This window comes from Callospermophilus lateralis, chromosome 10, assembly GCF_048772815.1.
Source record: "Callospermophilus lateralis isolate mCalLat2 chromosome 10, mCalLat2.hap1, whole genome shotgun sequence".
NCBI classification, from domain to species: domain Eukaryota; kingdom Metazoa; phylum Chordata; class Mammalia; order Rodentia; family Sciuridae; genus Callospermophilus; species Callospermophilus lateralis.
In genome coordinates this window covers 24,318,819-24,390,907 of record NC_135314.1, presented here as the reverse complement: position 1 = coordinate 24,390,907, position 72,089 = coordinate 24,318,819, and the positions used below count along the sequence as shown (strand labels likewise).

The following is a 72,089-nucleotide window of genomic DNA, read 5'->3' as shown; positions in this document are numbered from 1 at the left end:
CTTTTTTTGTTAAAGGATTAAGACAGTGGGAAATAAATTATGCCAATGAAACTGGCCTGTTTGGGTTATTTGGCTGTTACCCATCTCTCCTGATTTCAAGGAAGTTCAGATAAACAGCATAATTTTGTCGAGGTGATGTGCAATTTTAATGTAACTAACTCCATTTTAATTTTCAGCTTATTTTCTTTTGGAGCTTTCCAAAACATTGTCCTCCTGTAATTTTTATTTAATAGCCCAATGCCAGGATATACCCAGCCTGGCATGAAGCTGGTATGGCACAGTCCACTGTAGATTGGCATGAGTTTCAAAGGGATTGGAGCCAGGACAGGAAAGAAAACAAGTACAGATCTGTTTATCTTACTTTGAGTACAGGTTTATTCCAAGACCTTACCGAGAAACTGTTATGAATAAATACCTTCATGGTCATGTACAGCATAAATATCTTGGTTTTCATGTGTTCTGAGAAACTGCACATAGAGACATATTTATACTCAGGAAAGCCAGGCCTGAGACAAAACTATGAGAAAAGGCAGCCCTAGATCTGCTCCTTCTATTCTTTGGGAACTCCCCATTTTCTCATATTCTTTCAAAATCATTCTAGAAGAGACTGAAGAACATTTTCCATGAGCAGCTTGGTCTAGTTCTTGGAGCCCTATGAGTCCCTCTCCTCCTCCAACTCACGGCAGTTATTAGATGGGACTGTCACTTCAATCTGAAAAGCGATAACTGTGATGCCAGTGTCTGCTGAAGATGCCTGTTGAGCATGCAGTGGTGTGCCCCTGTCTGATGAAGCAGATGACGTGTCCTTTACCTGACATTTGAAGTTGGAGAGCTGGAGTTCAAAGTACAACTTTGTCATTCATTAGGTATATTGATAGTGACAAACATCTGTGTCACTCTCGGTGCTCCATGTAATAAATTGCTTTGCCAGTTTTCACTTAGTCTTTCATTGCAGTACCTCCCTTTAAAATCTAGACTAGCCTCGAAAAACACCAATGACAGATACTGAACTACACTTAAAAACAGTCTTCTGCACAGACATGTATGTGAACCACGTGGAACTTTACCGGTGTCCAGAAAATGTAATAATTTTTACCTGGTTCATTAGTTACATAATTCCAGTTCATTGTTCACTTTTGGTCTTCAAGTACCAATTAAAAATTAACAGAGCCAACTATAGTTGCCCACGCCTAGCAGCTTGGGAGGCCGAGGCAAGGAGGATCGTAAGTTCAAAGCCAGCCTCAGCAATGTAGTGAGGCCCTAAGCTACTCAGCAAGGTCCTGTCTCTAAATAAAATATTTTTAAAAGGTCTGGGGATGTGACTCAGTGATTAAGCATCTCTGGGTTCAATCCCTAGTACCAAAACAAACAAACAAAAACAAAAAAAGCAAACAATCTTATCCGTGAAAAGAAACATAATATTCAGAAACTTTTATGAATTGTTACAGAGGAGCCCCAATATGCCAAACCCCACTAAAATGTGATTTCCCAGTCTCAAAAGGAGATAAAGAAGTACCTTTTTCTGAGTAGTGCCTGGTGAGTCACACCAAACTTACATTAATAATTTCATGGATCCCTCCTTGAAACTTGTTCTATTAACTCATGCACACATATACACAAAGAGCTGTATGAACAAAGATGCTTATTGCAGCAGTGTTTACACGTGCATAAAAAGAAATAAGCTGGGCACAGTGGCACATGCCTGTGATCCCAGGAACTCAGGAGGCTGAGCCAAGGCCAGCCTGGGCAATTTATTGAGACCCTGTCTCAAAGCAAAATATAAAGAAGGCCTGGGGAGTAGCTCAGTGGTGGAGCACTCCTCAGTTCAATCTGAGTACCACTAAAGAAAATAAATACAGAAAAAAATTTCTGTAGAGAACTGTAACTAAATTATGATACTTTGGGGCTAGGGATTTAGCTTAGTTGGTAAAGTGCTTGCCTCACATGCACAAGGCCCTGGGTTCAATCCCCAGCACCCCCCTCCCCCCGCCAAAAAAAATGATACTTCTGGAAAAAAAATCAAATTCAATCTGAGTTTTATATGTAAACATTTCCAATATTCATAAGTAAAATTAGGTATAAAAAGTGGCTCTAGTCCTCATTTATGTAAATCTATATTTTAAAATATGATATGTATCAATTCCAGAACTATGTACTAGAAATTACCAATGAAGAAGTCAGTGGGCAATAACAGTTTCAGATGTTTTAGAAAACCTTGTTGACTTTGTTTTTCATGATTTTATGAATGGTCTCAAAATAGGCAAAAAACAAATTAATCATTTCTGTGATATTTAGGAATCAAAATGACACTCTAAGTCCCTCCCTCCTGATGGTTTTGCAATATTTAATTTTGAAAAAAATTTCAAAGAAAGAATTGGGATACTCTCTAGGAGTTTTTGTAAAAAGGATCAATGATTGTATAATTTTAGGAAGAAAAGAAACTATAGATTAATTGTACTTTCTTTTTACTAAACCTGCATCAGGGTTGACGTTCCTGGATTCCTGGGGACATTTCACAATGGATAAGGCTACATGGTTACCTGCTAGGAGGGAAGAGAAAAAAAAGCACTTCTATTTCAGAGGTCTCAGACCTAGGGGACTTGAAAGTTGCAGAGTGATTCAATATTATTGCATGTTCTCCATTTGGTTATTATGATCCAATCCTACTAGAAGATATTTAGGGCCATCTATTATAAATAAAATAATAAAAGAAAATGTCTCATGATGTTTTACACTAAAAACGGCTTAATGAAAACATGAATTGAATAAATCAAGAAGTCTCAGATAAAATAACCAAAGAATGATATTTTAAAAAAAGAGAATTATTGCAGTCCTAAAGGAATAAAAAATTACAACCAAAACAACACAAGTATATAACCAATATTGATAGTAAATGGTAAGGAATATAATAAACACAGATTAGAAACTGTCACTGAAAGAGATAATCATATTGAAAGCAGAATGAAGAAGACAAAAATTAGAGCTACTAGAGAATGGCTAATATATATGAAAGTTGATCTAAGAACAATTGGTGTTCTTGAAGAAGAGAACCCCAAAAATGCCAAGAAAATTTTATTTTCTTCAAAGATATAATGTAAGAAATATCTCTGACATGAACCCAAAACTAAATCTACATAATGAAATGTCACCTCCTAGAAAATTTGGTAAAAATATTCAACTCACAGACAAACTAATGAACCTCAAAAATATTTTCTTTCAGGCATTTAGGTGTTTTTGTTTTTTTGTTTTTTTTTTTAAATTACATAAGTTACTACCAAAAGGAGAACACTCAGGCTGCTTCAAAGTGGATTTCAATGAATGCTTTCTGGCATTCATATTCTTGTATAGTTTCACAAGGTAGTCTCTGACCAATGGAATCCTGAAGAAATGACAGTGTATCATTCTTTTTTTTTTTTTATTACGAAAAATCTTCATTTTAATCATACTCCAAAGAAAAGTGATGCAGAAAGATAAGATAATTGGCAAGGGTAGGTGGCTGACCAGTATATCATTCTTAAGACTAGGTTATAAAAGAAACTGCTGCTTCTGTCCTGTGGCACTCTCATTTTTCCTTGGACCACTCAAGTCTGGGATAAGCCTGTTGCTATGCAAAGGCTACTATGACAAGGAACTGAAGGCTTCTGCCCACAATCAACGTGGAATTAACCTCCCAGCAGCAACAACATGAATGATCTATCTTGGAAATGGATCCTCCAGCCCTACCCAGCTCTTGAGATGACTACAGACCTCACCCACAGCTGGAAGGCAATATCTTTGAAGAGATCCTGAGCAAGGCCAAGATGTGAAGCCACTCCCAGATTCCTGATCCTCAGAAACTATGTACAATAATAAAGGTTTGTTGGGTTAAGAGGCTAAAATTTCCCATAATTTGTCTCACCCTAATAATTAAAACAATTCTCAAAAAGGGAAATAGAATGTGACCCAAAAATAATATACATTGTGACCCAAGAATAATATATTCAGACAAGATGTTATTCAAGAATAAAAGTAAGTACATATTTTCATAGATGAAAATTGTTAGGCAGTGCAAGATACATTTAAAAAACTATTGTACTTGTTAAGGGAAAAGAGCCAATTAAGACATGAAAACAAAGCATTCAGACATGAGAAACCCTGGTGAAAAAAACTGGTGATGAGCCTTGACTCTGCAGTTGAAGAGATGATACTCAGTTACTCTAGAAATTTTGATACAAAATAGAAAATAATTATTAAAATTATACAGTGTAGAGGGGAGGGGAGGGAGGATAGTGGAGGACAGGAAAGGTAGCAGAGTACAACAGTTACTGATAGGGCATTATGGAAAAATGTGGATGTGTAACCGATGTGATTCTGCAATCTGTATTGGGGGTAAAAATGGGAGTTCATAATCCACTTGAATCTAATATATGTAATATGAGATGTCAAGAGCTTTGTAATATTTTGAACAACCAATAAAAAAAATTATACATTGTATTTATAATAATAATGATGTGATTAAAATCCAGAGCAACTGTGGGAGCTCTAAGGCCTTCAAGCTTTTTCTAAATGATGTTAATTGATATCAACTAAAATGCAATGATTTTATTTAAAAGTAAACACAACTTTAACCCTTTTGTATTTTTCATCAATTCATTGTTAGCATAGAAGAAACCTTTTAGGAATTAGTGTCTCTTATGGTGACAATATATGTTGATTTCAAATTTCAAAAATTCTTTTAGTTTTACTTTTTTCTTTTCTTCTATTATAAATTTGAAGTAATGCTGTATTTAGGAGTAGGATTCATATGATGAACTGATTTGTGGAAAACTTTCCCTTTCATTGTTTCTCCCCCTTCTAATAATGTCTTCAGCAAAGTTACCACTATGTTATTTCTTAATGATAGTAGGTATTAAAAAAAAATCAAAATAGTAGGTATATGAAAAATCAAGAATTTCTTGATTTTTTTCATTTTCCTTTTTTCACCTTTCTGTATTATATAACTTCTTTGTAGCAAGCATATATTGTTTTCTATAATAATTGAGTAATTCTTAATAATAATTAAGAGAAAATGCTGGAAGCATTGCCTTAGGCTTTCTCTAAAATGGAGATAATAATTATTTATCCTATTGTAAGAATTAAATAAAACAATGTAAGTGAAACTTAGTAGTGCCAATGCAGGAGCTCAATATGAGTTAGTTATCTAATACTACTATTGTTATTTATAAAACTCTGAATATACCTTGTGTATTTTCCAGAAAACCCTCCCGGAAATGTTGTTGACAGATTTGTGGAACTGCAGACTATGATGGGTTCTGAGTGCTAAGAAAAATACTTCAACAAAAATGACATGCAGCAGATTCCACTTCCTGTTGTTTACATATCATGTATACCTCCTAAAGTTGTTATTTAGATTTGCCCCACTAAAATTCCTTTCCATTTTTTTGCTGGTAATCACTTTAGAAAGGGAATTGTAGATAAGTGGGAAAGCCACAGAATACTTTTGGTAAGTCAATTTTTTTAAATTAATTTGATGTTAAAGTTATGGTTAATGAGGACAAAACTGAGATTGTTTGAAATTACAGAGAAAGAGAGAGAGAGAGAGAGAGAGAGAGAGAGAGAGAGATAACTGAATATCCTTTTCTGGTTGGTGTTTGAATCACTAATAAAGTAGATTTATAATGAATTTATAAGTGATTTTGTATCGATCCTTTTCACTTCCTCAATGAAGTAAATTGCATTGCATAAGTGTCATTGCTTTAATCAATATTTTCTCACAGTTTGTGATCTATTTACAGTAATGATCTCAAGAATTAAAAAATCAAACATAATTGTTTTCTAAGTACAAAAAATTTTGATGATTACTTTCATCAAAATATGAAAATTAAAATATGAGCTAGGTTTTTCAAAAAATGTCATTTTTCTTTTAAAAGACTTTTAAGTTAAAGGTAAAAATACAAATGAGAATAAAAGAATACCAATTTTAAATCAACTTTATTATGTGCTGAATTTTAACTTTTTGGAAGTTTAATTCTAACTCAATAGTTTTTAAAATTAAAATAAGCATAATTCTAGCACTCAGTGTTCCTCTAGTTGCCAACATAAAGAATAAAGATCCTATTTCAGTATGTCCAGGCATATATATGCACATTTATGACTAATAGAACTGTCCATCCTCATGTGGCACTGTTCCAAATACTATGTGATTCTTTTTGTTTTGTTTTTGAGACGGAGTTTCATGCTATAGCTCAGGTAGGGGTGGAACTGGTGGGCTCAATTGATTCTCCCACCTCGATGTCCCAAAGAGCTGGGACTACAGGTGTGCCCACCAGGCTGGGCCACGAGATTCTGGAATACCTTCAGAGGTGCTCACGCTTGGAAACATGAAGACAGCAGAGAAATGGAAACTCCTCACTAACTAGAAAATAGCACTTTTGTTAAACTAGGAAGGATTTGACCACTTGTCCCATCTCTTAGACGCCGGCATTCCTGCCCTGCTCTCTCCCCACGTTCTGAGGCAGTGCATATTTCTGAGATTGGCAATGGCCTGCCTTCACCTCACATTTGGTTACAGTGGCCTTTTGTTTCAAGGACATTTGTGTGGAGAATCAGTCATTTCCCTGGGGTGTGGATAATGTTAGCCTTAGGAGGGACCATTTAAGGTAGCCATTCTGGGCCAGCATGCACATTAGAATGACAAAGGTGCCCATGTCCTTGAATATATTTGGAAACATATATATATATATGTTTCTGTGATGTGTGTGGCTGACTCCAGTGTGAGAACCCAGGTCAGAGAGCAGAATGACTACAGGAAAGTCAGTATTTCAACTGTCTTCAAAGCCTTTGTCCAGAGCTCCCAAGCAGACGTTGCTATTGTTAGGGTTGCTGGCACCAAGCCCTTTAAAATGTGAAGTAGAGGAAGTACAGGTATTCTCTGAGACACCAGATTTTCAAGAAAGACCTCTAAGAGGCAGGCTCTACCTTTACAATAACAGCAGCTCAGGGAGCAGGTGGCGCAGGACAGCTAATTCAGGAGTTGGCCTCAAGCCCTCCTTGCCCCCACATCTTCTTCCAGGGTGTCTGCTGCATGACTTGCAGCTGTGCCTTGGCCAGAATGACCCTGGTCAAACCTCAGGTGAAAAACTTGGGAAGCAGTTACCCAGAAACTTTCCCAGAAGCTTCTGGGTTCCTGGTAGTGGTTTCTTTCCACTTCTCCATTTAGAAACTGGCTTTTAACAAAATGGCTCTCTTTACTTTTGTGCCATTTTACCTCTATGAAAATGAATATTAAAATTTCTTATCCCTTCAGACAAAGAAGATAAAATTAGTATTTTGCTAGAAGAAAACATAAGGTCAACATTCCATTACATGTGTGCAGATACCAACCTCCTCAACAAGACCTCCAAAGTTCAAGAAATAAAACCAAGAATCAGTAAGTGCAATGCCATTGTATTAGAAAGGTTCTGCATACCAAAAGAAACTATTAGTAGAGTATAGAGGGAGCCTACAGATGGGAGAAAATCTTTGCCAGCTACTCCTCTGACAGGGGATTAATATCCAGAATATATAAAGAACACAGTGCCAAAAATAAATAAATAAATAAATAACCCAATCAATAAATGGTCAAAAGAACTAAACAGAAATTTCTCAAAAGAAAAAATACAAATGACCAACAAATATACTAAAAATGTTCAATACCTCTAATAATCAGGGAAATACAAATCAAAACTACACAAAGATTTCATCTTACTCCAGTCATAATAGCAATTATCAAGAACATGAATAATAATAAATTCTGGTGAGGATGAGGGGAAAGGTACACTCTTACATTGTTGGTGGGACTGGAAATTAGTACAACCACTCTGGATAGCAGTGTGGAGATGCCTCAAAAAATTAGGAATGAAACTACCATACAACTCAGCTATCCTACTCCTCAGTATTTAACCAAAAGATCTAAAATGAGCATATTATCAATACAGCCAGTTTAGGGTTTATAATAGCACAATTCAAAATAGCCAGATTTTGGAATCAACCCAGGTGTCTGATAATAGATCAAGAGTATGTGGTATAAATACACAGTGGAGTTCTACTCAGCCATAAAAGAAGAATGAAATGATAGTATTTGCTGGTAAATGGATGGAAATGGAGAAAATTATGCTAAGTGAAATAAGCCAGACTCAGAAAATCAAGGGTCTCATATGTGGAAGTTAGAGCAAAATAAGGGAAAGAAGACAGTTGGGGCAGGGGAACAGATACCATAAAGCATAAAGATGTAGGGAAGATCAATGAAATAAAAGGAAGAGAATGAGAGGGAGGAAGGGAGGGAGGGAGGAAGAGAGAGGGAAAGAAATATGGAATGAATCTAACAGAAGCGTGTGTGTGTGTGTGTGTGTGTGTGTGTGTGTACACACCAAAGAGAGTTTCACCTTTAAGTATATGTAGAAAGTACCAATCAAAAATAAATAAAGGAGTGAAAGGAAGATCAGTAGAATAAGGAGAAACAAAAGAGGGAGAGAGGAGGAAAGAAAAGGAGGGGGAACTGAGGATTGAAATTAAATTCCTTGCATGTATAATTATGTCAAAAGGAACCTAAATACTACGTATATAATATTATGTATAATTATAATGTTCTAATTTTAAAAATCAGTATTTTAACTTCTTTTATATGCAAACAGAATATGTAAAAAGGAAATTTTATTGCTTGGGTTTGGCCTTCATGCAATAACAATAGGAAACTTTAAGATTATATTTAGTATCTGTAATATTTATTTATTTTCTGACTATTAGATTAATTAATACTCACTACAGAAAACTTGGAAAATACAAAAATAAGGACAAACAGAAAAGTAAAATCATCCATATTTCTTCATTTGTAATTAAACCTGTTTACATTATGATTTAAGACCTACACTATTTTTTATCAGCACCTATAAATATATATTATTTATTTCAAAAACTGGGTTCTAAAAACATTCAGTTTTATATTTTGATGTCTTCACTTAACCTTTGCAGTTCTTCACATTATTCAATATTCTTTTTGAATATTCTAGTGGTTGAGGAAGAATATATCATATAAAATTATTTTGTTTAACCAAACTCCATTTTATATTATGTCTGTGTAAGGTGTGGTGACACATGCCTATCCCAGCAATTCAGGAGGCTGACACAGGAGGATTGCAAGTTGGAGGCCATGCTCAACAACTAAGGAAAGCCATAAGCAACTTAGAGAGATCATATCTCAAAATAAAAAGTACTGGTGATGTGACTAAGTGTCTCTGGGATACAATCCCCAGTACCCCCACAAAAAATAATTAATTAATTAAAAATAAATATATCAATAATTTCTGACAAAACAAAAAGTTGAGTCTTTGAAAAAATAAATAAAATAGATAAACCCTTGGCCATGATAATGAAGAGAAAATTCCAATTATTAAAACACAAGACGGAGAAGGAACTATCACAATGGACATGTGTGAAATACAGAAAATAATTAAAAACTATTTTGAAAATTTATACTCCAATAAAATAGAAAATATCAAAGACATTGACAAATTTTTAGAGACATATGACCTACCCAAACTGAATGAGGAGGTCATACACGATTTAAACAGACCAATTTCAAGTAATGAAATAGAAAACACCAGCAAAAGCCTACTGACCAAGAAAAGCCCAGGACCAGATGGATTCTACAAGACTTCCAAAGAAGAATTAGCACAAATACTCCTGAAAGTATTCCATGAAATAGAAAAGGAGGGAACCCTTCCGAACTCATCCTATGAGACTAATATCACCCTGATACCAAAACCAGACAAAGACACATCAAGGAAAGAAAACTTCAGACCAATATCCCTGATGAACATAGATGCAAAAATTCTCAATAAAATTCTGGCAAGTTTCATACAAAACATGTTTAAAAGATAGTGCACCACGATCAAGTGGGGTTCATTCCAGGGATGCAGGGTTGGTTCAACATATGGAAATGAATAAATGTAATTCATCATATTAATAGACTTAAAAACAAGAATCATATGATCATTCAATAGATGCAAAAGAGAATTTGACAAAATACAGCACACCTTCATGTTCAAAGCACTAGAAAATCTAGGGATCTTAGGAATATACCTCAACATTATAAAAGCTATATATGCCAAACCCAAGGCCAGCATTAGTCTAAATGGAGAAAAATTGAAAACATTCCCTTTAAAAACTAGAACAAGACAAGAATGTCCTCTTTCACCACTTCTATTCAACATCATCTTGAAACTCTAGCCAGAGAAATTAGAACAAAGAAATTAAAGGAATACAAAGGGTAAAGAAGAACTCAAACTATCACTATTTGCTGATGATATGATTCTATATCTGGAAAATCAAAAAATTCCACCAGAAAACTTCCAGAACTAATAAATGAATTCAGCAAAGTATCAGGATATAAAATCAACACCCATAAATCAAATGCATCCCTATACATCAGCAACAAATCCACCGAAAGAGAAATTAGGAAAACTACCCCCTTCACAATAGCCTAAAAAAAAAAAAAAAAATTGGGAATCAATCTAACAAAAGAGGTGAAAGACCTCTACAATGAAAACTACAAAACACTAAAGAAAGAAATTGAAGAAAACCTTAGAAGATAGAAAGATCTCCCATGCTCCTGGAGAGGCAGAATTAATATTGTCAAAATGGCCATACTACCAAAAACATTATACAGATTTAATGCAATTACTATTAAAATTCCAATGATATTCTTCATAAATAGAAAAAGAAATCATAAAAAAATGGAAAAATAAGAGATAGCCAAAGCAATCCTTAGCAAGAAAAGTGAATCAGGAAACATCACAATACCAGACCTTAAACTGTACTAAAGAGCTACAGTAACAAAACTTTGTAAACCAATGGTACAGAATAGAGAACACAGAGACAAACCCACATAAATATGGTAATGTCATACTAGACAAAGGTGCCAAAAACACTGGAGAAAAGATAGCCTATTCAACAAATAGTGCTGCAAAATTGGAAATCCGTATGTAGCAAAATGAAATTAAATCTCTTTCACCCTGCACAAAAATCAACTCAAAGTGAATCAAAGACTTGGGCACTAGAACTGAGACCCTGTGCCTGCCTAATAGAAGGAAAAGTAGGCCCAAATCTTCACCATGTCGACCTAGAATCTGATTTCCTTAAATAGACTCCTAAAGCGCAAGAAGTAAAATCAAGAATCAATAAATGGAATGGATTCAAATTAAAAAGCTTCCTCTTAGCAAAGGAAACAATCAATAATGTGCAGAGAGAGTCTAGAGATTGGGAGAAAATCTTTACCACATGCACCTCCAATAAAGCATTAATCTCTAGAACATATAAAGAACTCAAAAAACTCAACACCAAAAAAAAAAAAAAAAAAAAAAATCAATCAATAAATGAGCTAAGGAACTGACCAAACACTTCACAGAAGAAGAAATACAGTTGATCAACAAATATATGAAAAAGGGTTCAACATCTCTAGCAATTAGAGAAATGCAAATCAAAACTACACAAAGATTTCATCTCACTCCTGTCAGAATGGCAATCATCAAGAATACAGGCAACAGGGCTGGGATGTGGCTCAGCGGTAGCATGCTCACCTGGCATGTGTGCGGGATCCTCAGCACCACATACAAACAAAGATGTTGTGTCCACCGAAAACTAAAAAAAAAATATATATATTAAAAAAAATTCTCTCTCTCTCTCTCTCTCTCTCTCTCTCTCTCTTTAAAAAAAAAGAATACAGGCAACAATAAATGTTGGTGAGGATGTGGGGGAAAAAGGTACCCTCATACATTGCTGGTGGGACTGAAAATTGGTGCAACCACTATGGAAATAAGTATGGAGATTCATCAGAAAACTTGTAATGGAACCACCATTTGACCCAGCTATTCACGCCTTGGTTTATACTCAAAGGACTTAAAATCAGCATATTACAGTAATGCAGCCACGCCAATATTTATAGCAGCACAATTCACAATAGCTAAACTATGGAACCAACATAGATGTCCTTCAATAGATGAATGGATAAAGCAAATGTGGTATATACATTCAATGGAATATTTCTCAGCTTTAAAGAAAACTGAAATTATGGCATTTGCCAGTAAATGGATGTAGTTGAAATAAGCCAATCCCAAAAAAAAACAAAGGCTGAATGTTTTCTCTAATATGTGGATGCTGATTCACAATAAGGCAGGGGACACTAGGGAAGAATAGAGTTACCTTAGATTAGGTAGAGGTAAGTGAAGAGAGGAGAGGAGAGGGAATGTGGGGATAGGAAGGATAGTAGAATGAAACAGACATTATTACTGTATGTATATATGTGACTACATGACCAATGGGATTCTACAACAGGTACACTCAGAAAAATGAGAAATTATATACATCTATGTATGATATCTCAAAATGCATAAGTACATTCTACTGTCATGTATAACTAATTAAAACAAATTAAAAAACATTTAAAAAAAAAAAAAAAAAAAGCACTGGCGATATGGCTAAGCACCCTGGTATAATCCTCAGTACCAAAAAAATAAAAAATAAAAATATAAATAATTTCTGGTTTACTATTGTTTATTTAAGCAAATTTCTAAAAGTAGAAATTTGGGCTAAAATATGTCTATACATGTTGCAGTTTCATGATACCTACTGCAAATTACATGTACTCAACCCATGCTCCTTCTCACTTTCCACCCCACATTGATATCAAATAACTAGTTAATACCCCCATGAAAAAAGGCATACAAAAGCCTGATCCCAGCTTCTTCTGTCATGGATTATTATATATTTTCAGTATTGTTAATGTTTGTAATTACTAGAGAAGGTTTTCTTTTTTATATCTGATTTCTTAGGTTGCTTTACCTATTTTTAACTTGGGTGTTCAACTTTCTGAAAAAAGTAAATCTTAAAGAATTATACTTTGTCATGTATGACAAATATTTTCCTAGTATGTCATTTCCCCCTGTATTTTGTTTGACATTTTTTGATACACAGATGTTTTAAATTGTTTATGTAGCAAAATTTATCAATCATTTTCTTTATTTTTTTTTCCTTCGGTTTTATGAAGTTACTTAGGAAAGTTCACTTGGTGAAAATTATCTACCACACTTATGATTTGTACTCTTTTCCATATGTTTGCCTCTTCTGATTACTTATTATTATTTTTTAATTGTTTAAAACATTTGTTCATGTTGTTATAAATTGAGCCAACCAAATATATTTTTTCAAATTCGCCAAATAATTTTAGCAAAATCATTTGTCTCTGAATAATGGATCTAGTAGCTGACTCCTCCCCAACCTCAGCACTGACATTTCTAAATGAATAAGACAGATTGATATCTTGGCTCTTCTCTGTGTCCAAGGTTCTATGACTTAGTAACACAGATGTTAGAGAATAACCCATGTTGATTTAAAGCCATAAATAAGACACTGAACTAAATGTACCCATCAGGCACTTCATCTAACAATTCTGAAAAGTCTTGAATAACAACTGTTGAGATCCTAAAAATGAAAAACTAAAAAGGAAAAGTAAGTGTTTCTTCCAGATGGCTTAGATAAATTGTCCAGAAAAGAAATGATCAGAATCAGCCAGTATAGCCACATTAAGAACACAGCAGCTCTTTATTTTATGGGTGAGCTAAGCAACATGATGCCACCTTCTCCTGCCATTGGTAATGGTATAGTCATTTGGTCCAACAATTCCTGCACATCTCTATATCCTTCCATCAGTTCTTGATACTGATCTTGGAAACACTGTAGATTCTGGAAATTGTGCTGACATCACCATGTCACATGATTTGTCCCTGACCTAATTTATACTTAACATCTATAAGAGTATCCATCACATATTTGTTGGAAAAATGTTTTTGGTTCTTTATATTTTGAATAGATAATGCATGCTGTTATGGTTTGGATCTAGAATATCCCCCACAGCCCCATGTGGTATAGGATTGGTCCCCAGCTTGACATTATTGGGAGATGGTAGAAACTCTAAAGAGTTAGGCATGGTTGGAGGTTTTTAGGCCATGGGAGAGTATCCTCTAAGAGAACAGGAATCTCAGCCCATTCCTCTTCCCTTCTCTTTTATTATGCAGCCATGAGGAGAACAGTTTTGCCCTGCCTAGGCTTCCACCATGATGTCCTCCTAGACACAGGAAAGCAGTGGGGCCAGTCAATCATGGACTGCAGCCTCTAAAACTGTAAGCCAAAAGAAACCCTTTCCCTTTATAAATTTATTATCTCAGGCATTTGTTATGGTGATGGAAAACTGACCTAACACACAGAAGAATACAAAACATAGTACAAAATTCAAAAGATATAAAAGATGTATAGTGAAAATTGAGTTTTCTTCTCCCGCCACCAAACTCCCTTTCTTTGAAGCAACGACTATCATCAGCCTTTATCTGTATCTTTCCAGAAATGATCATATGCATTTAAGCATATACACATAGACATATTTAACACAAATCATGATATGTGATGGACATGTTTTTATACCTTGCTTTGTTTTCAACTCACGAAATACCTTGATATTGTTATTTCACAAAGAGAAAAATATTTATATTTCATTAAGTGCTTCCTCAATAAAAGAAAATTTTACCTTTTCACCCAGGTAGTATGTGAACTTACTTAAGACTATTTCTGTCTTCCCTTGAGAATGCTGAAATTTATAAATATGATTTTTAACTGAACTTCTAAAAATAAGGGAAAGAAAATGAATCCAGGAATTCTCTATCCTCCTGGATTGAAATATACTCTATAATTCAAAAATTCTTCCAGAATGCCCTAGGTTTCAGATAGATTCCAGCAAAGTCCTTTCAAGATCAGCAAGTTGCTAAAAGAGAAAAGGCCTCTCTCTGAGATTGTGAGTGTTAAATCCCCATATAGAAAATACCTACCCGAAGTAAAGCTGAGCTGAGAAAAGCCTACAGAGCTGAGACATGAGGTGATTGTTTTAATTTCTGGATCCAGCTATGCCTAAAACTGGATCAGGATGAAGGTGAGGTAAGTGAATCACTTACCTCAGGAGCAAAATTCAAGGGGATAAAACAAAATTCAGTAATCAAGAAAATAATATTTTTTAAATAAAAAATACATGCAAAAAAAACATGATAAAAATATCAAATTTTAAAATAAATCAAGGTCCCACTCTGCACTCATAGATCTCACTTCAGTTGCCTTTGTCTAACCCAGCTGGAAGACATCCCAGTTATTACAGGAGTAGATAAATTCTACACATTCTTTTTTTTTTTTTTCACTCAAGTTAACTTTCCTTAAGTCTCTCTCATTTGCATTTGAAAGAGTCCTACCTAATGTATCTCTTCACAGTTACTCTAGGCATTCCATTATTTAATGCATGTGTAGTAAGTGCTTGGTGCACATGTGCGTTGTTTTTGGTTGCTGTTCTTCACTGAGACTTTGCTTTATCTCGGCTACCTTCTGGAAACACTTGAAACTCCTACAAAAACTGAATGTAAATGTCTTCAAAATTGTAAAAACTGCCCTGTTTTCACAGGTGCCGTGGGATGGTTCCAGAACTGAATTCACCACAGCCTGGACACCCAGGTTAAGCTTCCCGCCCTGGACGGCTCTGAGCCAAGGATCAATTGTGGTGGGAAGACAAAGGCAGACCCATTCCTAGCCTGACGACCTTGGTTGACCCTTCCTGGGCCATGCCAAGACATTCTCAGCACTGCACTGTAGGCTAAGATGCCGCTTTCTTCCTCCCCTCACTCCTTCCCAGGCTCAAACCAGATGTGTGACCTCAAGTGCTTTCGGCCTCCCCTGATCCCTCTCCATTTTTCCTCATTGGCATTTTCTGCAAGAAATTTCTCATACTTTGAATACTATCTTGACATCAATTACTTTTTTTTTTTTAGTTTTTACTACTTTTCGATTTAAATGTTATTTATTTTTGACTTTTAATTCATTTTTAACTAGTACCTAAAAACATAAAAATTCTACATATCAATGGGTAGCATGATGTTTTGATATGTGTGCATTATATAATGTTTAAACATTATATTCTTGGGGCTGGGGATGTGGCTCAAGTGGTAGCGCGCTCGCCTGGCATGCGTGCGGCCCGGGTTTGATCCTCAGCACCACATACAAACAAAGATGTTGTGTCTGCCAAGTACTAAAAAAAAAAAAAATAAATGTTAAAAAATTCTCTCTCTCTCTTAAAAAAAAAAAAAAAAAATTATATTCTTAAGTCTTAGTCATTTCTTCATGGTGAAAACTTTCAAAATCCTTCTTTCTAGCTTTTTGAAACATGCAGTACATTATTTTTATCTATAGTCACTCTACTGTGCAATAATAGCATGCTATAAGTTTTTGCTATTATCTAACTGTGAGTTTGCATCTGTTGATCAACTTTTCCCTACCCTCTCCACCACAGCCTCAGTAACCACCATTCTATTCAATTCTAAGATCAACTTTTTTAGATGCCACCTGTGAGTGAGACCATGGGGTACTTGTCTTTCCAAGCCTGCCTTATTGCATTTAACATAATGATCTTCATTTCCATCCTTCTTGTCACAAATGACGGAACTTCAGTCTTTTTATGGCTGAATAGCATTCCATTGTAAATATATACCACATTTTCTTTATCGGTTCGTCAGTTGATGGACACTTAGGTTGTTTTCTTGACACCAACTTCTTGAAGGACCTGAAGTAACACGTGTCTATAATCTGTCTTGTCGTTACTGTGTGCACATTTCTCCCTAAGTGACTAAGGCCAAGCAGAGATATCAAACTTGTTAAACATACACATACAAACACACACACCCATAGTCCAAACCAAAGGCCGAAACTGGCTGGTCACCAGGAAGACTTTAGGGACTGAGTGGCAGTATTTAAAGGAATTTTATTTAAAGGCAGTATTTAACTGGCAGTATTTTAACCATTCTGACTAGGATGGTTAAAATAGATGACAAAGAACAAAGCACTGGCAGTTTATCAAAATGCTGAATCATGGACAATTATTCCTCCTTCTTCTTTGTGGAGGTTTGTGGCCACAACTTATTTAAATTAATCAAGAAGTAATATTTTACACAACTAAGTATTTATTTAATTTTCTGAAACACACATATTTCTGGTACCCAAGAACCGGAACTTCGGGTGCACAAGTCATAGATCCTTTCTCCCATTCCTCACTCTGGTGACTCAGTGGTGGCCTCATGCAGGCCAAACACTTTGCCATCACTATTTTTCTCTGGAGCAACAGGTCCACTCGAAAAACAAAGGCACAAAATTCCCATGTCCTTATGATGTCTACCCTGACCAGCTCCCAGTTAAGAGAAAGGCTCTCTCTAGGCAGTGAACCTGACTGCTGCCAGTCTAGCCTGCAGTGTACACCAGAAGCCAGGAACTTCACACACAGACCTTCACACACAGAGGTCACCAGGCATTCTTTAAGGTGTAACCCAGCCGCAGGAATGTACAGTGAAGCCTCACCCACCACAATGGAAAAAATTTGTTCATATCACAACATGCAAGAAAGAAACCAAAACCAACCAACCGAAAAACCTCCTTTGTCACCTGGAGTAAGCATCATGGATGTTCTTACTGGTTTGATCATGTTGCCTTTCTCCCATGGTCATGAAGGCACAGTAGCAACTGTGAATACTGTTTTAGTAATGGTTCATTTTCTTAGGTACAGGGACTATCACTCCCGCAGCCATTCCTATCACCATGCTAGAAACTGATAGCAGTTACTGCTTCTGAAGGAATTCTAGATGACTAGCAGTCAGACATAAGGAAAAAAATTACTTGTATATCTTTTGTACCTACTGAAGTTGGAGTCATAACTGCAATACCTACTTAAACAAAATGCAATATAAAATTGACCATTTTGCTGTTCCTCCAGGACTGTCGGATGGCCACATCACTATCAAATTAGGGTCTACCATTCTCCTAATTTGGAAAGCTATTATTTTTTAGTCTCTAGGCATCTCTCTGGCACAATACCTTTACAATGACATTTTGATGATTTTGCATGCCCTATTAACACCTGACTTTTCCTCCTTCATATAACTGAGTTCTGCCAAGACTGCTATCCATCCCTCTATCAAGATCATGATGTTTCCATATAACTACAGACTCTGTCATTCAGATCTCACAATATTTTCTTTCATAAGACCATCCAAGATTGATAATTCTCTAGCTAGTCCCAGCCATTTTGTATTTGTCTTCCAGCATGCTGAAAAGAGGTAAAAATATTCTATAAACCAGCATGAATTCCTAAAGATAGAGACTTTGGAACTTCAGGTGAAAATCTCAATAAATTGAATGCAAAATCAAACACATATCTGCTTTTGCTATTTTTTCCAATGAGATCAATAACTTTGATTTGCTAAATCATTGATAATAACACACACACACACACACACACAAATAAAAACCAACAAAAAAAATGAAAAATTATGTAGAGAATACTATAGGTGCCTTTCCCATATTCATTCAGCATTTGCTGGCCCCACAGTTCCTACAGGTAAGCCCCAAAGGCTGACTGCCTGAGGGCTTTCTCCAGTGGCTGGAGTGCTAAATTCCTAAGGGACAGATGAGGAATGCTTGGGAGGTAATGCCTCTTGGAACAGCCTTCAACTATTGGCAGATGGTGAACAAATATCTCAGCTACTTACCCCTCAAATAAGGAACTCCAAGACCAACTCTAACACAGGCTCTCCCAATGGGACTGACCCAATAGTTAGCCTGCTCATAAACATACCCTCTATGACTTTATTCCATGGTTGTTTCACTTCCCAATTCCCCTGCCCGTGTTTCCTGAGGTCATTGTTAGACCAGGACGCAAGAAAAGACCACTGACTCCAATTAAAATCAAATTAAAGCAAGCTTATTATTTCAACCCGCTGGGCTGCCTTTCCCTCCCAAAACAGCGGGAACAAGACAGCCCAGCAGCTTTCCTGCAGCCCAACTTTATAGCCCAGAAAGTTACATAAAGGGGGGTTACAGGTAACAGAACTCTGACAAGCATCACACTAAAGGTAGTTTACATTTTTTGCTGGCCCCAACATCAGAATTTATGAGGACCATTAGAGCCTCAGAGAGGGTCGTTGTCTGGCCAGGGAAGGCCAATATTTATGAGGTGTCACTAAAGTTTCAGAGAGGGCTGCTATCTGGTCAGAGAGCCAGGCATGGGTGAGTTCAAGGCATGGGCAGGCATTACAAGCAAGTTCAGAATTTGCAGTAATTTATAGTAAAGCCGAAATTATCTTTTCATGGTTTTGTGGCGAGATGCCCAATTTTAAGAAAAGGTCAGGTTGGGTCTATCAGTCACCTTCCAACCTGGACTTCAGGGTCCACCTCTGGAGGAATTCAGCCCAAGTCAAACGACTATCCATTAGTTCTCTTATAGACAATCTATTCTGGCTATCAACTGGGTCATCCATAGTCAAACCTACCAAAGCTAACGTCAGCTTGCCTGCGAAAAGGGCCCAATTCTGTAGCCATCTTTGGATATATCCACGTTCATATTTCACTGTGATCTTTCCTCTAATGGGAAATAAGACCCTACTTTGGGTTCATACTTTCCCCCAGCCACAGCACACTAGAGGTGGCTTAAGGAGAAGAAAACATTGCTTTTCCTAATATTTTAATTTTTTATGTTCAATGTAGGTGCTTAAAAATGCCTCAAAGTTCCTTGGAGCCTTGTTGGTGTGTGTGTGTGTGTCGAATGAATAAAAATGAACTAGCTTGGGATATCATGGAGGCTAACTATTTAACTGATCTTATTTTGTTGAAGATCACAACATATTCTGTTTTTTTTTTTTAATTTTATTTTATCCTTCCTTCTTTCTGTCTTTGCTTGGCTCTCATCTTTCTTTGAGAGTAATTGAAGTGTTAGTAACTGTTACAAGAAGCTGGACTTGAAACTATAGGCATGTTGTCCGGCAGATGGGTTTTTGCAGTTCTGCAGTCTAAGCCTAATTATCCATTTTGAGTTTTTATTTGAGTTGCCAATGTTTGTCCATTTGACTTTTCTCCTGTCCATTAAGCAATTTTACTGCATGATAGAACATCTACACAAAAAGAATGTCAGGAAACCAGCAGCCGTGTGTTGACAGCAATAGGAGATAGGATCGCACTCTTTACCGGAAGTCCACTTCTCTCCTGAATCCAGCGTGTAGGAAATGCACGATATTAGAATAAAGAATGCAAAAAAGATGGTCTAACACATCTATGGAACAGAGTCTGGAAAATTCCTATTGGGTTAGTAAAATCCAACATGTCACTGAGTGCCTTTCTACTTGTTTAAGCCAAAGAGCATTTAATCTCCATCTGAATAACACAAAAACTAAGATGCTATAAATTGCAGCCACCAAAGTTTTTTTTTTAATCAACGCATATTAAATATGTTTAAATGTTATTTCCTCATTTTTCTCAAGTTTCTACAAAGCACCAAAGGCCACGCCTACCCAGGATCTCCTGCCAAATGGGAAGTTTATCTGACTCACTGACACAGCAGAAGTTCACCTCCCTTTAGTGACACCTCCTAGGAGATTCCTTCCTCCATTTTATCATTGCTCAACAATAGCATTGGGGAAAAAGGAAAACACACACACAAAAAGAATAACTTCAACCACCTTATTTTTATATACAATAAATTTCAAATTCTATATTAAAATGAAATCATGATGCTTAACACCAACACAAATGCTTTTTAATGATAAGGGAACTTAAATTTTCAAGTACTTTTTCTTTTTTTTTGAGATGGGGTCTTGCTGTGTTGCTCAAACTAGTCTCATATTCCTAGGCTCAAATCATCCTATTGCCTCAGCCCCCTGAATAGCTGGGATTACAGGTATACATCAGCACACTGGCTTCAAGTGTTTCTGAATAAGAAATTCTTAACTGACTTTTTTATTTATCTATTTTTATGTGTTCTAATGACAGTTGAATGCATTTTGACACATCATATATAAATGGAGTATAACTTCTCATTCTTCTGTTTGTACATGATGTAGTTACACAGGTCATGTAATCATATATGCACATAGGGTAATAATGTTTGATTCATTCTACTATCATTTCTACCCCTACACCCCCTTCTCTCCCTTCACTCTCCTTGTCTAGTCCAAAGTACCTCTATTCTTCCCCTCCCCCTTATTGTGAATTATCATTCACATATAAGAGAAAACATTCCATCTTTGGTTCTTTGGGAATGGCTTATTTCACTTAGCATAATATTCTCCAGTTCCATCCATTTACCAGCAAATATCATAATTTCATTCTTCTTTAAGGCTGAGTAATATTCCACTGTATATATACCACAATTTCGTTATCCATTCATCTCTTGAAGGTTGGTTCCATAGTTCAGCTATTATGAATTGAGCTGCTATAAACATTGATGTAGCTTCGACACTGTAGTATGTTGATTTTTAAGTCTCTTGGATATAAACATGGGAGTGGGATGACTGAGTCAAATAATGGTCTTAACTGACTTTTAAACCTGTAAGAATAGGGCCAGTTAAGATCACCTAGACAGAATTTTTACTTTCAGAATAACAGAATTCCTCCTTTATCAGAAGTTTACAAGCTTTCTAGTCCTTTAGAGCCTGATTCATCAGTTGGAAGTATATGTTCTCTCTACCAGCAACCCTGCATTAAATCAACATATCGTAGAACTGGCTGTCCTAACCAGGGAGTCACCTGGTGTCAACAGAACAGCATTTTCCTGCCTAGTCCCCCTGCTCCTGGGTACCCCTCCTATTCATCTTCCTTCTTTTCACTACTGATTAGCAGGATGCATGACTGGTATCCACCCAAATCCATTAATAAGGTCACCAAAGTGGCCCAGGATCTGTGGCTCCCAGGCGTCCCATTCTTTGTTATCCATGACTCACTCTTCTATCAATAATCAGGGTCCTTCACTCCAACTTTTCACTCCATCACACCAGCCCCAAACATGCTAAATCACTTTTCCATACCTGAAACATCTGCCAATTCTCCCTCTCACTTCTTTAAATGAAAATGTAGCCCCTTCTCGCTAAACCTGCAAAAAGAACTAACTCCCCACTATAGAACCTGCTACTTACCCTCAAACAATCTATGTTCCATTGTTAATGGGAAGAGAAGAAGTTTGGGCAAAGAAGTCTCAACTAACAATTGTGTATCAGAGCAAGAAAAGATGTTCTTTTGTAGTACTGAACTGGCCTGGTGAATGCAAGTCCCCACAGAAACATTCTTTTTTTTTTTTTTTTTAAAGAGAAAGTGAGAGAGAGAGAGAGAGAGAGAGAGAGAGAGAATTTTTTTTTAATATTTATTTTTTAGTTATCGGCGGACACAACAACATCTTTGTTTGTACGTGGTGCTGAGGATCGAACCCGGGCCGCACGCGTGCCAGGCCGAGCGTGCCACCGCTTGAGCCACATCCCCAGCCCCAAATGACATTTCATCAAGTTCTTTCAGGAAAACTATAGGCTGAACGGGCATCTGTGGGCTTCCATGGGAAATTAACCACATTTGTTATGAGATATATTAAGGTTTACCACCGATATAAAATACAAACTAATTCCTCAAAGGAGTGTAATCTGGGTTCCTAAATCAGGTCTTCTCTCTTTCTGGCAGATCCATTTGCATGTCCCCCGGGCGCCAAAAACCTAACTTTTGACCCACTAAACCTGCTCTTCTGCTCTTCCCTATTTAGTTAATAGCACACTTACCCAGGGATTGCCCAAACCTAGAAACCTGAGACAGCCTGGATGTCTCCTTGTTCTTACTGCCCACATCCACCTGGGCTCAAATCTTTCCAATCCTTCTCCCAAATCCTCTCAAACCTCATTTGTTGCCACGACTTGAGTTCAGACCCACCTGCGTTCACTGTGACCATGGCAATAATTTCTTCACTGATTTCCTTCCTTTTGTTTCTTTCCATCCCCTTCCGATCTAGCTTTCACGCTGCCTCTCACGTTTTCTTCTCAAGTCACAGATAGGATTATGATAGGCCCCTGTGCCAAGGGGAGTGGGGAGGTGGATTGTTATTTGTACTAAACCCAAGAGCCTGACTTCAGAAGAAAAGGGATTCTTGCCCATTCTGTCACACTTGAGCACCCAGACAGTATGACTAAGGTATCTGCTGAAGTAGATCTCCAGGACTCTCAGATGTGAACCATTCAATAAGGCCTGAGAGTAGACGGCTCTGATGTATTCAGTCTTCTCACCTCAAGTGCCCTAAAAAAAAAAAAAAAAAAAATCTACAGAGGAGCTAAAGGAATGTGAGAGAGGAGTCCACCTCATGGATTCAAGTAGGGCCTCCTGTTACACAAACAGTCTAGTAGCTTTCTTGTCTAATCTCTTATTTCTAAGGACCAGAGATAATTTTCCCATTAGTTATGGTATCTCTCCTCAATCTCAGTTTTTCTGAACTCTCCTGCTTTCACCACATTTCTAATTTGTTTCAACTTACTCCAATTTGAATGGTTTTATTTGAAAGTAAGTTGCTACATATATTCTACACGTTCTTTTATTGAAATATGTTAGTGATAATTTAGAGTGTCAATTTCAAGTTGAAGTTCCAGGATTTGGATTCAAATTCTGAAAAAAAAAAAAACATTTTCACTAAGAATACAAATTGATTCAGTGATAAATCTGTGCAAATTCCATATTTAGCACAAAGTGTTAAACTAATGGTGGGGTTACAATGGTAAGGAAAAACAGATATGTTCCTTGTCTTCATGGAGTCTACAGCTGGGGGAGTGAGGTAGGCTTTCATTAAACAATCCAACAATGAATACATTCAAATATGAATTGCAATTGTGGCAAGTGTTCCACGCATAGAATCTGCAAATGACCTTTGTACAATCCATGTTCCATCATCCATCTATGCTTTAGAAACAATAATGCTAGAATTTGAATTAATTGGAAGTACAATTGCCCAAGTGCCCCTTTGGGAAGGGACAATGAACTGAAAGGCGAAGGGATCCACTAGGAGATATCCACTTGATAAGTGGTAGGCATCCAGGCAGAGGGAACAGCATCTGCAAAGGGGCTGTAGTTACTGTAGCAGATGAACTTGGAGGGGCAGGTAAGCACTGCACTCTTCAGAGTTAAGAATTATTATCTTTCTTGTAAATATAATTGAAACCCTTGAAGATCTTTATAGGGAGGGAATGTGTGCTATTGGTTACAGTATAATCAAAGAAAGGGGGATTTATTCTGAATTCCATCTCTGACTCCTGAAGTGTCTGGTCAATACTTATACCACCTCCAGTTTTGTAGAGATAATTTAAAGAACAATGAGTCATAATTACTGAGTTCTTTGAACTCCTTGGATGAAAGATGCTTTACTGCCTATAAATGTAAAACATTGTTATTATCAGACAGAAAGCTGTCTCCAGCCAAAAAGAAACCAGTGAAATGTAAAGTACACAAGACTCTATACACTTCTGTAATATATAAGTTTATAATCTGGGTATAAATTAAATAGGTTTAGTGCTGAGTAAACCAAGTATCTTTGATCTCTAATGCCCAGAGTGCTATGCAAACATTAAATCATCTAGTCTCCAAATGTCCTATGGGTGTGCATGTCACCAACATCAGGCGTTATGACTTGTTCTTTAAGCTTTCTTTATGAAGTTCACTACCAACTTTAGTAGAAAATCTCTGAAAGTGGGTTTGGGGACTGTAGTGGTAGAGCACTTGCCTAGCATGCATGAAGTCCTGGGTCAATCCTCAGTACCATAAAAAATTTTTTAAAAAATGAGGGTGAGGAACCTCATTTGAGAATTTATTTATAAGTAGAAGCCCTTCCCCAGGCTCATTTCTGATACAAACTTAGAAATGTACTTTGGTCAGCAGTGCCCTAGGATCCTGGCAAAAGCCAAATCAAATCCTCTCTCAAGGAGAATTTAAAACCTTCAAATAATGCACACAAATAAAGTTCCATAAACATGAACTCAATAAAAAGAGTCATAAAACACACGAAAAGAGGAACAAGAATCTCTGTAACAACAAAAAACAAAGTGAGACACTGAAAGCTTTCACACGATCTAATTATTGTACATAATGTATGTACAATATATGTTTATATTAAAGTATATTATATAGAAAGTACAGTTGCTGTGTTTTAAGAAGTAGAAGAGAAATTGGTAGTATGAGCAGAAAATAAGAAATCAATGGATGTGAAAATAAGAATAAATATCTATGAAAATATAATTTCAATTAAAACCCATGCTGTGGTTTGACTATGGGCTACTTGTTCCTCCCAAGCATTCATGTGATTATAAAGTATTGACTCCTAGGGTGGCACTCTTGGAAGGCGATGGACTCCTTCAAGAAGTGGGGCCAATGGGAGGTCTTAGGTCCTGAGGGTGCTGCTCTTAGAAGGGAATACCAGTCTTCTGTAGTGAGCTATGGAGAGTGATTTGTTCCAATGTTGCAGGACACAGGTCAAGAAACAGCAAGCAGCACTCGGAGAAGAAGAGAACTCCAAACTTTATTTTATACCGACAGGCCCAGAGGAAAACAAAAACTCCAATTCTGAGCCCTGATCCATAATTTCTCAAAATATGTATAGGTTATTTGACATCATCTGAGACCCATCCTATCATTGGGGCTTTTTCTTCTTAAAAAAAAAAATTCCTAATCTATGTGGCTGAAGGCCTTGTGCAGGGTTTCTAATATAAAGCATGCTTACAGATAGATAAGAAGAAAGCGCCCTTTTCACAGGCATCTGTTACATTTCAAGAGGGAATAGTCAGACTCCCAGGGCAGTTATTTACAATCCAAAATGTAGGGAACCATGGTTCATTAGGCTTCCTGGAGAAAGACTGAGCAAGGGAAACAGAACTGATCCTTTCCCCAGGCATTAGTTTCTTACCATAATGTTTTTGTAATTTCATTTCATAGCTAGATCTGCTTTTGCCATCACATTAAAAGTCTAAGCCTGTTCTAAAGTCCACCCAGAGTTCTTTGCTTTCTGGTTTGAGATGTAACTTCCTGTCCCAGATATGTGCTCTTCCCATTGCCACCCACCATACACCATGTTCCACAGGGCTCTCCCCAGAATCAAGCAGATACTAACGTACTAATGACCTTGAATCTCCAAAACTGTGAACTAAATCAATCTATCTCTCTCTCTCTCTCTCTCTCTCTCTCTCTCTCTCTCTCTCTTCCCCCAAAGTAGGCTGTGTCAGGTATTTTCTTAAGTAATGAAAGCTAATACAACCCATAAAAAGTAGTATATAGATTCAATATTCAGTACACTTGAAGGGCAAGGTTGTTAACTAGTAGATAAAACTGCAATCATTACCCAGAATTCAGCTCAGAATATAAAATACATGCAAAATAAAAGAAAATAAGATAGAATGAGAAGGTGTAACATATACCTAAGTGGCATCACAGAGGATGAAATTAGAGAATATGGGAAAAGCAACATTCAACAAGAACTTGAATATTGAGATTTCTCCAGAAATCAGGGATAACACGGATACTTTTAGACCAACATAAGCAACACAGATCTTTTACTTTAAAGAGATTGTCTGTAAAGAAGTTTGGAAAGTACATACTTCCAAAAGTACATACATGAAAGTACATACTTCTGAAAGATGGAAAAAGATCAAGAAGTGTTTTGAGATGACAATAAAACAGTGAAAAAAGACACACAGTAAAATCTAACTGAATGTTGACTATATGAAAAACATGACAATTATTCACAAGGCAGACAGAAAACACGTTAAATTACAATATAAATCAGGAGAGGAATATGAGATTCAGAAGAATGAAGATGTTCATTCTTTTTTAGACTTTTAAATTTTAAATATGCATGGGGACATTTCACTGCATTTGAGGGCAGATTTCTGTGGAGACGTAAAGATTCTAACACATACATTCACCTCCACTTCTCATGAAAACTTCATTATAATTACAGTAAATACAGCTGGGGATATGGCTCAGTGGTTGAGTGCTTGCCTTGTAGGCATGAGGCTCCAGGTTTGATCCTCAACGCTAAAAACAAAACTATAGTAAATGGAGTTTTCAAAAGACCTGTAGGCAAAGGACAAAGAAAACAGAACAAAATATCAAAATTTGGGACTAGAATGCAGAAAGATGATTATTTTCTGACAACGTACTCAAGAAAACGGATTCTAAGCCAGCAGTAGTCAAAGTGAACATTCTAAGAGATTCAGAATTTGGTAGTATCAGGATATTTGAGAGTGGATGGAGATAAGGCTGAACAGAAGGAGACTGACTCACAGTTAATTTAAAAATAGTTTTAAACACCGAGATCTCATCTCTATCCCTTGTGCACTATGACTTAAGACTGGATGTTTATTCTGTGAAGTGAGAAAAAAGAGAGATTAGGGGATAGGGATATAGCTCAATGGTAGAGTATTTACCTAGCACGTTCAATCTCCAGTGCCACAAAGAAAGTCTTCAGAGAAGGAGTCATCAAACCAGTCAGCTGGGGGAATATCCTATGGAATACATAGGCATTAAATAAAAGTTCCTAAATGGGTACTTAAATTGATGCTCCCATCCTTTTCCAGTCTTCTTTCCAGAACATTGGACACCCTGTGTTTATAACTGTGTTTATACTTGAGGCTTGGAAATTAGCGGAGTTTTTTTTTTTTTTAAAGCAATTACTATGGGGTCCTCCTTCAAAAGACCTAAATCTGAGGCCACATTGAAAATGTAATACCTACAAGCCCAGAATTTCCATATTTCTTTTTTTTTATACACTATTTTAACTGTTTGACAGAAATCCATGAATTACCAGAAATTGGACAAAGAAAACTAGTATGAAATGATAAGAGACAGAGAGGGAAGCAATATGAAGAAATAGATTTATCTTTTTTCATTTTTTAAATTTTAATTTGTTATATAGGACAGCAGAATGCGTCACAATTTGTATTACACACATAGAGCACAATTTTTATATCTCTGGTTGTATACAAAGTAGAAGAAACAGATTTTTCTTGGATAAGATATATAAAATAAAAGCTCAATTTTGGTCTGTATAAATTTATCACTTTTGTGTATTCATTTTGCAGTCTGTATTACAGGAATCTAAAAGACTTTGGGTCACTGGTAAAGGTTAATTTGTAAACATTATATACATGGCATAAAACTAAAATTGTATATATTACAAAATCATTGCTTAGGGGTAAATACTACCTTCTTGATGGATCAAGAATCACCTTTCTGTTGGTTTAGAGGCTATACAACGTGGGGTACTTGGTACTTACATAGCTTTTGGATGGTATTACCAATGTCCTTAGTAATGTAAATGCTAGTAAAGTGAGAAACTTTGGTTCCTTATTAAAACAGCACTATGGTTTCTCCCCAAAAACATAAAAATCAACAGTGTCATGTGTGATAGAAAATTTCTGACTTGTCTGGGGATATAGCTGAATCAGTAAAGTGTTTGCCTTGCATGCATAAGGCCCTGGGTTCAATTCCCAGCACTACACACGCGTGCGCGCGCACACACACACACAAAATAAATATATAAAAATTCTGACTTTAGAGTCAGAAGTGGGGACACAACCATGTAATTTCAGCGATTCAGCATTTGGCGTGGATGGAGGGGAACTGAGACTAGAGGATCACAAGTTCAAGGCCGGCCTCAGCAAGTTGGCTAGACCTTCATCAAGTTAGCAAGAATTTGTCTCAAAGTAAGAAATAAAAAGGACTGAGGGGTGTAGTTCAGTGGTAAAGCACCCTTGGATCTGGATTCACTCCTAGTACCCTCCCCCCCAAAAAAGTTTCTGACTCAGTATGCCTTCATAGTCTAGGTTGGGGACAGGTAATAATTCTTTAATTCTTAAGTATAAATTAACCTTTGAATGTACTTATAGAATTTTAATTACCTGTGGTGTGGGTGTGTTCAGAGATCCATTACTGCTGACAAATTTGTATAAGGATGGATGTTTTATTAACCACAGAGTTATTTATGTCTCTCTAATTACTACTGTCTTGATGGACCAGGAATCACCTTTCTGTTGGTTTAGAGGCTATACAACGTGGAGTGCTTGGTACTTTACTAAGAAAGAATAATTCATTTAATGATTGTGCACTATTTTCTAGCTTGGTTTAAGCACACAAAACAGTGAATAATTTGACTGTTCCAGGGTTAATCAGATAATCTTATTACAGCTTCCAGAAGACATATTTTCCAAGCTGACAACAGTCACAAAACCTTTTTAAGGTGTCATTAATAGGTCTCACCTAACTGCATAATTTTAGCAACTATTTACATGAAATGTTAGTCACAATCCAAGAACTAAAGACAATTTCTTATAACTTTTCAAAGAACAATACTTCTCTAAAAGACAAAGTGGTCGTTTTATGATTACTTATATCTGAATGATACAACTGTAAAATTTTGCATTCAGCAAGAGGCAGAAAACAGTAAGTATAAAATTTACATTGTTAAGAAGTACATTCTCAAAAGATACATCAAATATAATGATTTGCAATTGCATAAATACTTAAACATGATATTATATTAACATATAAAAATGTTTTAATATATGAAAATATTTAATTCAACAAACACTTGAGAACCTAAGATGCTCTGTGCTTCCATTTCAATTTCCAATTGAAATGAATAATATGCCTAATATGCCTTTTCTTGCTTTCTAGAAATATTTAGAGTAAGAGAAATGAGTAATAGATATGCAAATTCCTACCACAGAAGGAGGCAAAATGTGAGGATTACAAGAAAAAGTGCCAGGAAGAGAAGTAAAATGAAAATTCTTTTGGATAATTTCTAAGATTTATTCTAGTAAGTGGTTGAAATGACTCCTGAAGAGTGGGTTTGATTTCTTCTAAGGTTAGCAACATTATGACAAATGTGTGCTTCTATGGAGCAGTGCATATTAAGGAAAGTTTTCAGAAAAATGTGGAGAGAAACAACTTTAATGCTTGATCTTTTCTATTTATAAAGTATAATGTGGTGTGTCAGCCTTCCACTACTATGACAAAATATCTGATTTAAACAGTTTTGCAGAGTTGTCAAGGCAGAGGTCAGGAGGGAGAGATGGCAATTTTAGTTTCAGAGTGTCAATTTAAAGTGTCAGTTTGGAGTGGCAACTTGTAGTGGACCTGTGTGTCACGGGAGGAAAGATTTATTTTGACTCATAGTTTTAGAGGTTTCAATCCATGGTTCTTGGCCCCCAACATTTTAGCTTTTGGTGGTATAGAATAAAATGATCGGGAGCATAGGGCAAGGTGGCTGGTAGGCAAAGAGAGAGGGTAAAGGGAGAAGAAGAAGGAGGAGAGGACAAAGATGAAGAGAAGGAGAAGGAATAGAAGAAGATGAAGAGAAAGAGGAGGAAGTGAAGGAGGAGAGAGTGGGAGAAAGGAAGAGAGAAAGGACCAGGGAACAAAACATAACTGTCATGAGCAAGCTATGCCATTAACGTAGACCAAACATGTTTTTGTCTTTCCACAATGTCAGGATTTAATAACAATAGATTCACAAGTTATACCATTTTCAGTGGTTGTGATTCACTGAATACTTATGTATCACCTGATAGTCATAAATCAGGCAATGACAAATTCTTTTATTCAATTTCATTCTTATTTTCTGGTATCTGTAGCACTTAATTTACACATCATACTTTTCACAATCCTATAAGAGCAAAGAAAGGGTTAACCCTTTCTGGTGTATGGTTAGGGACTGCTGTGTCAAGAGCACAGGTAGATATGAATGCAAAGAGTCAAGAGTCAATGTAGGTGGTCAGATAAGGATTTTAAGAAACCAGTTTTGCAGAGTTGTCAAGGCAGAGTCAGGAGGGAGGGATGGCAATTTTAGTTTCAGAGTGTCAATATGAAGTGTCAGTTTGGAGTGGCAGCTTGTAGTGGACCTATGTGTCACCAGCAGGAGAGACTGGGCTGTGCGGAAGCCTGGAGGGACAGAACCAGGTCTCATTGCTGTGGCAATTGTCCTGAGCAAGTCGCGTGATAAGTGACTAGAGGATGGAGTCAGGGTGCTGCCATGTCCAGTCTTGGGGGACTCCTGATTTTATGGGTCATAAGTGAGGGGGTTACAACAAGTGAGGCTGACAAACTCCTGTGTTTCTGATGATTTAGAATCACTGTCCAGATGCTTTTCATTTAATTTGATAGTTGACATGAATAAGTTATTTATTAATTTGTGCTTCATGGTTGTGGTAGGCAAATAGGCGTTGTTCACTTGTACAAGAAAGGTGTAGAGTCATTCTATCTTACTCAGAATGGAGTAACTCGTGGCAAACTAATGCTTTCACAAAACAGAATTGCTCAGGGTTAGGCACAGCTTGAAAACTACGGTTCTACATCATGGGTAACTCAGAGCAGGGCCCAGTCTGCTTTCCCTAACACTCTTCAAAGTCCCCATTGATCTACTAGACCCCCACTTCCAGAGCCCCTCTCCTCCCCCATAGCACCACCTGCTGAGGAGGCAAGGCTTCCACGTGAGCATTTGAAGGACATTACAGATCCAAACTATAACATGTGAATAGTAAAAATTTGAATTTCAAATATTATATATCTGCACTTATATCCAGTAGAAATCCTGTTTCCTCAGTTAATAATAAGTCCCTGTATTGATCTTCTCTCACATCTACACTTGGATTTATTTTAAGGTAAGCCAGATTCCACTCAAATCATAGTAAACACTAGTGTGAGGCTTAGGCATTGTAGAATACTTTTGAAAATTTCTAAACATAATTTTAATGTGCACCCATGATTGCAACCCACGGGGATAAACTGAAGTTGAGCAATTTTGGTCTTCTAGATCACTAATTTATTTACTTTGCCCTTTCTCCTTTCTGATTCAATAAATAAAAAGAATGTTCCACTATTATTTTTATTAGCTTCCATTTACAGAGAATACTTAACTAGGTGCAGTGCCAGATAGGGCACGCCCATTTTTATGCATTAGCTCGTTTAATGTTCCCTTCAATCCCCAGGTGGGTGCCACTTCTGGATAACTTGCCCACAAGGAGTGCAAGCTTCTTCTAACCATGGCGCAACATTGCAGCTTTTTTCTACTTCACTTCTGATATGGGACCATTGTGCAATCCAGTCTCTCAGCAGTTATAAATAAACGTTATCTGGGAAAAGCAACCAAGAACAAGCCACAAAATAGCACAAGAACGAGTCCGTGGAGCACACCAGGAGGCGGGAGCGACACTGCAGGGTTGAGGAGACTTTGAAGATCCCTAATTCTCCAGACCCCCCTACACCCCACCCTACCTAAACCTTGACCTGCCCCCACTTAGTCCCACTTTTAAAGGTCCCTGTTGGCCAATTTCAGGGCTAGGATAACTATCCTACACATGCAATGAGGAAAAAACTGCGCGTTTCCCAAATCGTAGCCGCAGTTAATAGGTTCAGTCATTACTGGAGAAGGAAAAAAAGCCTTTTCTCGCGCCTTTTACATCAGCCCACCGAGTCAGTAAGAAGACAGTTAATGCTTAGGGCTGCCCAGCTCGCTTTCTCGCAGCACCTCGCGGAAGGTGGGACCCGCGGCTGGAGTCCTGCGCCCCTTACCACCCCGAGGGTGCCGGCGGAGCGACAGGCCTGGGGAGAGGCAGCAACCATCGTCCACCGCCGCGCCCCAAGGGAGGGCGTGACTGCAGTTTCAGCAGCCCGGCCCGATCCTAGGGCACAAACACCGATTTAACTGAGATGAAGGCTGGGTCCCCGGATTACGCTTGGGGGCGTGGGAGGAGGCTACCAAGCGACTCCCGATGGCCCGCAATGCAGTCGGAGGAGTACTGGACCTGAAGTGTCCCCCGTGCGGCGGCGCGCAGCACCCGGTTGCCATGGCAACCCCACGCGGTTGGTGCTGCAGGCACTTACTGCCCAGCTCCGACTGCTGCCGGAAGTGACGCTAGTTCACCTGCCGAGAGGGGGCGGGGGAAGGCGGGGGTGCAGAGGTGCCGCCGCCGCCTGCCAGTCGGGAGCGCGCGAGGCGCTGAGAGACCCAGAACCAGAGCTAGAGCCGCCTACCTGCAGCCGCCGCCCACGGCCGGGCAGCCACCATGGCGCTTCTGCTGCGCTTCGTGCTCCTGTGCGGAGTCGCGGGTGAGTGGGCGCTGTTTGGTTTCCAGCACGCTCCCAGCCCGGGGGCGCTCGCTGCCCGCGGCCACCCGGGAACAATGGGTGTGGGGGAGGGGGCGAGATTTGGGGGTCGCTGCGGCATTGGCGGGTGGGCACAATTGCACCGGAGTGATTTTGCAATGCCGAACGCGCGAGCCGGGTGGGTGGGAGGGCCCTGAAGGGAGCAGCTCCGGAGGAGTGGGGTGCCTGAGGTGCCACCGCAGGGCTGAGGACCAAGCGAGGTGGTGAGGGGTGGGCGCGGCGCACCGCGCGCGCCTGGTCTGTCTCCCGGAGCGTTCTCTGCCTCGGGTACTGCTTTGCGTTCTTTGCTCCTGCCTATTCCGGTGTTAACCCTGGTCCAGCGTTACCCGATTTCCAAGCCTTGGGCGGCGAGTTTCAGTAGCCCAAGCCGGGAGGCTGAATTACGAACGCCATTATTCAATGGACACTGAGCTGTTCCAAGCCTCGAGTCTTCCAAGCTACCTCTAGGAAAGAGGCTCTGGACGAACACTAGCCTGGACATTCGTAGTCTCATAGAAGAGGCTGCTACCTAGAGGGGAAATTGGGAGTAGACCGTGGGAAATCAAAAGTAGGTGCCTGCAAAAATGTGGTATCGATTTGTGCGGTCCTGGGCAAAGTGCAAGGGAAAATCTAATAACCTTGGTTTGAGTTTGTGATGAGTTGGTTCATGTTAAAGATAAGATATGGCAACTTGTACGGGGTAATTCCTAGAGGACTCGCCTAGTACATTTTTTGACTGCACCTTTTTTTTTTTTTTTCTGGGAGGAGAAAAGGCATTTAAAATATGCGTGGACCATTAGACAGCGTAAATATTTTGACACTTGAAAAAACTGATCTGTTTCCACATGTCTGTTTTAACCACCTGATCTTAGCCCAAGCACTTGCAGCCTTTTGTAACTGAATGATTCTTTAAAAAATAAAATAAAATCCATAGGTGGAACTCTAAGAGGCATACTTTATGTAGCCTACGGAAGAATTTTTTTTCTTTCTAAGTGCTCAGCAGCAATATCGGGTGGCCTTGTCTTTTGGGATGGCTCTCAGCTTCCTGTTGAAATGTTAATTTCATTGTTGGATGCCACAGCTGTGAGCATTACTCATGGGATCAACATTCTATTAACAAGTCTAATCTTCGATCTGAGTCTATAGCACTACCTCCACTTTTTTTTTTTTTTTTTTTTTGATACATATCAGTTAGGCTGGGCTGAAATTTCGAAAGAAATCTCCTGGGGGCAAAAATCAAAAGGTCAAATAACCAGTTTCCTTTCCCACCTTTGTTTTGTCAAGGCCTAAACTGAAGTTAAAGTTGAGAACATAAGGTTTGTGTTGTCAGGAAAAAAAAAAAAAAGTCCTAGACTGTATCTCCAGCAGAATATAAACCACCAGTAGAGATACCCCACCCCCGCCCCCGGGGTGGGGTGGAGGGGTCTTCAGGTAATTAGTCTTAATTTTTTTTCCCCCAGAATACTTCACTTTGGTAGGCACAATCCCAGTTGAGGATTTATTAATACTATGTAATCATTCTGTTCATGACGTATGTGTACATTAGGGTACAGTGAATAACTATATTATTAAAAGATAATGTCTTCTGCCAAACAGGACAACTCTTTTCCCCCCAGTGTTGCGACTTAAGAAACAACTCAGAAACTGTGTGATTGATAAATGCTCCAGCATTTCTTTAGAATTTAAGACCACTGTAGAAATACATTGCTGTGAACTCAAGATTGTTAACATTATTGAATCCTATATTGGCAAAACAAGGCTTGCATATTAAAAAGTACAGTGCTATATAACAGCTATTCATCTAGATTTGTCTTGTGGTATACTGTAGCTGGTGAGGGGACTCTCTGGTGCCTTTTTATTTTTTAGTATCTTTATTTTTATTTATTTATTTCTTTAATGTGGTGCTGAGGATCAAACCCAGGGCCTCATGCATGGGAGTCAAGCGCACTCTACCTCTGAACTACAACCCCAGCCCCTCTCTGGTGCATTTTTAATGCCTGTGTTGCAGCAAGTCTGACTGTCATGAATAGTAGCAGTAGTAGAGCAGTGGCAGTAGCAATAGTAGTATTAAACCCTTGATTCAGCAGTTATGCTAAACTCTTTTCCAAGGACTTTACATGCACTCAATCTATTAAATAACCCTTGAGGGTATTTCTTATAATTATTCCTGTTATGTAAGCGGAGAAACTGAGGCATGGAATAGTTATGTAACTAAACTTGTCAGGGTATAAATTTGCATTCCAGTCTGTGCTCTTATCACTATGCTATTATGTGTCTGAAACAGCCACTTTTCTCTTTGATTACCTCTAATTGAAATCCTAATTTCTGCCATTGGCCACCTGTCATTTATTAAGAACCTGTTGTTGGGTTGATTGGATACCAATTATTAAAGACTTTTCTTATTCACTTTTAAACTTCATGATCTTAGGTGAATACTTTCAGGCACTGTGAGTGCTCTAGGATATTCTCCAGAGCTTAGACTGGTGTTGGAAACTGGGGCCCATGCCTAAGGCATCATTATTAGACTTGGCTAAAGTAATAGGGTGATGCTGGTTTTCACAGCACCAATGAGTGGGAGCTAAAAAATGTTCAACCAGTCACCCAACTACTTGTTAGCTATTTGATGGTGACCAGGCCACTGTCCTCTCTATGTACTCCATTTGCTTTGTGTCAAGAATGGAGATACTGCAGAAGGTGTTTGGGAGGTTTGGTCAAAGGATAAAATATTTCCTGGAGATGGGAGGAATAAGTTCAAGAGATTTGTTGTTCAACATGGCTGGTATAATTAGTTGCAACATATTATGTTTTTGAAAATTGCTGAGAGTAGATTGGAAGCACCACAAAAAATAAGTATAAGATAATGCATAAGTTAGCTACATCATAGTTATTCCCCAGTGCTTTATCTCTGACCTTACTGTTGTATCTTATGCGCCCCACTCCCCAGTTGTCATAGATAATAATAACCCATGTACCAAATGCACTTATCTCTTTGGAGCTTCATGACACCTATTTTGGTTCTTTTCAACCTTGTTAACCTGCCCTTAATTGCCTTCTGTAACAGGTCCTTTAAATGTCATCTTTCCTATGGTTTGGCCCATAACCCTCTTCTCAATTTCAATCTTAACCCTGGATGACCTTCTCTGTCCATCACTGTAACCACCAAGTAGTTGCAACTATGTAAAAATATTTCCAGCCAAGTCTACTTCTTTGAGTTCTGGGCTACTATTTTCAATTAATAGTCAGTTTTTGAGGTACTTGAGTACCTTAGACTTTCCAAGTTTTCCAAAATGAATTCATCTGTTAATTGATTTATTAAATGATTCAGTCACCCAGCACTTTATGATCTACTATGTACTAGGCCCTGTGCTAGGTGCCTCTAAAATAGTATATGGCATTGCAAATTGCACATGGTGTGGTTTTCCAGGTAGATGGTAGTTTTTTGCAGAGACATGAAGATGCGAAGGGTTTGATGTATCTTGAGAGTTGAGAAGTTCAGTGTATATAAAGCATCTAAAGAACACTGTTCAGACATTTAATATGCATCTGAGTCATTCTTATGAGGAGGACTGGGGTGGGGCCTGGGATTTTTTTTTTTTTTTAACAGGTTTTACATGATGTCACTGCTGACCTCATTTCATGTGGGCAGAGAGCTAAAGGTTGTGCTTGAGAGCTCCATAGGAAATGATAGGTCAGTCACACTATGTCCCATACCCCTGTGGCACCAAGAAGCCTATGGAGGTAATGAAGAAATAAGATTATTCTCTTGAGTGGTAATAATGCAGCAGTTCTGGAAGCAAGTAGAACCAATGGATCTAACACAGGAATTCCTCTGGGATGATCTGGATAGACATAAGCAGTCCCTGTAGAAACACAGCCGAGCAAAGTTAGGCTTTCTTTTGATTTGGAAAGCTTGTCTGAGGAAGTAGAACTTGGTAGTTGCTTGAATGAGTGGCAAGAAAAGGTTGAAGAAATGCAATCGAATTTCTGACTTGAGTGTATGATAATGTCACTGACCTACAGGAGGAATACATAAAAGAGGAGCAGGTTTTAGGGAGGGAACAATGAACTTAGCATTTGAGGTGCCTGAGAATGTTGGAAGTTAAAAAAATAAATAAAACCAGTAGAAAGATTTAAACAAAGGACTAGATCTTAAAAGAGAGGCAATGATTGATGTTGCAGAATTGAGAAATCCTTGCTGTTACGATTCACCTGTGTGAGGCTAACCTGGAAATGCAGGTAGGACTAGAAGATAAGGTGAAAATGAGGCAGGAGAAACACCAACCTCTAAGAAATAGACACAAAATGAGGAATGTAGGAGCAAGAAGATAGGAGAACCAGAAGGTGACAGTGTCTTAGAGACTGATGGAGAAATGAGGCTGGTCTTACCATCTGGCAACTATTGAGAAATTCAGGAAGTTATTGATTCCATAGGAGGGACAGTTTTTGTACTGGTGAGAGCAAAAGCTGGATTTCAGTAGGTTGACTGCATATCAGGTTAGTGGAAGATGTGCTGTACTTTGCACTCGCATGTAGTGTGATGGTGAGGCACCAACCATTGACCTTAATCCCAGAGGACAGTGCATACCCCAAGAAAGAAGGTGGAAGCTAGCTAATAAGGACTGTCTTAACTTTCTTCCTTTTAGACCTATAATCTTATTCACCTCATAATTTTCCCCTAGAACACTGTATTTCTCGTTCAGATTAGTTCCTGAACCCTTCAGCTTCTCAGTGATGTCATTCTCTCTCCTCTCTTAAATTTCCATCTCATCAACTTTCAGCAAGCTTATTTATTCCTCTTTGTAGCCCTTCTCCTTTCAACACTGCTCATCCTTCCCCTGTCTTAACCAGGCTTCTTGAAGGAGTTGCCTGCATTTACTGACTCCATTATCTCCTTTCTTGTTGCTAATTCTTTCATTCTTTGAAATAGAATTTTCACCCCCTTTGCTGTAGACTGCAGTTTTCCAATGGGCACCTCAATGCCTTCAGCCTCTTAAAACCCTCTCAGCACATAGCTCTACTGAACATTTTCCCCTTTGACCTATTCTTCATCTTCTTTTATCTTTGTCCCTGTATAAATGCAGAGGCTCCTCAATTTATGGTTTCATTCACCATTTTTGTGCAGATAGTCTGCAGTCTATTTCTAGTTTCTGTCTCCCAGGCTTTACCCATAATATCAAACCACCTTCCTGGCACCTCTGCTTAGACTTATCATAGGCATCTCCGACTAAACCTGTTTACACATTATTCCCACTCACATTAAGTGGCTTTTTCAGCTACAAAAAATGCCCAAGCAGAAAAACAGGTCTTAGATTTGACTCTTCTTATACTCCCACTTGCTCCCATCCAATTTTGAAGACCCTTGTATCCCTTCAGCCACTACCTGTAATCCAGGTTAAACCACCATCTCTTGTTGAAGTATTTTCATAATTGGCCTCGGATCAAGTGAGCTCTTCCCTGCTCCAGGCATATCCTGTTACAGCAGCATGTCCTAGCACTTATCAAACATGCCTTTATTGTAATTGTTTTCTCTCTCCATATGCTACATTTCATTAGGTCAGGGACTGTTTACATTTTGTTTCCAGCATATGGCACAGCGATGTTCATTGAATGTATGGGAAAAGGTGTGCTAGAGAGGAATCTATGCTTGTGGCTTGGAAAGGATCTACAGGGAAAAGAACATTTGTAGATCAAGAATAGGTACATCTTGGAAGAGATGTGCAAGGCTGGGCTCTGTATCATGCACAGTCAGCTTTGTGTACATCGGCTTTGTGAGGGGTTCAGGAATGGAGTGAATGTGCATTTCAACGCCAGTCTCAAATTTTAATCTCCTGTTTGCAGTCTGTTCTCTTCCCTCCCCTTCTCAGCATTTCTTCTTTCATACATAAGTCATTATTGGGTGAAAATTGATCCTTTCTTTAATTAAAGAAAATAATAGGGGCTGGATGTTTTGGATTGGATTGATTTGGTGGCCAGCAAGTAGTAGATGTGAACTTTAAAGTAATTACTAAAGTTATACAGCAAGTAATTAAATATTATCTAACCAAAATGACCTTAGGACTTTATCTGATTTTCATCTAACTTGTATTTTTTAAGTAAACAAATTTCATACTCTAAGATAATAACTGTTGGATTGGTTTGGATTTAGATTGTTTTCTATGGATTGTGGTGCTACATAAGAGAAGAAAGTAAAGAGGAATAACCTTTTTGAGTTCTGGTTTCTTAACCTTTTCTACTTGATTTCTCCAATGGGGTTGGAAGTACAGATGGCAGTATGTGAGGGGTATGGAAGAAGGTCACCTTGGCATGGTCCAAGAAGCTGGCACCCAGGTCATGGTTTGCGTTGGTAGTCTGTATGGGGCTCTGTTATTTGTATTGCTTTGTAAATGTTCAGAATTTAAACATGGAGTTTTGTTTTTGCTGGGTATGGTACACAACCTGTAACCCCAGCAGCTTAGGAGGCTGAGGTAGGGACATCACAAGTTCAGAGCCAGCATCAGCAATTTAACGAGGCCTTAGGTAAGTTAATGAGACCCTGTCTGGATCTGAAGACTGGAGATATATTTTCTTTCTCTCTTTCTCTCTCTCTCCTCCCCACCCCTTCCTGATCATCTTGTGAGCCATTTCCCTCCATTACACTCTTCTACCATGATGTTCTGCTTTACTTAGAGCCCTGAGGAATGGAGCCAGCCTTCTGTGGACTAAGACCTCTGAAATCATGAATCCTCAAAAAAACTTTTCTTCCTCTACAATTGTTCTTGTTGGGTTCTTTAGTCACAGCAGCATAAAAGCTGACTGAAACAGAAATTGGTACCAAGTTGGGGTCATTGATGTTACTAACCTGACCGTGGGGTTGAGAAGCTTTTTGAGCTTTTTGGAATTGGTGGTAGGAGTTTTGAGATGCTTAGCAGTGAAAGCAGAAAATATTTTAGATTGTTGTAAGCAGAGCTTAATGGATGATTCCGATGGGCACTCAGAAGATAAGAATGCCAATTGGACTGTGGACATTGAAGAAAGGGCTCAAGAGGGTTCACAGGAGGACTCTATTGGAATTTGGACTAGAGGCCATTCGCGTTATGTTCTGGCTGAGGGGTTGCCTGCATTGTATCTGTGTCCTGGGACCTTCTGTGAGGCCGATTTTAAAAGCAATGGACTTCTTAATCTGGCGAAAGAAATATCTAGGCAGCATAGAATTCAGGCAGTGGCATGAATATTGCCTGGAAGCTTTTAGCCAAATTTATTGTGATAATCAGGAGCAGAAAGCAGAGCAGAAAGATTTGAAAAACTTAAGACTTTAAAGGTGGGAGTAAAACTGGGGCTAAAGTAGTTGCATTTGTTAAAGACTGGTCTGTTACTAAAGAAATGCTAAAGACTTTGCCTGGAGACAATGGGAAAGATTGGCTTGAGGGGGATCTCTAAAGCTAGCAAGATCACACCCATCTCAAGATGGAGGGAGTAAGAGTGAAAATCCTCTTGAGAAGTGACCAGTGGGGAATCCATCTTGCACTGAGGGCCTGGGAAGTTTTTTCAAAGTGCTCAGACACCTAGACACTGAGAGGCTGGTGCAGTAAGGGTCCCTGGAGGCTTGACTTCTGTTCAAGATGGTGGCAGACCTTGGCATCAACCACATAGTGCTGGTTCTGCTGGAATACAGGATGCTGGAGTTAGGAGGTCTTGGAGGCGTCTACCAAGATTTCAAAGGAAGGCCTGGGAGGCCAGACAAAGTGCGGCAGGGTTGAAGTCCCGCAGGGACTGTCCCTGCGGGCAGCCCACGAGAGGGTGAAGCAGGGAGATGTGAGGAAGAAGCCAAAGCTGCAGTGGAGACCCCCAGGATTAATGCCAGTAGTAATGTGGGACGTCATCCTAGGAAAGGTGCGGGAATTGATCAGAGAAAAGCCAATAGAAAGGCCACTTGGGCTGCAGCCAGCCAGGCAACAGGGGTGGAGCTACAGAAGCCCCTTTAACAGAACAGGACCATGCCAGGTGCCGGATGTGGAGCTACAGGACTTGTTTGCCCAGCTGGATTTCAGTCTTGCTTTGGTCCTGTCACTTCTTTCTATACCCCTATTTTTTGGAATGGAAATATGTACTCTGTACTATTATATATTGTATACTTGTTAGATTGCTTTCAATTTCATAGGCACTCACAACGTGAGATTGCCTTGAATTTCAGAGAAGACTTTGGACTTGAATTTTGAGCAATTTCTTGGAACTTTTGAGACTGTGGAGACTCTTGGGAATGGACTAAATGTATTTTGCATTGTCAGATGAGAGTGAGCTTTTGGGGACCAGGGGTGGAATGTTATGGTTTGGATGTGAGGTATCCCCAAAAACCTCATGTGTGAGACAATGCGACAGGGTTCAGAAAGATGATGGTTGGATTATTAGAGCCTTAAACAAATCAGTGAATTAATCACCTGACGGGATTAATTTAGTGTGACTGAAGGCAGGTGGGGTGTGGCTGGAGGAGGCGGGGCATTGGGCGCATGGCTTTGGGAATGTATTTGTATCTGGCAAGTGGAGATCTTGCTCTCTGCTGCCTAATTGCCATTGTGAATCATCTCCCTCTGCCACACTCTTATGCCATGATGTCCTGCCTCACCTCGAGCCCCGAGGAATGGAGCCTGCTGCCTGTGGATTGAGACCTCTGAAACTGTGAGCCCCTCAATAAACCTTTCCTCCTCTACAGTTGTTCTGGTTGGGTCATTTAGTCACAGCAGCAAAAAGGCTGATTTTAAAAAGGGCTGGGGATGTGGCTCAGTGGTTAAGTTACCCTGGGTTTAATCCCTCGTACTGCAAAAGAAAAAGTTAAGCATGTTTCTGTAATCAATGGCAAAATGGTAATGGAATAACATTTTAGCTCTTCTGTGAATTTCCATTTGTCTTTTTAAATACCCTTCTCCACCTCACAGCCTCACCCATTCTGATGTAAAATAAGGAATTAGGCAATTAAAGTCTTACAGGTAACTTAAGTCAGCAGTTTTTACAGTTTAGTTGGCAGAGTGCTTAAAGGAGAAAAAGACTGTTTCCTGCTCTGTGGCAAAGTGAAGATAGGAAAAGAGAGGGAGATAATAACAGCAGTCTGTTTTTAGGGTAGGTATGAAATCAGTGGCATGGTTTGGTTTGTTGTTTGGTATTTGGTGAGAAGAAGGATTAACAGTTAAGTGAACAACATGTTTACATACTGAGCAAAGGCAAATTTCTTCGAAAACCTTTAAATCATTTGGATGCCTTCAAAGGTAGTTTACAAATTGGATTGGGAATAATTTTTACTTCATTTACTTCTAAGAAATAAAAATTTTTAAATTTCTCAAAGAAACAAGAAGTTGTGGTTACTTTTGTATCATCCTGTGGTATAGACGTGTTTTCTACGTGAGCTTTACAGGCTTATTCAAAGAAAGATGGTCAGTCTGCATAGACAAAGTTCTCTCAAGGAATCCCATGGGACATCCAGATACAGGGAACCACCTTTGTTGAGCCATGTCTTTGTTAAATCCAAAGTGTGACTATCGCTGACCCACCTCGGTCTTTACAAGTAAGTGTCTTGAACTGTTGAATACCAGAACATTCTCAAATAGGATTTCTCTAATGGACTAGACAAAAACTTTTGACTTTGTGCCAGAGTAGTTCTTCAGTAAGAATAGAGAAGACTCTAACTTAAGTCAGTTGTACAATATGAAATCTGATATTTCTAGAATGAACTGTTGAGTCTGGGCTCAGCAGTTAACATACCTTATTTATTTATTTTTTTAACATGATTTCATACACATCATGTTTGAATCCACTCAACAACCTCAATGCAAGAACGACATATTATAATGTTCTTATTGAACATTCTGAAGCCAGGTTCTGAAGCCAAGACCTAAGTCCAACATGATGTGGCAATAGTGTAAAGCAATGTTGTCCTACATAAGTATCATGCAAGCCACAGGTGTAATTTAACATTTTTTAGTAGCCACATTAAGAGACCATAGGAAAGAGGTGAATTAATTTGAATGTAATTTGTTTAACCCAATTTATACAAAAGATATATATATTTCCATAAGTAGTCAAATTAAAAACACTGAGCTGTTCCTGATTTTCATGCTATCTTTGAAATCTGGTCAGTGTTTTACTTGCTAAAACCACTCATTTTATTGTTTGCTAGCCCTCTTTACAGTGTTGGGCAGCTGCTTTAATGGTCAGCATTGGGCTAGAACTTGGAGCTTTACTTTTGTTTAGTCCTAGAATGTCTAACCTGAAAAGGCATGGGTGCACAGTGCCATCAGAACAGCTTTGTCCAATGGAACATGCCTTTGGAATTGTTCTAGTGAGTGTTCTCTAAAATGATTATTCATGTCATATAGTATTTCCTTGTTGGCAGTGAGCTTAAAGTCTATCATTTCTTAGTTTCTTGTAATCATGAGAGAATTTGTTACATGCACACAAAATTATATCAGCTGTCCTTATCAATAGTTAGGAACATTCACATTTTAAGTATAAGGCAGAAAAAAAAAATAAGTCTGTGCACAGAAATCGTATTTTTAACTTGACCATAGCGGGGAAAATGCATTTCTGTAGGGGTGCAAAATAAACAGGATAGAATGGCCCTCCTAATGGTTGCTGAGGAGATTTGAATTCACTATGGTATGTTAAAAAGGAATTTATACCAAGATTGAAGCAGTGAATTTAGATATGCTCCCAGTGGGCATGATTTTCTTATTGTAAGTAACCATTTCTGTGTTGATTTCAGGCTTTTTTAGAAGGAGACACATCATTTAATCATTTTACTATTTCTGAGGTTTCTTATTTTCTGTGATTTATAAGATACTTATTTCATCTGAATGCATTTTTCCTTGGGGGGGGGGAGCGCAAAAAGTCACTTTTTGTATCTTATGTTAATTAAAAAAGAAGAGAAGTAAGCTGAGGTTTTTATGAGCAAGGAAGCAAAGGAAGATTTCCTAAAATGGAGTGATACATATTCTATGAAGGTGATGAAAATATTCACCATGGCAACTGGTCTGCTTTACCCATAATGCAAAGCACCATATTTGCATTTCTCTTTTTTCTTTTTGTGAGAGAATTCTGAAATTAGCATCTGTGTATGAGAGGCCAAGGGAGAGGTAATATACTGTTTAGATTGAAATGAAGGACTAGGATAATTTGGATTGGAATTGAGAGTTGAATGCTTCCCTCAGATTTATGTCTGCTCCGGGGGAATAGGGAAGGGGTGATCTCCATTTCAGGAGATGCTTGTGGAAAATCTGTCTGCTTGTGTACTTTAACTCCCTCTCTGGCTTTCCATTAGGGTTTACATTTTCACCAGTCCTGCTTTCTAAGAAATTCTAAATATTTCTCAGAAGCCACCTCAGTCCCTGTGGAAGTTCCAGGGTAAATATGTCCTATAACACAAACATATAGCCAAGATGTTGTGATTGTGCCTCGGAAGACAGAATTAAGACACCATTCCAGTACTCTTGGCAAGCTTAAGTCCAGAGACTGGAGTTTTCGCTCTCTTTATTCTAAGTTAATATAGTTTGCCTCCTCTATCACAGAGAAAATAGAGCTTTGCAGGTATAAATTCCCTTAATTTCTTGAACCCCAATATGTGAACTTAATCATAACTGTATCAATCCTTAGGTCCTTCTCTCCCTCTAGTATTTTTCATTTATTTGGTTTTAGAGTGCTGTGGGTGGAGCCAAGGGCATCTGAGCATGTTAGGCAAGCACCCTACCACTGAGCCATGCCCCCAGCCTCTTCCCTCCAGTCTTAATTAAAGGTGTCTTGTCTTTTAAGTTGCCCAGGCTGGCCTTGAACTTGTGATCCTTCTGTTGGTATTCATTTTACAGAAGAAAACACCTGGTCATAATGAGGCTAGAAATTGCCAGTGGCCAAACGTTTAATTTGAATTTGAACTCAGATCTGACTTAGAAATCCATACTGTTTCTTTTCTTTCTTTCTTTCTTTTTTTTTAAAGTTTCATTTATTTATTTGTTTTTAGAACCAGGGATTTAACCCAGGGGAACTTAACCACTGAGCAACCATCCCCAGCCCTTTTGTATATTTTATTAGAGACAGGGTCTCACTGAGTTGCTTAGGGCCTCGCAGTTGCTGAGGATGGCTTTGAACTCTCAATCCTCCTGCCTCAGCCTCCTGAGTTGTTGGGATTACAGGCATGCACAGCCGGTCAAACCCACACTCCTAACGGGCTGAACTGCTCCCATAATTCAGGATGCCAGTATTTAAGAAAATTTCTCATTTTGAGGGAAGGGGTCTCAGAGGGCTGTTAAAGCCATTGAGATGTGTGGAGGGCAGGGGAAGAGACAGTGTCAGAAAGACTTCTTATTAGTTGACTGATTGGTGGCCTAGAATTAGAACATATTTAGATCTGAAATATGTAGTTTAGTTTAACACCCTTAATTTATGTTTGAGCCCTAGAGAAGCAGCTTGTCCAAAAGGATTCAGAGCTTTTTTGTTTGTTTGTGATCGATTTGACAATAGATTTCTAGTCTGATATTTAGTTCTGTTAAGAAAAAAGAAGAAAAGAATTATTACCCCAACTCTACCTAAGTTGCTACCTAGAAATCTAGTGTGGAAGAGAAATACTGTAAACTCTAGACCTTCCTCCACTATGGTGATTGGAATGGGGTTTCTAATGGTGTACTCATTGAGTGTTATAGTGATTTCAGAAATGAAATCTCTGTGGGGTGTGCACCAATTGACTCTTACACCCAGGATGAATGTGGCTGAGGAGTCGTCTGCCTGGGTTTGCAATATTGTTCGATTAGTTCACTGTCTCTTTTCCACCCCTTAAAGTGGGAATAATACCAGTAGTACAGCTTTCAGGGAGTCATTATGAGAATGGAAAGAAGTGTGAACAAGGTATTTTGAAAAATGCTTTACTATTTGTTGTTGAGGTGATAGTTTCCCCACTTCCATCTCAGCTTATTTCTAGTGCACTTGCTTTTTTATTTTCAATATTTTTATTTTGGGGTTTTAGGTGGACACAGTATCTCTATTTTACATTTATGTGGTGCTGAGGATCGAACCCAGTGCCCCACACATGCTAGACAAGCACTCCACCACTGAACCACAATCCTGGCCCCGTTGCACTTGATTTTTGATTCTCATTGTGGATAGGGAGCCAGGAGTTGACATTTTTAAAAAGTACATAGGAAAGCAAAAACTATCCTTGTGGCATTTCACTCATTGTTAGTAATTTATTTGTTGATTTTCCTAATTCTTAGCACATATTAGTATTGTATATATGGGAATTAAACCACTAAAACTCCTAGACAGCAGGGGGCCTAATTTCTACCTACCCTTGTTTTCTTATCTCCCTTAAAAATATTTAGAGGCCAAGTTGGAGTAGTTAATTATATTAACATGTTTAGAGTGTCTTTCTTTTTTATTAATAGAAATAGGGCCATTTAGGTAACTTTCACAAATATGTAATCCCAAAGCAAATTTGGTAAAGAGCAAGTTGGCACAGACGGTTGAGGGGGAAAGGACATAGGACTGCTGTGTTTTTTTTAAGGTTTGGAATGTCTGCAACTTGCCAACCTAGACATCTATAGTATTTGTAGCAAACTCACACAGAATTGTCCTTGTCCTTATCAGTCCCTTAAAAATACTAGCTTCTGGTTTTTCTAATTTATTTCTTAAAATTTCTCTGGTGAATCATTTTCCACTATTATGGTTTTGATATTAAGGTTGATGAGTTCTGGGATCTGAATTCAGCAATATTACTGAATGCGTCCTCTCTAAAGTAGTGACACTGGTGACATGCTCTGACATGTCTCAAAAAGCTTAATATTAAGTAAGTGTTACATAACACTTGACATTGAAGTCATTCTAACATCCTTTTGAAAAAAAATAAATATGCAAGACTTTTGGAATGTGAATATAAAGTTCTCTTACTATTATTTCCAAAATTTTTCCCTTTTGCTAATATTCTTTATCTGTAGTTGTGCTTTTAGAGTAACTGCATGCAAAAGTTTTTCTTAACACATTTCTCTTGTTAAAAATAGCTATCGGTAAAAATAGTAAGTATTCTACTTCCATGTATAGCAGGCAGCAGTGACCAGGATTGTTCTACTCCTTCTGAGCCATACTTCATGACTGATTTCTTTTCTTTCCCTGCAAGGTCTGATGGTCATCTCTGCCATCCCCATTTCTCTTTCAGATAGCTCCTTCACTTCACCTTCCCTCCATTTGCAGTTTAATTAGAAGTTTTGTCCACTTGCGTGGTCCACAGGCCCATTGAATGAGGCTTAGGACATGCCCCCTCGAGAGGTGAACTCAGCAATATTAACAATATTACCAAGACCTTGTTAAATATGTGCTTCATGAGAGGTACATGAAACAATTACCTGTAGTGGAGAAATATGATAATGCAGAGGAGGAAGCAGTTAACACTGCTTTTGGGAACCAGGGAAACTTCAGAGAGGAGAAGACAGGTTAAATGTACTTTGGTGAATGGCTGGAGGTGCTCTTGATTGGAGAAGACGAAGCAAGGAAAAAATAGATGTTTCAGACTTAAAAGAGAGACCACGGGTGTTCCACAAATATAGACTTAGTTATTTTTGTTCCCTTAATGCTTTCTCTGATTTATTCCCTCTAGGATTGGACCTAGACCAGGACATTTTTACTATTGTGGTTACATCTTTAGTAGAGAAGGGACTTAACTTATTCTTGTCTACTTTTAGTTGCATTTCATCTTGTTAATTTCCTCCCCACCATTTTGGAATATTTCATCTTTCATCTCTAGTGTATCTTCTGTTTTTTTTAATGAAGGTACTTGTGCCTATAAGCTTTGCTTTCTCTTCCCTCAACATATTTCAAACATGTTATCTGCTTACCTTTAGACATCCAAAATGGTTTGGTTGCTGTTTTATTCTGTTGTAATAAGCACTTTCTTGATTGCTTAGCTCTCAAAATTCATAGCCTCTTTCTGCACCCAGGTGAAAAGATGTCACCTGTCACTTCTTGATACTCTTTAAAATCCTTGTACATAAGCCATCACTGTCTAGATTTCCCATTTAGTATCTTGATTGGATAGGTAAAAACATAGAAAATGTTTCCAAACATTCCTTTGTTTGTTTGTTTCCATATGATAGAACAAAGAAAACTTTCATTCAGCAAATATTTGGTGACTTCTAGCTGAGTACTTGAAATTTTTCTGTACGAAAGGAAAACAGTGATGATCAAGACCATCATGGTCTCTGATTTCAAAGTCAGATGTGAAATGGTCACTAGAGGTGGATAGAGTAAAGCAGTGAGCTCTATACTTGTGATGGCATTATCATTGGCCTGAGGAATACATGGAACACCTCGTTCAGTCACATATGGCACAAGGGATGCTTTCTGAAAAAAGACTGAACTAAGGCTGTGGTGGTAGGAGTTATCCTCAAAGATAGGATGGAACAGAGGAGGTATCTTAAAGTGTGCACATGCACAGTTGGGAGAGAAATGTAGCATACTGTGAGATTGGGAGTAGGAAGAAACCAAGGGTGGAGAGTTTCAGATCACACAGGGCATTGGAGGAGAAATCAAGTACCTGAAGCAGTGTAGAGCCATTGGAAGTTTTCAGACATGACAATGACATCTCTTAGAAAACAAACAAACAACACTCTATAAAGAACACTTTGTAGTATGGAGAATAGGTTTAAATGACAAGCAATGGATACAGGGAAGCCAATAGCAGGCTCTGTTGAGGCTGTGGGAGAGGTGATAGTGGGCTGCATGTGGATAAAAGTGGTTGGATTTGGAATATATTAAGAAGGCAGAATTAGCAGGATGTAATATTTGGTAGAGTGACAAAGGAAGTGAATGTTGCTGCCCCTTTCCTTTAATTTTATTCCCAGGTTGATGCAAGTCAATTGGTAATGCAGCTGTTTCTTGTATCCATGATCTTACCCAGGGCTTGATTGCCACAGGTGATGGCGGTAGGTCTCATCACCAAGATTGGGTATGAAGGAGATTCAGTGTTTTGCTGGGGGAACAAACTTGATGTCACTGGGCCCCTTTCTCCCAAGTCAGGTATGTGGGTTGAGTTCTGAAATTAACCTCATTTTCTTACACCATAAAGGGTCTGCCAGCCCGTTTTTAAAACTGTTGGTGGTGTTGCGCTTTGCTCATTCTAGATTCTTAGTGGATCTACAAAGATCATTATTGCCTAATGAGTTTTTTTTTTTCCTGCTTATGAATTTTCTTGCCTTGTTTTCTCATTTTTCTTATACCAGTGACTTTTTATTGTCTGTTACACCCCTTTTCTCCTTCTTATGGGTCTGGACTAAGTAACTGGTGTTATTCAACATTTACCCAGATTTCACATGAACAGTTCCTTGGTGTCATTGTCTGTAATACCTATTTAATATATTTTGTAAAGACTAAATGAAGGTGTGGGGGGCAGAGGGCAGAAGTTAATTGAATTAGACAAAGGGTAATGAAGGGAATGGGAATAGGAAAGAGAGTAAAATGAATCAGACATAACTTTTCTATGTTCATGTATTAATGCATGGACAGTGAAACTCCACATCATGTACAACCATAAGAAATGGGATCCTAACCAGTGTAAGTTATATTCCATGTATGTATAATATGTCAAAATATATGCTACTGTCATGTATATCTTTAAAAAGCACAAATAAAAAAAAAAGATTAAATGAAGTAATAAATGTAAGGCTCCTTGATAGTGCCTACTTACAGATAAGCAATAAATTTAAATTTTCATATGCTCTGTACCTTAATGTATATCAATTATTTTTCTTCCTTGCCTGGAAGAGTTATTTAAGGAATTCCCTCCCAGTCATCTTTACTGGCTGTGGATTGATTTGACTATGGATTGATAAGTACATTTCCCCATTGTTTTGTGAATTTCCAATATGTTTAAATCCTCTTGAGAGTTTTTGTCCTGTTGAACAGTATACCTCTTTCAAGGAACTAATACACAAGGTAGTGTATATTAGGCTATTCAAGTGGCCACAACAAAATACCATACACTGGATGGTATTGGTTTTTATAATAAAAAAATTACATAATTAAAAAAATCAAAAACTTGATTTTTATAATACTGGAGGCTGGGAAGACTAAGATCAAGATATGAGCAACTTTGGTTTCTTTCTTGTTTTTAAACAGCTGCCTTCTCATTTTGGTCCTCTCCAGGTGGAGAAAGAGTTCTGATGCCTCCTTTTCCACCAGTTCGGTCAGTTCAGAGCTCCACCATTATAATTTCATTTAACCTTAATCACTTGAAAACCATATATATATATTTTTTAATTTTAACTTTTGTGGTACTGGGGATTGAACCCAGGAATGCTTTAACACTGAGCTATACCCCCACCCTTTTTAATTTTTTACTTTGAGATAGGGTCTCACTAAATTCTTCAAACAGGCCTCTAACATGCAATTCTCCTGTGAAAGGCCATATCTTTAATGCAGTCATATAAGGGATTGGGGCTTCCATATATGAATCTGGCATTCGGCCCATAACACAGTTCTCTCCCATAAGTATTTTTATTATATTAGTGTGTTTATTATCACACATTATTATATATTTAAGGTCGTCTGTTTTTTTGTTTGTTTGTTTGAAAGATATAATTTAATTAGATGATTCATCTTGTTGTCAGGTGAATGGAAGTAAATCATAAGTGGCAGTGTTTTGTCTTACTTCCATTAATATGAAGGAAGTAGATTGTATGGCTTAAGCCAAAAGCCAAATTTTTGCTGGAAGAGAGGAGTTCTACCCTGATATAGTTATTCTAGATTTTTATCACAGGGAGATGAGCTTGGATTATTTTTACCCTAACTTTCCTGCCTGTTATTTGAAATTTAGATTTTTTTTTTTTTTCCAGAATATATCAGGAAATAAGACTGTGTTGGTAAATGATGTCCTCACTAATGTGAACTCTTCATCATGGGAGATCAGTCCACAGTTGTCAAGTTGTGCTAACACTGTCAGCATTCCCCAGGCCTTCTGTTGATAGTGGGTTGTACTGATTGACTTTCCATGTTGCCACAGTTTCCAACAGAGTTGCCAAGGTTGCCTTTCTTCTTCTTCATCATCATTATCATCATCATCATTGAGCCAAACACTCTGCCACTGGGCTTTTTATTTTATTATTTTGAGATAGGATCTCACTAGAAAACTTTTCTGCTTTAGCCTTTCAAGTAGCTGAGATTACAGGCCAATGCCATCATGCCTGACTTATTAAAATTTTTAAACACTGTGAGTTTTATATGAGAAATAAAGTATTACATTGTTTGAATTTATATTTCTTCAATTATGAATGTGATTGCATATTCTCTCATTGTCTTTTTTAATATAAAATTTGTATAGCAGTTTTAGGTTTAGAAAATTGTGTAGACGGTATAGTCCCTCTACACATAGCCTTCCTCATTGACATTTCCTCTCAAGGGGTACATTTGTTAGAACTGATGGACCTGTATCCACACATTATTATCACCCATGGCCCATAGTTTGCGCTAAGGTTCACTCTTATTGCAGGTTCTTGTAGATTTGGATGAACCGTAATGACATGTAGCCACTGTTGCAGTGTCATATAGAAGAATTTTGTTGCCCTAAAAATCATTGACTCCATCTTTCATCCACTCTCCTCTTTAGCCCCTGTCAACCAGTGATCTTTTTACTATGTAAGTTTTGCCTTTTCTAGAATGTTGTACAGTTGTAATTGAACAGAACGTAGGATTTTCCCATTGATTTTTTTTCACTTAGTAACATACACCTTAGGATTCTTCCATGTCGTCATGGCTAGATTATGCATTTTTTGTTTGGTGTGCATTACCACGAAAGTATATGTTTGAATTAGGAGGCACATGATGTTCATTTGTTCTGAAGGTAACTTTGATCATTTGGTTAAGGTGGTGATTACGTGAATTTCATGTTGTGAAGTTTTTACTTTTCTCTCTGTAATTGATAAATATTTTGTGAGATTTTTTGACATTGTATAAAACATCCTTTTTCTGATACTCTTACACACTAATTTTCAGCATCTTGCTTGAAGCAGTTATAACTATGATTTTGCCAAATGGTGATTTTCTAATTGAAAGTGTTTTCCATAGTCAGATTGTTGGTTTTCCTTCATAGGTTCCTTTTGTCTTTTTCTTTTCTACTTTTCTCAAAACACTTAAAAATTCTCACATGAGATATATCACAAAGAGGTCTCTTTTTTTAAGAAACAACCACAAAATTTCCTGAAATTATAATTATTCCTAAAATTATAACCCATAATTTTAAGATTGTCAAACTTATTTTTATTTTAAGGCTGGAAGGAAAAGACCACTTAAATCATCTAGGTTAACAAGTAACTTAAACTTGGAAAATCAGGTTAAAGAAATCAAGGCTTGTCGTCTGTTCAGAATATTGCCTGCCTTCCAGAGGACTGGCTCCTTTCATTGTCTCGGGTTATACTCTATTCTTGGTTTAGAAATGGAGCTTCTAAGGTCTTAGTAGGAGGTGACTTTAAGGGCTTAAAAATACTGTTTGATGGACTCATGCCACTTTGATGCTCAGATAGAAGTCAGACTAGACAGCAGAGTAGTTCTAGAGAGCCAACCTGATTTGGTATTTTGAGATTTTTAAAATGCAAGTAGAAAACCAGTAGATGTTATTTTAACCACTGCCAATGTGGGATGTGGTTCACTTTGTTTATATACTCCAATATGAACCACTTATTAACTGGACTCTAAAATACACATAGCTTATGTATGTGCTACATATTTCATCACATTCTGAATGTGAGGTTGAATAATAATATAAGATTTGATAATTGATTTAGTTTTCAAGTCATGTTTGAACCTGCAAGTGGTTTGCAAATTAAATTATCACTGAATTTGCTGCACAAATAAAATTGGGCAGTATTTGGAAAGAAGCCTCAGGACACTACATGAGACCAAGTGTCTGCCCTTTGTCTCATACAACTAGTGACTGTTGAAAAAAAAAAAAAAATATGTGTCTGTGAGAAGAGACCTTTCATTGTTGCTAGGAAACCCAACTGTTTTGTACGATCTTGAGATTTCAATTCATTTTTAGTTCAAACACAAGAGCAGTAGAATGTTTTAAACATTGAAAAAGAAACCCTGAAAATCATCTAAAAATCTGTTTACAATTTCTTAAGCAGTATAGTTATCTCTCAATATCTGTGAGGGTTTGGTCCAATGGACCCCTCACAGATTTTCAAACCCACACATGCTCATATTTCTTATATAAATGGCATAGTATTTGCATGTAACTGAAACATGTCCTCTGGTAGACTGTAATCATCTCTGGATTACTTATAATAACTAATACACTGCAAATACTATGTAAATAGTTTTTAAACTGTTTCAGTGATAAGGATAAGAAAAAAGTGCACATATTCAGTACAGAGGTAATTTAAAAATATATATATATATATATATATATATATATATATATATATATATATATATATTTTCAATCCAAGAATAGTTGAATCTGTGGATGCAAAACCCACAGGTGGAGGGTCATCTGTATATAAATAAAATTTCACAAAAAAGTAGAAATGGACATTTCCCTTTCTCAAAATCTCGGCTCTCAAAACTAATTGCTATAAACAATTAAGCCTACATTTTTACAGATTTGTATCCAGATACTGTTAGAGTTTGGATCTGGAGTGTTCCCCATAATTTCACAAATTGAAAGCTTTTTGGCTAGACTTTGCTGTTTGGAAGTGGTAGAAACATTAGGAGGCAGAGCCTAGTGGAAGGAAGTTATGTCACTGGGGGTGTGCCCTTGAAGGGCATGTTGTGACCTTAGCTCCTTCCTCTCTTTTTGGCCACCATGAAGTCAGCAGCTTTGCTCTACCATGTTTCTCACCTTGATAATTTGCCACACCACAGGCCCAAATCTACCATGGAAAACCATAAGAATAAATCTTTCTTCCTTTTAAGTGTTTATCTCAGGTATTTTATTACAGCAATGGGAAATTCACACGCACACATATATTTTTTTAAGGTGGTTGTACAAAATAAAAGTATTTTCTCTACGTTAAACAAGAAAGAATGAAAGATAATCTCAAACTAGGTTGCATTTTATTCTGATGACTTTGTATAGTGTTAAGTACTGAGAGCATGAATTAGACTTTGAACGGTTATACATTTAGATGTCTAATCGATGTCATTTAAATTTTTTATTTGATTTCTATAAAATGAAAACTCCAAAAACATATTGTGACCGTGAAGTTTTAATTGTTATTTATAGTAATTTGGCATTCTCACTTATGTGGTTTTTTCCCTTCATATTTTTGGACTATGTCTTGATTCATTTTGAAAAGGAATTTTTATTCTGGAGTGTACTTATGGTATTCTTATCTTACTTGGTACATATTAATACTAGACAAATGCAGACAGTAAATTCTAGTAGCTATTAAAAGGACTTGAAGTAGCGGAAATTTCTTATGGTATATTAATGCTTTTAGAAAACATTTTTAAAATTTATCAAACTTATATAATCTAGTTACCAGTTATTTTCCACTGAATGCAGGGAACCACCTTAATAGGTAGATGTATCCATGATTTCTCCCAGCCTTATTGGAGCTAATGATTTAATGGCAAACCAATTCCTAAGAATACAAGATAGGAAGATAATGGGAAGAAGATAAGCTCATCAACATCTAGGAGATGTGACAAAACCCTGGATGCAATCAAAGTCAACTTCACCATAAAATTGATAAATGTGGAGGAGGGGAGAAGAATCCAAGTAACCATATGCTAAGTGCCAAATAGGTGACCCAGATGTTATAAAGTACTGTGAGCATTCATAGAAGGAAGGACAGAAAATCATTGTCAGGTGGAGAGTGACGAATGCCTAGAGAATATGGTAGGAATGGAGCTAAGTTTATTAGAAGTGATAAAAAGAATTAATTCAGAGGTTTAAATATTGGTTCAGAAACATTTGCAATTGCATACATAAATATAAAGTAACATAATTTTAAAGAAGATATGTGGGTATGAAGAGGAGATGGAGTAATTTGGACTTTTGGTAGTGATTTGGTCTGAACCAGTGGGTTTGAATGGTGTATCATCAATCTTTGCTGTATAACAAGCCAACCCCATCTTAAGAGGCTTTACATAAAAGTCAGGTATTCATGATCTTGCATAATGCTCGGCTAGATTAGGCTGGAATTGGAAGTACTGGGCTCATGCGTGGGACCTGCAGATAGTCAACTGAACTGGGGCTGCGTGTTCTAGGGTGGCTACATTTGGGTGGGGGAAGCTGTTGATCAGACTGCAGTTCTTTCCCGTGTGGTTTGATACATAGTGGCTGGGGTCCGAGGAGGGGAGGATGAGCACAGAAAGTGCTCTTGAGAACTGAAGTCTTTGTTCACACAGCACTCTGGCCACAATCTATTTATTGATTAAAGCAAGGTCAGACTCTTTATTTTATTTTATTTTATTTTGGTATTAGAAATTGAGCCCAGAGGCACTTTACACTGAGCTATATCCCCAGCACTTTTTGCTTTTTATTTTGAGACAGGGTCTCAGTAAGTTATTTAGGACGTCACTAAGTTGCCCACACTGACCTCCAACTAGCAAAGCCTCTCCCTTAGCCTCCCAAGTCACTGGGATTATAGGAGTGTACCTCCGTGCCCAGCAGATGTGTTTATTTTTATGGGTGGAAGCAGGGGGACAGGAAGGAAAGAGAGGCAGGGAACCATACATACCATCAGCTTATCCCTTAGGGCCTCTCCCAGCTCATCATCCAGCCATGAATGTCGGTGTCAGGCAACAAGGTGGTCCAAGTGGTAGTGCTGCTGCTTAACAGACAATGGTGGAACTTTGGGTTCTGTACACAGTAGATACTTGAGTTTATTCTTAAGAAGATCTTAGGTTATGACAAGGAACCACAGATGTGACAGTTCGTGCTGTGCATACTTTCATATTGTAAAGAGTAAAAAATACATGTTTTATATGATTTCATGGATAGACTAAATTTGTATTTCAAATCAAATATCGCTTGGTCAAATGTTTGATCTTGTTTGAAGATAGGTATTGAGCACACCTATTTTTAAGTGCAAATTGATATGAATTGAATTACTTTTCCTTTGTAAAACAGAACTGAATTTATTGAACTATTTTTCTCTTATAGATGAAAAACTAGAATAATTTTATTTATAGTTTATTTCTACACTTTATGCATCTAAGATATACTAGTATTATAATAAACTATTACATATAATAGTTATATATAGTATAGTACACATGTAACAAACTATCATATAGTTTATATATATATATAAATAAAATAAACTATTAGCAAGGAGGAGACTGTGAGATCTTGCCTAATTGCAGGTTAAGACCTCTTTAACGAACCTAACTGGAAAAACGTTCATGGTAATTTTTTTTATAGCTTAGGATATCTTATTTTACATATTTTTCAAATGTTGCCATCTAGCATTGATTTTTCTCTTAATTAGGATGTAAATGGAATTTTTGTAGAATACAAATTTCAGAACATGTTATGGGATTCGAAGATGTCTTTTTAAATATGATTTGTAGCTTTTCTAGAAGGAAATAGTAAGGGGTGAACAGTACAAAATGTCTTAAAGATAATATTGAAGCTAATTATTTGGCAAATTAAAAAAAATTCAGTGATGGGTCATTTAATGATGGAGGTATGTTATGAGAAAATGCATTCTTAGTTGATTTTGTCATTGTATGAAGAGTGCATTTACATAAATCTGAAAGGTACAGTCCACTATAGACCCATGCTATATGTTATACCCACTGTTCCTAGGCTATAAACCTGTATAGCATGGTGCTATGCTGAATACTGTAGGTAATTATGACAAAATGGTGTTTGTGTAACTAAACATAGAAAGGGTACAGTAAAAATACTTTAGGTAAAGGGAATTTTTCAGCTGCCTTATAATCTTATGGCTCCACTGTCAGATATGCAGCCCACCTGATTAAAATAGTTATGCAGTGCATAACTGTGTATAAATCAAGTGTTTCCTTTCATTTTGAACTGTCCTCATTGGAATTTCTTGCTTGTAAATATTTAAGCATTTAATAGAAACTGGATAATCGAGTTTAATTTTAGAATTAAAGAAGGCAGAAAATGTGTCAAAATTTATCAGCTTGTGCCTCATGAACAATGAGTTCTCAGTGCTTCATGGCAGTTTGGCAAACATGAATTAATGTAGCCTTGAATCTGCATGACATAACTGACCTTTCAGATACTCTGCCTAAATACATTTTTAAACATCTGCTGGTGTGTAGAGACCCTCTGTTAGTAAAAACTTTTTTTACACAATGCTGCAAAGTTCACAGTGCTGTTACAAGGAATTGTATGGTGTCAGATAATATAATAGTGTCATTCCATTTTTATGATGGCACTGCTGAATTTGAGCTTCATCCTTCTGGACCCAAACCCTGTCCTGTGTCCCTCACATCACTGTGCTCCCTTCAGTGGCTGCAAGGCCGTATGTCAGAATCATCACAGGTGCTCAGTTCTGTGTGTGTTTCTTTATACAGATTTCACCAGAAGTCTGAGTATCACCACTCCTGAACAGACGATTGAAAAAGCCAAAGGGGAAACTGCATATTTGCCATGCAAATTCACCCTTAGTCCAGAAGACCAGGGACCATTGGATATTGAATGGCTGCTCTCCCCATCTGATAATCAGAAGGTGGATCAAGTGGTGAGTCTGTTATGTGCTTATTTGCTAGTGGATGTCTGCCTCTGTCTCCTGTGTCCATCACTGCTTATCACATGGATGGGGTGTAAGCAGCTGGGAAGAGAGCCCCTAACTGCTCAAAAAACTGAGGGCCGATGAGGAAGGCGGTCACACTGGTGGACACTGAGGACTTCTGAAATGGAGTGGAATGGATAAGTGTCCTAAGATTACAGAAGGGGACAGTCACTAGATTTCTTTAAGAAGGCTTCAGAGAGGAAGAGGAACTTGTGAAAATTCTAGAGATTTGGGTTTGAGGCAGGACATAGAGGTGCCTGGGGTAGGCAGACCACTGCTCTGGTGGTGTGGGCAAGACAGGAGAGTGTGGGCTTCGGGGCTTCTGTCTGAGGTACACCACACGTGGGAAGCCTGTGACAAGTGTGTGCAGAGACTAAAGCACAGCGTCACCTGAGCCTGGAGTGTCCTCATGGAAGGAACACCCAGCCCTTCGTGGCTGAGTGACAGACACAGCCTTGTTCTCCGCAGGAGTTGTGAGATGGATGTGAAATTGGGTGCTCGGCCTTTAGTGTGTCCATTTCTGGGTTAAAAACCTAGCCTCAAACCTAAAACACAGTAAAATCTGACTAAAAGAAAAGTGAAAGAATTAGGGAGCGATTGCAGGAGAGGAGGCTTAATAGAATTTCAGGTATATATTATGTTAGCTGAACGTGTATTTCAGTTTATTGAAGCTAGTAGACAGTGGTTACAGATAAGAATTTGGAGGTCTGGGCTGGAGAAATTTTCATCCTTACTCCTGTGCAGTCACTTCAGTTAGCAGTTACCATGTGCTGCGTGCAAGGCAGTGTTTGTTTGATATGCTCTGTGCAGTCCTTCATTGCTGCCCATATAGGATATGTTCCGAGAAACTTAAGAAGGCTGTAAAAGAATCTGAGGATACCACCTTTGTGTATATGCACTTCTGGTGGACCGAAATATTGTTATGTAGTTTGTGACTTTATGTTTTTTAAGCCTTAAAACAATGCCCTGTAGTGTTGGTCCCACCCCGCTTTTTCACCGTGCTGGGTTTGAACCCAGGGCCTCATGCATGAGCTCTGCCATGCATCTACATCCCCAACCCTAAAGTGAGAATTATCGTACATATGAAAAGGAGGAAAAAGGCCCAGAAATTTGAAGAAACCTGCGCAGAATCACAAAAGTGACCATAGATACAGTAGAGATTTTAATCTAGTTCTCTGTTATTCTCATACCAACACTTACTTAGTGTAGGTGTGAGAATAACAGTAAATCTGTTGCACTGGCCTTTCCTGCCTCCCGTATTTCATAAACCTCTGTTTCTTCATACATGCAACAGGGACAGATATACCTACCATTTCAAGGTTGTTTTGAGATAATGTATGCACAGGCATGTTGTAGGCTCATAAGTGATACAGAAATGTCAGTTGTGTACTGTGCCACATCAAATAGATCTGGCTTTCATCTTAGCTGTGTTACCGGGTAGAAGTTGGTGTGTGCAAGCCACTGCTCTCCTTAGGCTAATGGGACACCTGGACAATGCTGTCTGAAGAGGAATACATGAGGACATGTAAAATTGCCCGGTAAATAAATATTAATTCCTCACTTTGTGACCCCTTCATGGGAAGATACTAAGGTAGTTTACAAAATAACTACCAGCGAGGATACATCTTGTTTGCCAGGCCCTTCTACTAAAGAGTGCGTGTAGCAAAATGAGCTACTGAAAGTAGAATAGATTGAACTTTTTGGCCTTTCACAGCAAATAAGCCAGTAGTTTAATACAAAGGATGCTAGAGCAGTCCATTTGTGGGATTCACAGTGTTGCTGCTGACAACTGGGTGTGGCAGGAGGATGGAGCGAATAAAGTAATGATGTGTGTTTACAGCATGAGCCAGCTGGGGGCTGTCCACCTGATTTTTATATTTACTTAGCAAACTGGTTTGAGTTCATCCTAATGGCAGATACTTGGTGTATAAATAAAATATCTTTAAGGGATTAGGGATGGGATCATTGTGGTAGGGGAGGTGAAAATACAGAAAAGAATCCAAATTCCTCCTTTCAAGAGGTTCCTAAAGAATAAACAAAGTATTTTTAAATGGCATTTATTCTGATTATACTGCCTATAATCAGCATCTCAGATAAAAAAAAATTACTTGCAGGGTAGTTGTACTTGTTTTCTTGATTATTATTTGAGTTTGGCACTCACTGTTCTCTGGCCCTTGAGTCTTACGTGACCAAAAGAAGGAATTCATTAGTTCCTCCAAGTGATAATGTGAAAAATTATGAAATGTTTTAAACTAATTGTAGAGATTATTTGAGTTGGTTACCACAGTTTGCTTCTAAACCAAATTTAACACAGATTTTCTTTCTAAATCTAGTTTTCAGTGATTCCCATTAAAACCTATAAGAGTGCATTGCTCTGAAAATGCAATGTAATAGGAAATGGTCTTTGCTTTTAGTCACACAAGATTCATTGTCAGGTCCTGTTAACCTGGGTCCACTTATCTCAGCCTTCTCTTATGATTTTTGTATATTAGAGTCTAGAACCCTCAAGTGCTTTTAACTATTAAGATTAAAAGCAGTTTTATTTTTTGTTAGATTCTACAGGTAAATTATGATAAATCTTTTGGGGAAGGGGTGATATGTGTTTGATTTGTACCCTAAACTGATGCACTATAACCTTCGAAGCAGTGGAAAAATAGAGTATATAGGAAGGAACAAATTTGCACCCTTGTGCAATTTCACTAAATCTCTTTCTTGCATAGGAGTATTTTATATAGTAATGTTGAGTCTGCTTTCCTGCATGGGACTATAGTCAAGGATACCATTGATCTCTTTCCATTTCCTCATTCTGTGATTTGGATGGTGGTTAAGTTTTGTCTTAATACAGTGTTTTTCTTCTTTTTCTGTCCTTGGATTCTACAATGTCATAGTGTATGCAGAGATCCTTTAATGATTCAGGTGTTTGTCCCACTGTTTTTATTTTGGTTTTCTTTTAGATTATTTTATATTCTGGAGACAAAATATATGATAACTACTATCAAGATCTGAAAGGACGAGTACATTTTACAAGTAGTGATCTCAAATCTGGTGATGCATCCATAAATGTAACAAATTTACAGTTGTCGGATATCGGCACATACCAGTGCAAAGTGAAGAAAGCTCCTGGTGTTGCAAATAAGAAATTTCTGCTGACAGTTCTTGGTAAGTTGCTTTATTTGTGTTAACGGGTTACTTAGTTTTAGAGTCAGTGGTTATAGTATTGTAGTCGCAGCATTTATGTGAGACAAAGCTTAGTTTCATAGAGTAACAATTTTAAACATTTGAACTACTTCTGATGTTAGTTCTCAAAGAGCCTAAGACAGAAAACCCAGTATTGGTTTTTTTGGTTTGTTTGTTCATTTTTTTTTCTTTGTTTAGGATAAGGAAAATAAGAAGTGCCCCACTTACTTGTGAAATTCTTAAGAGTTTAAAAATAAAGGGCTGGGGATGTAGCTCAGTAGGAGATCACTTGCCTAGCACATGTGAAGCCCTGCGTTTGATTCTCAGTACTGCAAGTCAATCAGTCAGTCGATCTATCAATCAATGGAAGTATCTGTGGCCAGGAGATAGAACTCTTCTATGGTTTGAATATGGTTAGTCCCATCAAAATTCATAGACTTAATTTCCTAATGTAACAGTATGTGAGAGGTGAGTAGACCTTTAAGAGTTAATTAGGTCATGGAGGCTCCCCAGGTAGTCCCTATGGTAGTGGATTAGTTCTCATGACAGTGGGTTGTTAAATGGGTCATCTTCATTTCCCTATTCCTTTTTTCCTCTGATGCCCATTTCTCTTCTGCCATGAGGCCTTCTGTAGAAGCCAAGCAGATACTGATGCCATACTCTTGAACTTTCAGAAATGTGTGTGCTAAATAAACCTCCTTTCTTTATAAATTATCCAGCCTCAAGTATTTTGTTGCAGCAACAAAAAACAGACTAAGACAAACCTTAAGCCAGGAGTTAAGAGATCTAAGTTTTTTGCCTTGTCCTCATAGTTAAATAGAACCTGCACATTTCCTTAAAGTTTTCATTATTAAATCTATCAGATCTCATTCAGTTCAAAGTCATTTCTGTGTGCTTTAAAGTTTTTACCTTTGTTATTCAAAGAATAAATGAGGTTTCTATGATGAATAATTGGAGAATAATGTAGTATGGTAGCAGGAGTACTGAATTAGAGCAGGGCCATTAAACATCAGGTAGTTTTCTGAACCCCCTGTATCAGTGTCTTTCACCCTTCAGATGGAGAAGTTAGACAGTTGCTAGGATGTCTTGAGGTTCATGTTTGGTAAGGAGATGAATGTAAGTTACTTTGTAAACTGTCCAAGACTCCAGATTCTGTGGTAAAGTATATAACCATTTTTAATCTCTTCAGATTGAGAAACTCTGAAATTTCAGATTATAGCACATAAATAAACTTGTAAAATTTTGTTTACACAAAATGTATGATGGCTACCACGTAGAAAAATACAGCTGTCCATTTCTCTATTCTGAGCCTGTCAGTCCTCCTGTTCTGTGACCTCTAATTTTGTTCTGGATGTCATTTGGAGATCTACTTTTTGTAAGAAATGGTGACTGTTAGAATTGTTTAACATACCCAGGAAATAAAAAATCAGGAAGTGTCTTCCCATGTCAAATGTTACCATATTCCTTTGTTTTAAAGATCTGGTTAGTGGGGCTGGGATTGTGGCAAAGTGGTGGAGCGCTTACCTAGCAGGCATGAGGCACTGGGTTTGATTGTCGGCACCACATACTAATAAATAAAATAAAGGTCCATCAAAACTAAAAAAATATTAAAAAAAAAAAAGATCTGGTTAGGGGTAGGATAGAGAAGTAAAGAGTTGTGTTTGGGGCCAAACCCCTTTTGAACACCAGCTCTTTTCTTAAGAATGAGTATCAGAACAGGGATTGTCTTGGCCGGTAAGGTGGGCTTCTGCTGGCAGCCTCATTGAGTGGGCATCTAAGAGGTTCCCGGTAAAAAGGATTCTATACTAAATGGCACTAGTTAAAATGTTTCCTGTGGTATGAAAGCAGATGAACTGAATAAGAAACCCAAGGAAGGTCCGGGATAACATTGGAAATCCTAGCTTTCTCGGTCTGTATTTTGTACAATGTAGTAATCTTTTTTTGTTTTGTTTTGTTTTGTTTTTAAAATAAATGTGTAAGCAGGTGAATGTTTCTTTAGCCTTGGTCTGAACTCTTATCCTAGGCCTAGAGATATCTGAGATAATAACTCTGACCACACCTTCTTTCACTACTGTTCTCTTGGAAGCATTAAGATGAATATGGTCTTTTAATTGGTTCACGATATACAAGCAGATCATACCTGGTTATGGAATCAGCATCTGATTCCTCAGAATGGATAAGTGGGAGGCACTAACTGTCCTGTTAGCTTTGTGGAGGATTATTATAGTCAAGTAACCTTTGAATTCAAATCACGAGAGGGAGTAAGTTGGGGATATGAGGAGAGAGAAGGAAGTGGTAGCTGAAAGTAAGCAGGAATGACTAATGCTGTGATCTCATGAGGCTGTCACAGATCCAGAGAGGAACTTCTCATAACTCTTTCTTGCATGTTTTTAGATGAGTCATGACCTCTGCTGGGAGAAACCACCAGAATTGTTTTCTCTAGAAAGTAAGAACTAGAAGGAAGCTTAGCTGTTAGCTTTGCCTGAAAATTCTGCAGTGGACAAATGAAGTGCTCTGTAGTGACCCAGCTAAGTGGTAGTACATAGGAGCTCTCACTTGGTTTGCTGGTGGTGGCTCTGCCTATTAATCCTTTGATTCTGAAGGAATTGCCACCATGACATTCGCAGGGTGTAATGGTAGTTCATTCATTGAACCTGTATTCTGTGTGGCCATGAACCATGTGAATCATGACTTAGTTGACTGGATGTGAAGGGTGGCATGTTGCTATAACTTAACCGCATTACCAGAGCCTGCCCTGCTTTTTCAGATAGCCCCAAAATTCATACGGTAAAGAAGCTGAAATGGGTAAGATCACAAAGGTAAAGGTTGATATTGTGGTCTTATATCACTAATGTCTTCCCCTGGAGCTTTGGAAAGGTCTTTTATGGAGACCTTTTTACATGAAGAGTTGTTTAAGAGTATAGTAAACATAACTGATGGTCTCTTAGATGTAAATGATAAACAACACCATGCTATCAACTCAGGCAGGGCAGCTTGTATAGTGGTTCAGTCAACTCTGACCATAAATGCCCTGGAGGATTTGCAAGCCATTGATACAGGCCAGGGCCTCCCTAACTCTTTTTAATTGAAATAATTTTTATTTAATAGAGATGTTGGGAAAATACTAGAGAGTTTCTGAGAATATAACCATCATCTAATTTCCCCCGATGTTAATATCTTACAAAATCCTTGCAATTGTCAAACTCAGAAATTAACATTGATATAATACTATTAACTAAAATACAGACTAATTTGAATTTCACAGTTTTTCACTAATGTCCTTTTTATACTAAGATGAAGTCTAGAATCCATGTTGCATTTATGACTCCTAATCTCCTCCAGTCATGTCAAGGGGTACATGATGCCATATGTTATTGTTAATCATAATTTCTTGGTTTAGGTTTTATCTGATGTTTCTCCACCATAAAGTTGCTTTTTTTCTTTCTGATTAAAATATAAAAGATATGTAGATAGATAGAGGATTCTATTTTAAGGATACTAAGATATATGTATCTTAAGAATACTATGACTGTGAATAAATATCCTGTTTCTCTTAATTTTTGCCCATTGAATTTAGTATGCATTGATGGCTTTTGCCTAGAGTCTGGATATTGTTAAATCAAGCAGAAATGGCATTCTTAGAAGGGTGACGTAAGATAAAAGTGTAATTTGTCCCATGTAGGGCTTTAGAATGTATTTCCTGAAGGCTACGGTGGCCACTAACATGGGAGGATGATTCAGTACCAGTGTAGAGCACAGCACTACTAGGTTGATGGGATGCTATGGCCAAGTGCAATTTGGTGGTCGCAGTGATCTTAGGGCCACACTGACAATCATGGAGACAAATGTTCCAAGGACAATGAACAGGTATTCTGGAAGCCTAGACCAGAGAAACACACAAAGGGCGAGACATTAACTGTGTTGCCTTTGTGGTTTTCTTTCTTCCATGTCAGCACCGAGTGTCATGTGTGAAGAGGTAATTCTCCCTGTTGTGTAATGACTGGGAAATGGCATAAAAGAAGACTTTCTTCTCCGTTGGAAAGGAGTTGGGCCACTCCTAAGTAAAGCTCAGAAACCACTGCTGATAAAATCTTGTTTTTTGATTCAGTGTCTCAGAGACACTGAATATCCTAAACAGCCACTTTAAATAGCCACCTATTATTGGAAGTGTTGGAATATCAAAAAGGAAAATTTACCATAGAAAAGACAAGGATTTGAGTTAGGGTTTTAATACTGTATTACCATTAGTTGTTTGATATGCAAAACATTGCTTTAATATCTTATTTTCTGTTAGGATATTCTAATAAAGGATTCATTGATAGTTCAAAGAAATGGAGACAAATAAGACTTATTTCATTGAAGACTCAAAGGGTAAAATAATTTACCAAACTTATTTAAAAGCTCAATGGATATACTCTGTAGAGTAACTGATCCGTCTGGGGGAAAAAAAAAAAACTTAAGAAAAATCAATAATGCAGTTAAGTACATCTGTGGATTCTTATTAGTTAAAAAATATGAGTAGTGAAAGGGACATAAAAGGGAGAAATCAAATTTGCTAAGAGTAGTAAGAAATTTTGATCATGATTGACAACCTTATTTGAAGATACCCCACTGGCATGGTCCCATGCCTTGGGACCATGACATCCTGTTGTCTGCCTCTGGGAAATACTTTGGCATTTTTTTTATAGAATTAAACATATACTCACCATATGACTCAAGCAGTTGCCAAGAAAAAGGAAAATATATGCCAATATTAGAGTGTTCAAACAGTGGTGTTCATAATAGTGCAAAACTATAAACCCCATTCATCTTTCTTCATAGTAAAGAAGGAATAAAAACGTTTCCAGGACTGTAAGAACGAAAGCCAACTTAGACTGAAAAAGAAAAAAAGCATTCCTAGCAGATATTGGGCTGGGAAGAAAAATTATGAAGTCAACTATAGAATTTACAAGAAATACTGTTTCTCTCAAGGTCATAGAGCAGCAGCAAAATATTGACTATTATTGTTTTTTTAATGTTGTTCCCAGACTCCCTTTGCACTACACAGCCCCCACTAGGGTGCTAATTACTGAAGGTCCTACCCACTGACTGCACCCATTCCACATTTGGTTCCCAGTTCTAATTGCTCCTCAGAAAGAGCTGATCAAGAGCTGCTGTTTTCCTGAGTCTCCTTAAAATCCACAGGATCCCCCCCTGGCCAAGTAGCATTCCACAGAGCCTCATAGTGCCTTCCTCTCTGGTCATTCTGATATTGACAGATGGCACACTTGCTCCTGGTCAGTTTGGCCGATTAGACTTCAACAGTAACCCCCTAACTGGAAACCATGTTCATTAGTAGGTAAATGGAAGAGCTCATGTGCTATAGCCATTCATTGAGTCTACTCTGCAGTAACAAAGAATGGCTCCTGACATATCCAACAACATGGATCAGTCACAGAAACATGCTGAACAAAAGATGCAAGATAAAAAAGTACATACTGTAATGTTATTCTTCACTCATATGATTCTAGAAGAAGCAGAACTAATCTATAAGGATAGAAATCAGATTAGGGGATGCCTTGGAACCAGGGTTTTGAATTGAGATTGACTACAGTCAGCATGAGGGAACTGTCTTTGGAGAGAATTGGACTAGGTATACAGTTGGCCCTTTGTATCTTCCACAGCCTCAGATTGTACAACTGTGGATTGAAAATATTTGAAGAAAATTTTGAAAGCATATGGGTTTTTTCTTGTCATTTTTCTTTAATCAATATATTATAACAACTATTTATGTAGTATTTAGATTTTATTAATATTATAAATAACCTAGGGATGGTTTAAGTCTGCAGGGGAAGGTTATATGCAAATACTATGCTATTTTATATAAGGCACTTGAGTCTTGTAGTATTTTGGTATCTACACTGGGTTTTGGAAGCAGTTTCTTCCACAGGTACCAAGTTATAGATGTATATAAAGTTTGCTAAATGTGATAAACTCACATAACTAACACTTGTTAACTTTATTATTATGCCTTAATGCAATTCAGCAGGAGGGCACGTAATGCCAGGGTGTTAATCCAGGTTTGGGGTAATGGGTTGGCAGGTACTTTAAAGAGTTACTTAGAGAGATACAGATGACAGCCTCTGATTTACCTTTATAACACTGCTCTCTCAATGGATCTGAGCTAATATAAATATAGACTGTTAAATATCTCTGCTGCACTAAGTGAATTGTCCCTGTTATCAGCATTATTGATTATAAATCCCCTGATTGTCGGGTAACGGCACCAAGAGATGTGACTTGGCACATACTCCAAGAGGGCTACATTTCAAGCACGACGGAGGTAAGGAGGGGAGCGGGAGCTTTCTAGAGTCTCAAGTGGCCCAGCCTGCATCATCCTTGCTTTTTTATCAAATGTGCCTCATGGAATGGAGGGCACCAAGCTGCGCCTGAGATGTTGCCCGACCTCCTCATGCAATGGCTGCTTTCCTGAGCTTGTTCTTACCTGTTTTGTGTTTGATAGAGCTGGATAAACTGTGCTGACAGCCTATTGTGATCTTTCATTCTTTTGTCAATTCTGAACCCAGGACCAACTGATAATGAGTCAGTGGTTGTACACCCCATGCTGTGTGCTTTAAGTCATGTTATCAAGATAATTTCCTTTCTCTTGTATAAAGTTGTAATTTCTTCTTTTTTTTTTTCCCTTTTAGTTAAGCCTTCAGGTACAAGATGTTTCATTGATGGATCAGAAGAAATTGGAAATGACTTTAAATTAAAATGTGAACCAAAAGAAGGTTCACTTCCATTGCGATATGAATGGCAAAAATTATCTGACTCCCAGAAAATGCCCACTTCATGGTTAGCAGGTACTGCTGATGATACAAACTGTACCATGTGCCACTGATTTGGACTTAAATCCAGTAGGGTTTGTATGAGTATTTACATACTAATTCCCTTTTCTGTCCAGAACAATCAAATTTTTCATGGGAATTATTCAGTGCTTTATAATGACAGCCTAGTGTCATAAATGAAGAAATATTTCTGTAATGATTTTACTTTTTAGAATATTGTAATTACTTACATTGGTACATTTTATTTTTAATTGGTGGTAAATGTTCATGACCATAAATCATTTAGTGGCTAAAGTACAGTAAGAGTTGGATCTGGAGTGTTTTGCCTAGATTCATGTTGATGCTACAGTAAACCAGAAAGTTACAAATGGCCTAAATCTGATTGCTCATCTGTTTATTATAATTGACCTATTAGTTTAAACTGATTACCATGCTCTACCTTCTTCCTTTCCACCCCACTCTGATCTCCAGTAGGTTTTCTTTCTACCCACTCTCTCTCTTTTTTTTTTTTTTTTTTCAAAATAGAGGCCAAACTGTGTGAATGATGCCTTCTGACTTTCATGTGTATGTTTTTCTTCCATCTAGGACGATAAAATAGATCTTGCATATTTTCCTGCTGAATGAAAGAGCCATTGTGGAATAAGTTGTTTCTTTTTTTAATAATCAGATGTGACCCAAAATGGGATTGTCGTTGCTGCACAGTAGACCAGCACCCTTGCTTTAGCTGAGGCTCTTTGGATGAGGGATTGTGGAGACTTTTGCCTTGGCTGTAGGAATGTCAGGCATGCTTGTTTGAATTCTAGAGATGTGCATGTGGCTTCAGGGCATTTTGTTTGCGCCCAGCATTTTCTGTCTTCCTTTCAGTTGGATTGTCAAACTTGGTAGGGTTTAACTTTATTAAAAAGGTCAGAATGATACATACTGTAAACGTGAGTTTGCTTGGGGGTAAGGGTAGAGCTCAGTGGTGGAGCTCTTGCCTAGGTCTGTGTTCCATCCTTAGCACAGCAAAGAAAAAGACTTTTTTTTTCTTTTTCTCCCTCCCCCCCCCACTCTATCATAGAAATGACTTCACCTGTTATATCTGTAAAAAATGCCACTTCTGAGTACTCTGGGACATACAGCTGTACAGTCAAAAACAGAGTGGGCTCTGATCAGTGCCTGCTTCGCCTAGATGTTGTCCCTCGTAAGTATCTTTCTGTTTTGTTATTTTTTTACATTCTTCTTTAGTTGTCAGCAAGGGTGTATTGAGGGCATGGGGATGCCAACTTTGAACAGAACACACTTTGGCTGGGTTATTACCTTTTCTAGCCTATGGAGAGGGAAAGTACATTTTATTGGTAAAACTTGCATCTTTTTAATGATGTTAAGAGCTACATTCCCAGCCAAGCTTATTTTTTTTATTTCGAGACAGTCTTGCCAAGTTGCATGGATGGCCTTGAACTTGTGATCCTCCAGCCTCCAAAGTAGTTGAGATTACAGGTTTGCACCAGCATGCCCAGTTAGAACATTCTTATATGCCAACAAAGATAATTTTGAATATTATTTTAGTCTGGTTTTACCATTTTTATGCTGGAAATATACAGTTCAGAAGAAAAGTCTTTTAATAGATTTTTCCTGCTGGATCACAAATGGCTAAGTAATTTGTGTCTTAAAAGTTAATATATGCAACCCATATCAATAGATTTTTTAAAGTATTCTTATAAACATCTCATTCTAGCTTCAAATAGAGCTGGAACAATTGCAGGAGCTATCATAGGAATTTTGCTTGCGCTTGTGCTCATTAGTCTCATCGTCTTTTGCTGTCGTAAAAAGCGCAGAGAAGAAAAATATGAAAAGGAAGTTCACCATGATATCAGGTAATTAAGTGAAAAGAGGGACTGACAGATTTATATCACCTATATCTCTGAAGAATTAGTTCTCTTAAGCATCTGCAGCATGCTATTTCTTTCTGAAAATTGAGTAAAAGTTTGGCTCCTCCCATAACACATTTCAGAGCATTTACTTTGAATTTCAAATACACTGGCCCAACCATATTTCATTATTCTCTGCCCAGATTTTCTTGTATCCCATTTTGAGAACTACTGCAAAATATCAAGACTACCTTGCCTGCCTTTTCACAATAAGATGGCAGGAATGAAGTTTTAAGAAATGGAGCAGAAGTTGAGGTTTGACCTAATTATATAAAGTGATATGGATAGTTTGTTGAACTGTTGGTAGTATAATTTTATTTTTCTAACCAGTAGATAACATATTGGATTCTAGAAACTTAAAAAATAATAATACAGGACATAATTTAACACCCTTAAAGTTGCATTTGGTAGGTCTGGGGTGGGGTTTGAGCACTTATACTTTTAAAGTACACTGAAAGTTACTCAGATATATGTCCTTTGTTGGTAGTTGGTATGAAAATTCTTAAATTTCAATTCCCAGGTTTTACAGATTTAGATCTGTAAGGTTTTCAGCTAGATAACTTTCATAGCCAAAAGGTTTTTTTTCCCTCCCTTTCCTTTTTTTAGGGGATAAAATTTATATCTGTGGTGTTAATACTTTTAGAAAGTATTATATCACTATAATTAGATCCTCTTCATCATAGATACTAGAATATGGAGCTATTCAAGATTTAATAAATAGAGCCTTATAAAAGCATACACATTTGTGTAGAAATCACATTTCATGTTGTGCAGTTATACACTCTTTAATCAATAAAGCGGATCAGTTAGGCTCAAATACACAGTTCATGACATTATGCCTTGTTTTTTTTTTTTTTGTGTGTGTGTGTGTGTGTCTGTGTGTGACACACAATTTTATATACTTTGTATTTAAATAGAGGCCCTTCCGCATGATTCATATCTTACACAACAGTAGATTTTTAAAAACTTGTTTATTTAACTTGCATTGCGGACTCTGCTTTCCAGGGAAGATGTGCCTCCTCCAAAGAGCCGAACATCTACTGCCAGAAGCTACATTGGCAGCAATCATTCATCCCTGGGATCCATGTCTCCTTCCAACATGGAAGGATATTCCAAGACTCAGTATAATCAAGTACCAAGCGAAGACTTTGAACGTGCTCCTCAGAGTCCGACTCTTCCACCTGCTAAGGTAGCTGCCCCTAATCTAAGTCGAATGGGAGCGGTTCCTGTGATGATTCCAGCACAGAGCAAGGACGGGTCTATAGTATAGAGCCTCTTACCTCTCTTCTTTGTTCTCAGTGTTTCTTTTCTTCTCTTGATATATTAAAACCTATTCTAGTCTAAATTTTGTTACCAGCCTCAAAAAAAAAAAAAAGTTAACCAGAAACTGTAAGAAATATGCTTCACAAAGTTTTGTTTGGTTATATTGAAACAATAAAGTTAATATAGTTAGTAAAGACAAATTCATCATCTGCAAAAGGTGGATTTTTTTTAAAGAGGTTGATTTCAAAGGTATCTGAGTATTAATATATAAGCACTTTGAATATTAAATCACAGGTGAAGAAATTTGTAAACATACATGCATACTAGATTGATACTTGAATCATCTGAAAGTGGTAATTTATAATTTCTACCATTATTTTAAAGATGTTTGTCTCATTTATTTATGACTCAACAATGTCTCCCAAATTAGTAAAGAAATACCCATGGCAAAAATACTCATATATGTTTATACTTGTTTTTCTAGCCTCTTTGAAAACGCTAAAGATGTTTGGAATATCTCCAATAATGGAAAACACTACAGTATTTTAGAAATGACTAGTTTTACTGCTAAGCTATTCATAAGCCTTGGGTAGGAAATGGTTTTTAATTGATAGACTGCTATTGGCAACAGAGCCATCGTAACCTCTCTTGTATGCTCAAGAACAGAAGCATCAACAGATTCAGTTAGAACATTTGCTTCAGCTACATGTAGAGTTGGCACCATTGGTCTAATAGTAGGGGCAGATTTTAAGTGTTGAATGGTCTGATGCCTTGAGGCCTATGGCCATCTGCATGTGGTGACCAGATAGATCCAGATGTATTTCACATTGTCCAACTAAACACTAGCTCTCCACTTTAGGTGATGTTTTTCTAATAAGATAATGTTGTAATTCATTTATTATTTGACAGTTATAAATGAAAATTCCGTAATTATTGATACTAAATTTTAAGTGGTGTTTCATTGTTTTTTTTTTTTTTTTTTGGTGTATTTTTTGTTTTGGGATGGTGTTGCATATTATATATACTTAGCTTCTTGAATGCAATTCCTGGAGGGTATTTTCATCATAGACTCAGAGATTCAATACATTTTACACAAATAAAGATCCTCCATCAATTCTGTACTGCAGACTTTG

General features: G+C 37.7%; 1 protein-coding gene across 1 annotated transcript; it reads left to right on the top strand.

Annotated features, from left to right (window-relative positions):
* The first annotated feature begins 32,918 nt into the window (after positions 1-32,918).
* Cxadr (CXADR cell adhesion molecule) lies at positions 32,919-70,963 on the top strand. The gene is made up of 7 exons (XM_076868617.2): positions 32,919-33,030; positions 57,559-57,725; positions 60,731-60,935; positions 67,643-67,798; positions 68,844-68,966; positions 69,501-69,639; positions 70,699-70,963. Exons 1-7 carry the CDS (start codon positions 32,988-32,990, stop codon positions 70,961-70,963), a joined length of 1,098 nt encoding a protein of 365 aa, XP_076724732.1. The 5' UTR covers positions 32,919-32,987.
* The last annotated feature ends 1,126 nt before the right edge of the window (positions 70,964-72,089 follow it).

What these genes read in the sequence shown, in the direction of transcription:
- Cxadr (XM_076868617.2), top strand. Translation starts at nt 32,988, where the DNA reads ATGGCGCTTCTGCTGCGCTTCGTGCTCCTGTGCGGAGTCGCGG. An exon ending in ATTTCTGCTGACAGTTCTTG is followed by an intron (nt 60,936 to 67,642) that starts GTAAGTTGCTTT and finishes TTTCCCTTTTAG; the next exon opens with TTAAGCCTTCAGGTACAAGA. An exon ending in TCGCCTAGATGTTGTCCCTC is followed by an intron (nt 68,967 to 69,500) that starts GTAAGTATCTTT and finishes ATCTCATTCTAG; the next exon opens with CTTCAAATAGAGCTGGAACA.